Raw genomic sequence first — 62,019 nt, 5'->3', positions numbered from 1 at the left:
ACGCCCACAGCATGCGAAAAATCCATTACAAAGCTCTGGATTAATGACCTCAGCTCCGCCTCGGACCTTCAAAATTCAAAAGAAAACTCTCCTTTTCATATTTTAATCCCTTGTCGTATGATATTTATCTGTGTACTGATTGATTTTAAGCAATTTCGCTATTTGATCGGCCCCGACGAATGAGAATAACTATTGAGTACCGTTCCGTTACGAATAATTTTAGAAACTTGCAATTATTATCAATTATTTCGACAATTAGTAGTCCGGCAATAGTACATTTCGTACCTAGGACTAAAAGTCTTTTTTAGTGTGTAAGAAGTTTCCCGACCGAAGGTTAGGTCTGGAATCGAATATGCTAAAAAAGAATTCGTCGCACTTTTTCTCCGTCCAATATGAAAAATACTATTCGTACCACGGACTAAAAGACTTTTAGTCCTAGGTACGATATGTACTATTATTTTCAGCTCTTTTCGCATTGTATTAAAATGTCAAACTTGCATTTGCTACCAATTTTCTTTGATTGATTCATTTCAATTCCTAAAATTGTGTTTGGCAGCAAATGCAAGTTTGACATTTCAAGACAATGCGAAAATCAGCAGTTATAAATACAGAAGGAAAACCTATAGACAACCTGGGGATTGAGGATTGAGGATGTTCAAGAGTTTTGATTTTTACGAAGGTCTTTATTTCGAAAAAGTTTTTAAGGTCAAGTGGTTGAGTGTTTTTCGGTTTTTCGGGTTGTTTTCTGTTTTATTTTTAATTTCATTTTGATTTTGTTTAATTTGATTTCGATTGACTCCGTTCGGCTGCGTCTAAGGGATGTTTTTCGAAGCAGCTTTCCAAGAATTTTTTCATTATTTCCAAACTTTAAGACACTAATTCAAGCGTAAAGTTTGCGGCTGTATCGTGTAACGGACCAGTGGAAGCGACTGAAGATGATTAGATCACGCTAACCTCTAACCGCCACTGGATCCGGAGGTCGAAACGGCAATTTGTCTCCACATTCACTTCACGCGTACCATGGGAAAGAGAAGAGTAATTCTGCTCTTTTTGTTTAGCTGTGTTCGATTGAAATTTACTTGTTCTGAGCTCAGGCTCCTTTTGTGAGTAAAAATTTGTTTGTTGCATGTTAGATAACGCCACCCCTGGAATTAGTCTGGTTTCCAGGTAAAATAAAGTTTCGTACTACCGGTCGATTACAATGGCCAACTTCTAAAGAAAATTTTTATAAAAATTTAAATTTTTATGGTTTGGATGGTAAATGCATTTTTTTTGGCACCATCAACATTTGCTATTTTCGAATCATAAAGGAATACACTAAACTGCGTACCGGTTTAACGTCATTAGTCGCTTTATATTATTATTTCGGGTGATGCTTGACTGAATCGCATAAGAATGATGGAAAATCCACCGAGCGTGAAATAACTAGCTCTATGTGACAGAGATATGCTAAATGTTTCATTTGATTTTGCTAAATGATTGTTTGCATTTTCGTTCGGTTTTTTAGGTCAACAGAAATTTAATTGTTTCAAGTTAGTTTTGTCACACGAGTGCGGATCAGATCGGTAAGTATATGGATTTAAAAGAGAAAGTTTTTTGTTGGTTGATTTGTAATTTATTTTTTATTTATTTATATTTCATATACCACGGTAATTTGTATGTCTGCTGTCCATTAAAATAATTACATTTTTCTCTGTGTGTACACAACAAGAGCAATTAAAAGACTAAAAAGTAAAATTTTGTAAAAAAAAATCGTTTTTCATTTTGGTTAATATTTCACTGCCGATGACTTATACATCAATAAAAAATATGTTCAACATGCGCTACAAAATTGAAGGTACTGGTACAGTGAAATAAACGATACGAACTAAAGTTTACGATGCGATACACTGATCTTACAAATATTTGGTATAGAATTTCACAGACCGAAAATACGATTAGGCAGCAACAAATTTATAAATTAAAGAAAGAAGAAAAAACTAAGGAAAAAAAACGATTTTCAACAGGTGCAGAGAAAAGGTGTTTCCATATTTTTGAAGAAACGCGTTTACATAATGTCTCATTGATTCAATTACACTCACTAGTCAGAAGCCTTAAAAAAGTGTCCACAAATTCACACAACCACATTCGTCGAAGCATTCACTGGCACTATAATATTTTACTTGAAATTTGATTATTAATTTTTTCCTTTTGGTTTCCATCGTCTTAAAACCGGGTAAATACAACGAAAAGCAAATTGATTAATAGATTTTTAAGTATAATCGTCAAGTGACGTAATTGATTTTCCGAAGAATTATACTCTCCGATCAAAAGAGATTATATTTTTTTTGTTTTAATCGTCCGGTCGACAATATGATGACTATCCGGCCTTCTCTGCCTCTTTCGCCTTTTGGAATGCTTCGTAAGCTTCCAGTTCCTTTTTCTCTTTCCGCTTATTGCGATTCTCGTACTCCAATCGATGGCGAATGATACGCTCGACAATTTGCTCGGTGGTCATATCACTACCTGTAAAATGATCTGGTTGGTTACCCAAACTTTCGTACTCATATCCATCAAACCAAACCTGAATCTAAAATCTCAAATTTTCCCATAATTTTTGGAATTGCGTATGGATCGCTGGAATCAACATCGTTTGATATCGGTGTTTTGCCATGACACACAATGCTGACTTTGAAATGATCCATTAAGTCTTTGGTCACAGAATAGGGAGCTCCAATGACCACCTCATTCACATACTGAGAAAAAACGAATTTTGATTTGGTGAGCGAAACGGTCACAGAAGGAATCGACACCGATAATTAGACAAAACTTTGATCTCTGACGATTTGTCCTTACCTTGCATGCTAATACACTCAACGTTCGTTCATGGAGATTCATTATCGGGTAGTTACTACCCTTATACTGGTTGACGACCGGATCGGTATGCAGACCAACGATCAAATAATCGCCCATTTGCTTTGCCTTTTCCAAAAACTCCAAATGTCCCACATGAAACAAATCGAAAGCTCCAGCTACATACACCTAAAGTACAATCATTAGTACTTAAACACACACAATATTATGTTAGCCAAACTTACAATTCTATCAGTCTCAGCTGGTGCCTTGCCATCGCTGAATTGAATGATCTTTTGAGTAGTTGGTAAAAATTGGGAACAACCAGTCCAAGGGCTTCTGGCCTTTGCATCTTGACCCATTGTTGATGAACCTGATATACGGGGTTTTCTAATCAGTTTTTCTAATTCATGTAAGCCCAATTAAAGACGAACCAAAAAGAGAGGTTGTATTACATTACGAACAAATGGGATTGTGTTGGATAGGTGACGAAGGAAGAAGGAGACGCAAAAACAAAGCAGTAAACGGAATATCATTTTGGAAAGAGCATAAATTCAGACATAAAAACAGAGTGATGGACATCCGCAAGCCATCGAGACTCACCTTCCTTTTCAATCAAATACTCCTGGGTCCCTTGACGGAAATGATTTCTGGTCATCAGTAGCATTCGACCCACCAAATCGGTTGTGGAAATTCCAGCCGTTCGTGGCACTTCTCTGTTGATTTTTTGATTGTTAATGAATTTAGGTTTTGGAATTGGACAAATTAATCGATGACTTACCTATATCGCTTCGCTGTTTTTACCATATGATAAGTGTCGACTCCATCGGCTGTCATGGTCAAATCATCTGAAAGTCGAAAGAAAAAGGAATTTTTTATCAGAAATGGAAAACTGCTGCAGCAAATGAACGACGATGAAATCGGTAGATTGAATGAGAAGACACGCAGCCCCAGGGACTAACGTAAGGATTTTCCCGTGGGTGGGATTTCGACGAAAAGGCGCAAAAATGACTTCCTAATTCTTACTTAGAGGCGCCAAAAACAATGATTAAAAAAAGTCGAATTTTTCCTAGGGAGATTTGAAACACATTTTCCTTCCACTTCTGAGCCCTTCTTCTGGTGAAAAAGCCCGCGTTTGTTTTGTTGTCATTTAATTTGATTTCCTATTTTGCAGAATAATTTGAGATCTTACCAATGGCATGCAATTTCTTGATAATTTTGCCATTTGGCAAAACAGATTTGCAGTAATCATCTGCGAAAAAATTCTTTTCACAAAGAACGTTACAATCAAATCTGAAGTGAATATGTAATAAAGGGTAGCACTCAGCACGCTTCCTTGTGGGACTACTGCTAGGATATGAGCTAGATATCCTAGATTTCTGACAATATGGTACAAAGACCGTTTTTGTGGAAATGATTGAACAATTTTAATAAGATAGAAAGGAAACTTTCGAAGGAACATTTTGTGTATTAGACTCTTATGCCATGCACTATCAGAGGCCTTCTCTATGTCAAATGTGAACAATCCTGCAGAGTTTTTCTTATTTAGAGCTTGTTGGATATGATTACCTAAGATTTTGCTGATGGAGTTTGGCAGGCTAATTGGTCTGTAGTTGCTAGCACCTGATGTATCCTTAAGGAATGAAGACTGCTTTTGCAATTGCTAACCAGCCTAGTAATTTTCCACAGTTGGTTAGAGTATTTTTTCAACTGTGAAAGCCGGTCGTTCCACATTTCCTTATTGAAGAATTTAAATTGAGCTTTGATCAATATGTTCAGATGGTTAATTTTCTTGTCAATGCTGAGGACATGGTTTCGCTGCCACTGTCGATTTTTGTAATTTCTAAGTGATATTAACTTTAATATCATGTTGTCTAGAGTCGGCGAGTGGTCGACAGTCTTGTACACAGGAATTCTTAATCAAATCATCAATTAACGACTTGGAATTTAAGTGGTACGGATCTGTCGACCTCCTGACTGTTAAAATCAAAGTACTTTTTACGTTTTTGTAAAAATTTATAGTGTGGTCAAAATTGAATTCGTGGATGGGAATTCAAAAGGCGCGGGTGGGAAAATTCCCACCCACGATGTTCCTTAGGTTAGTCCCTGCGCAGCCCCTTATTGTGATTTGAGATTTACATATGGCATACTTTTGCACGAGATTTTGTCGAAATGAGTAACGAGTCCTGTCATTACATTCTTTCGAATGTGTACCTTTTTTGCGATTTTTTATCTTTGTCGGGGTTGGATCCTTTTTAGTGGCATGATGGAGCGGGCAAAACTATTTCGTAGTCGAAGAAGAGTTCGATGTAATCACACAAGAAGCCATTTCCATTGTTTGTCTAACTGAAATGTGAGGTAGTAAAAAACGAGAGGTTCAGTTTTCCCGTTTTCAATAAAACTTAACTCACATTGTTGAGTCACCTAATCTTTACTGTCTATTTTCCAGATTAGTCAGATACTTTCATGAGGGGCCTGGCATTATATATAATTGATGAGCCAATTTCATATTCATTGGGTCAGGCAACATTATATTACATTACTGATGCGAGTGTAAGTAACGATAACCGCAATTAATTACAGTTTTCAAGTGCGAACGTAATTGGAAACATTACTGATTAAAGCTAGAGCATTTTATATTGATCGACTTTAACTATTTGTTGGGACATCTTGATTTGAAAATCGGTATAGATTTTCGTAGCGAGCATTTGAACCGTTTGCATCGCTTTTATAATGTTTTCTTACTGTGGATTTACATAGCAACGTAAAAGTGACAGATGCAAAAATTTTCTCATACGGCAACTCGAAATTTCATTCATAATTTTAATTTTATGAATGAAATTTCGGGTTGCAGTATTTAAAAAACATTGCATCTGTCACTTTTACGTTGCTATGTAAATCCACAGTTAGTGTAATCAGGCTTGTGCGCGCTCATATGAGTGGTTTACTCTCATTATTTGCTGTGATCATCAAAACACGATTTCTGCAACATAATCAAAATCGATTAATATAAAATGCTCAGGATTTACGTCATGGTTGTCAAGTATATAACATCGCAGACTGAAACAACACCGGTTACATGATCTTTCAAATAATCAGCGAATTTTGATTGTTTGTTGTAAAACAACTAATTGTTGTTAACCTAGAACTGAAATAACCTCAGCTAAAAGAATTCAAACGAAATAAAAAATTTTATCTCTCGCGCAATTCTAAAACAGGAAACATTCATTAAGCAAAATATGCCTCTTATCATTTCAAGTTTTTTTCCCTCTTCTTTTTACGAGATATGTATGGTTTGAACGTAAACAACGTATACAAAAAAAAGTCCAGTCCGGTCGGCTAAAAAATCATTTGATCTGACGACAATTATCATGCCACCAAGAAAGTGAAAAGGACAAACCAGCAATGAAATAAACGAAAGTATTTTGTTATTATCTTCATCAACTAACCTCCATGAACGCAAAAATCACAATTGTACTCATCCAGTGTGTCTAATGTCGTCACATAGGGTGCATTCTCAATAACTTCATCAACCCATTTAATGCCTCGGACCATTTTGTACCTAAAAAATACAGAAAAAAAATCTATTTAAATTCCATTGACTCTTCGAAGAAGTTTATCGTTCGAACCGACGTAATTGAACATACGATTCCAGCTTTGTAAAGTTAATTGATAAAATAATTAATTGTAGCGTCTGAACATTCGTATATATATTGCGTTTTGACGAAACAGATTCGAATAATAATAAACTTCATTATCAAACGGAATGAGAACCATTCGATTGAAGTACAAAGGTCACCACTGAGATTTGAAAATTTCTTACATTGAAACTGAGAGGAATTTATGTGTCGTTTTTCCTTCAGAATCATAAAAGAACATTCATGTGATAACCTAATTTCGATTTATCGCTCCGTTTCTCTGATAACATTCGTGCGGTATCGTGAAGCGGTAATTTGATGACTAAATATAGAAGTGCAATACTCTTCGAGATTTTATGCAAAAGTTCGGTTCTAGTAAATGCTGTAAATGGTCAATGACCATTGGTCAATTCCATACGTACCGTTCTTGTTCCGTAAAAACGGGCGGTCCTTTGTGTTTGGTTATTTCGGCGTCTGTATGCACACCAACTATTAACTTTTGGCCGAGTGCTTTAGCTTGTCGCAATGAATTGGCATGACCAAAATGCATCATATCGTAGCTGTAACAAAGATTAAACATAATTAAGCATGAGTTCTAACAAAAGCTTTCAATTTTAACTGTTTTAAACTAATATTTAGAGAAAATAACCGTTTTCTAGACGAGTCTATCATCCTGGTTATCGACTGCTACTCAAGGGGTTTAATGGGCGCAATATTCTTACTTTAAGGGCGCAAAATTTTGAAGTAAAGTCGTTTTAAAGCAAAGCATGTAATTAAGAAGGGCCACATCATTTTTTTTGACAAAGTGTTCCATAAAAACCAGTTGAAACGCGAATGTTGAAATTAATGAAGTAAAACATTTTGTTTCAATCTGATGAAAATTAAAGAAGAGATTCGACAATCAAACAAAGGGCTTTTTCATAAACGTCGCCTGGTGCTAGAGGAAGAGGAGGTGTTAGAAGAGGAGAAGGTGTTAGAGGAGGAGGAGGTGTTAGAGGAGGTGGAGGTGTTAGAGGAGGAGTAGTTACAGAATTCTGACAAGTCATGTTAAAAATATTCGAAAACTTGAAATCCAAATTACAAAAGAACAATATTCATGAACCAGCCCTCAGCAATATGATCGTGTTTTCTCACCTCACGTAGTGCAAACAACTATTTTACAGTTTGACATTGAGATGATATTACCGAGACAACCAAAATACATCTTCCAATCTTCCAATTTATAAAAATAACTTAATTGATTACATTGTTGATCGCTAAGCGCCCGCAGTGTTAAGTGGAAGAGCCCACAACACTTAACATCATTTAGCGTTCATTAAAAAAAAATTGTGCATAGTTCAAGGTAGTTGTGAAAATGTTCTCGCAAATAAATAAATTCCTACAGACAGCCGTCACGCGTCAAATAAAATATGCTTAGAAGTCAAACGACTCAAGCAGAGCGTATCAAATTTATTATATTGACATATGATAATGACGAATCGAGTGGTATTGATAGTGAAATTGTACTATGTAATTCATCACACTATGCGGTAAAATGATTCAGAGCAATTCTTGACCATAGATAATGGAGAATTATTTATAATCGCTGTGTATAATAGATATTTCACAATTATAAGCCGTACTGCCACGTACACTGCCTAATGATAAGAATTTTTACTTCATTAATTTTCACCTACATTTCGCCATGTAAGAGGTCATTAAGGCACACTTAATTTTGACGCCATTGTTGATAACAGCTGACCCAGTCGATCTATGATTCAAATAGACAGCCTCTTTTCATATCACAGTCTATATGATATCTACAAATCTAGTATTGGATAGTCATTCCTCTGAAGTTTGTTTTTCTTCAATATTTGTGTTAATTCATTGATGCTGTCACGATCAGACATCAAATTATTTAATTCTGAGATAATATTTACGTTTGACGACATCACGCTGTTGATAAGACAGAATTACGTAATAACACCTCATGTTACCGTAACGTTGTCGCAGAGATTTAAGCGAACTACATTGTATGTTGTCGTAATTTTTGTTGTAAATTCGAGAAAAATAACTATTTTATAGATGGACGATGTGTCGTGTACCGATTATATTCTATGAAGAGAAAATAAACGACCTTGGCATTATACTTGAAAAAGTGTTTTTTTTTTCGTTCAACATGCTTTACAGACCTGTTCGCAATTATAGCAATATTCAAAATTGATGGTATGTAAACTTGATAAACCAATGTTTAGTTACGCTAATGAATGAAAATTGTGTTCACGGAATTTGGTAGAGTTTTTTGTCTTCCTATTTTTTGTTGAGGAAACAGAATAACGAGAATCATGACAAATTAATAGTTTGTTGCAATTCGCAGTGAGTTTTTTTTTCCTTATTCGTTGTAATCGATGACTGCATGTTTATTTGTTAATGTGATTATAATTGACCGTTCAAGTATACACCGAACGTGATGAGTCATTAAACGAGATGTTGTTGACGATGAGATACATACGAACATTCTCTGTTCGGTCATTTTCAATTTTTCATCAATTAAAACCGCAAACAAATTTACGTTGTTGATAATGACCATGAATGTCAGTATACACATGCAGTCTATTGCTAAAGATGACTGCGTTTTTTCGGGGAAAAGACTGAGAGTAATTGTAGTTTGTCTAAGGGAAAAGAACGCTTGAAGGAATTCGAGTAACCTTTGACGGTGATTTTTTGAGTATTTTACCAGCATTTAGTTAAATTTCATCGAAGGATTGTTAAATCTAAAACTTCAATTAAAGTATAGTCTATCTCTCTCTTTATATAACAACTCGCAGCCTATCTGATTTTCCGTTGCACAAGCCACAATAAATGTGTAAACAGTCTCCCATCATTATAAAGAGTACGGATAGTACGGTGTTGTTAATCCCAATTTAATGAAACGTAAACCCATGAAAGATAACGAACAAACACTCGATCAATGGAATCTGTCTATCGTTGCTGTCGTCGCTAGTCTAAACAAATACAAAATCCTTACAGTCGTTGCGACCTTTCATACAGAAATGTTGTAACAAATATTTAGTTTAATGGAAAGATTAATCAATTGTATACGGACTTGGTATTACTGTATTAAGTGTTAGATGTTAGATGTTATACACTCAAACAGGAGTGTACGTGACTTACTTGTAAAGTTAAAAAACGATAGTTAGTAAGTAGTGTAAGGTCAATAATATTCTCGTTGTTCTTTTTTTAACTTTAATTACATCGACATGGATATTGAGGTAATACAAACTACAAACTAAATTAAAATTACAAATCGTAACGAAACAAATTGAAATCGATCGCTGACGAGATTTAAGAACGAATTTGTTAGATACAATAGAAACGCTTATCGACTTAGGTTAACGGAATTTGGTTTATGGTGAAAATCTATGCATTTTAAAGGCATACCGAAGAACAATATGTCTTGCTTAGAATGATATTTTGACTCAAAATGGTTGAAATTCCAATGTTCAGATAATTGACTTGACTGTTGGAATTTCAAAAATTTTGTGAAATGCACCGAGCAACGAGTAAATGTTTTGTTGTTGCGATTTGCAGTACTAATCCTAATCTACTCATTCGAGCGTATTTTAGTTACAGAAAGTACTGAAATTATTTTGCTGAAATTTCCTAATTTCACAGACCCATAGTTCAGTCATGATTCCATATAATGCATAATTGCACGCAATAACAACTTCTACAAAAAATGCGCATTTAATTCATTCAAATTTTCCGTCTGTTTCGAGTGAGTTAATCACTTTTCCTAGACTTTTCACGTTCTGACTTTTACAACAACACACTTTGGTAGTGTTTATATTATCAGTTCAAGAATGTATATACGCATGTCAGTTTATTGCATCATTCAAATCGTACGATTCGTGTATTACGCCCACGTGTACGATGAATACAGCTATAGGACGACGGTTTGAGTTATACAAATATGATTGAGGAAGAACGAGACCAACCGAATTTGCACGTGTACTTCATCCAAATATATATCATATTCTTGAGATATACAATGTATGGACACAGGAAGCATACATACAAAAACATTCTATAGTTAAATTAAACAAAAAAAATGTTTTCGTTTTGCTATTTTTGCGTCGAAAACCAGAAACAGTAAATTCATTTTTTTGTGCCCAATTGCACGGTCGACACTTCCGAAAAACCTTTGCATTGCATTGCAGTCAGTTTAATTAAACTGACCTTGAATAATGCTGCGGTGTAAAAAAAGCGCATTGGAAATTGATCGGTATACGATATTAATACGCGGTAGAACAATAAATCAAATGGAAAAATACCGGCCGCGACACAACTCAATATTGATTTTATTTTCAAGGGAAAGATATCAATTAATAATTTATCGTCACTTACCACCCATCGCACCAAACTCGCACACCCTCTTTCGAATCCATTTGATAGATCAAAATTGAAGTTCAAACGACAGCTTCGCTTTATCAAAAATTTATTTTCAAATGTTTCAGTCACAGTACACTTTCGATCGGGTTCTTAAAATATGTAAGTCCAGTAATTGAAGTCCGTTTATTCAATTAATATTTTAGGACAGCACTTTTTCTTCGTAGACCTTACGTATAACACTCTCACTTATTACTTGTTTCACCGAATTTTCACATATAAATGACTAAACCATATGCCTAACGCGCACCATTCAAAAAAGTATATTTCACAAACATATCTCTTGTCATTATATAAAAAGCGAAACAACTCGTATCAAAGTTCTGAACTGCTTTGCCGATAGCCAAAATGTACACAAGAAATTGTAGGGTGGTTCATAAATTGGATTTACTATTCAAGTAATTTGTTCATTCGTTTACACCGTTTTTCCAATTTTTTTAAATCAAAATAGCCTACACAAAAGTCTTAAAGTAATTTTCATTGGTTTATTTGGCTAGCAACGTCTGAATTTGACGAGTATGTACGAACAAAGAATTACTGATGCATTGCACTTCACACGCGAACGCATAGATGTCATAGATAATGAATTTAAAAAAAAAATGCAGAATACAGTACAATGGGAAGTGAAGCTATTTCTTGGAGCCACTCTATTTTCAAATCCGTCGAGGCTGAGCCCCTCTATTTTAACTACAGTCCCTTTCACCCACTTATTTAAGAATGAAGTAAAATATATTAGAAAATATGTTAGAATTGTAAAAATTTAGTCTGCCTTATCTACTAGAAAATTCGTGATACCTTAGAACAACGTTGTACCAGAATTTTCTCTTCAAAGTACACACAAAATTTTCGGCACCATACACCAAACTCCTTATATTTTTACATCATAATATTCTCTGAGATGACCCTTTGTATAATAGTGTGCTACGCATACTTGAAGAATTACTTAAGCCTATCAGGTCAATTCAGGTTATTTGAAGAAGGGCTAAGAAGAGAACTGAAGTGAACGCTTTTATCACTTACAAAACATTTGATATTTCCGGGAATACGTCTTAACAAAAAAAAATCAGGCGTCAGATCATATTCCGATCAGACCCTGATCAGAGATCAGAGCATGGTGCGGCTGGACCACTTTATTTTGAAAGGCCATCGCTGCTTTTGTATGAAATCACTAGAGGGGATCTCCATAATCGAAAAATTCAGCTTTCATCACGAAGAATCGAAGAAATCGCTATACAAATTTCAACAACGAAGCAGCCAGAAAAATCTACATATATGAAAATCCATTTGAATTGAACTTTTCGATCGTAGAATGCGTGTCGAAATCCGTCGAATTTCAGTCTTCAAGCGTAAAATGTACTATTTCTTCATCCTTCTTAAAGAGGGTTCCAAAATAGTATTTTTCATTACGAGTGATGAAAAGTGGAATTTTTCGGGACTAGTTGTAAGCTTGTGCTAACGAGGCAAAGCCAACCACATTATTATTCATGAGACATTTTGATATGTGAAGGTTAGTATAACCTGCTCACATTTGGTAAAAGTTGGATCGACTTCAATATCATGACATATCTGTCAAATCGTATGGAAATAATGCTTTTTGGGTCATATTATGTATCCTTCAATTCGCTCATATTGTATTTTTCAAAAAAAAAATTAGTGCACGTATGACAACTTGCAAAAAATAAAGTCTCACTATGGCAACAGGCAGCGTTCCACTTGTCAAACGGACATCATATGAACCAACTACATAATCTGCGTAACCATTTTATAAAGTTCTTAAGTATGGTTTCTACTCAACAAAAAGTACTCCGTGTAAGAGCGGTGAGAGACCTAACTGTCAAGTAAAGAATTCAATTTTGTCTATCACACGGAGTATTTTTTAGCATATGGAAATCAAGCCTAAGGACAAGCCAGACTCATTTACTCGAAATTATAATTCTGAGTCAGAATGAATTTAAAAATGTGAATTTACGATTTAGGATTTCGACAATGAAACCTACATATAAATAAATTGACACCATTTCACAAAATTTCTTTCTTATATCAATGCTTCCAACGAATATGTAAAGACCATCGTACTGCAAAAACGGGTTTCTCGTCATCCTTCTGGTAAAAAGAAAAGCGTCAAAATTTCGAAAAACGTATAGTCACGCCGCAAAAGACAAAGGAGCCCATGACTCATGGCCATGAGTATTCGTTTTTCGAGCTTCTGAGAGTTATGTTTTCACCAAATTAACCAGAGCTTAATTTCATGTGTTTAAATCTTTAAAGTAGCATCATTAGGCCATTAGGCGTGCTCATTGTTCCCATCAAAATACCAGCATACTTATCCATAACACATACTTATCCATCACTACGTGGGCGCTCAATTTTGAATTTGGTTCACACACCGTTGACAACATAAAATGTGAACTCTTCTGTATTACCGACAAATGGTTTTATCAAAACGAACTGTCAAATGTGTCACATATCTAATGTTTTATATTTTGTTGTCTTCGTTGAGCCGCGATATTGTCAATAATCGTTTGGTCGCGGTCGGTTGACGTCCTAACAAAATAAACTATTATTTTGTTGTTTGATTTTGTTGTTCGAATGACTGCGTATCCTAATATACGATAACTGTGTCCCGTAGTATTACCATTATATTGTGCTGTGTTTTAATAGTAAAGTAAATTAAAAATGTCCAATAAAAATCTTCGTCAACGGAAGGTAATATATTTTGTATTTAAATATCGTACTGCGATTAAGCGTATTTTATTGATTTAACTGATCGGAAACAGTGTAATACACAGCGTGTTTATGTAATAGGCTATCTTCATTTATCATCAGACGAGTCACAGTGACGAAACAAGTTTTTTTTTCTCGTGGCTTGTGGCGCCGCTGATAATTTCGTCATCTTTTTTCTCCCCTTTTCCTCTGCTGTTTCGGACGTCCGAATGTCAGTGCAAAACAGATATGTCAAAAAGTTATAGGTTTTTGTTATCTTGTTGCACAGGCAAATTTTTGTTGATAAAAGAAAATTTAATTTCATTTCTCAATTAAAGTATTGCTTTTTCGATAAATGAATCTACTCCATACCGCGTATGTCATAGTATGGATTTGATGTGTTGGCTATTTATGAAATGCAAAAATGACCTATAAACGCGATTACGAATTGGAATCGGTAAATGTTTTGAACTCATTTTTTATCTTCGCCGTGTAACTTATCTTATAATGTTCTAATAAAACTTCTAATCATCATCTTACAAAACAAAATTCTCTAATCTTATCACTAAGCAATGACAATTCGAATCCAAACATCATAATCTCGGCAACGCTAATCGTTTAACATACAAACACCTTTCAACAGCGTCCACTTTTACAATGAGTCATCAGCCTAATGAGCATTTTCACACTTTCCTTTACAGCTTCTTCAATCGAATTCAACCGCACCAAAACGGCCGAAACGACCAAATTCTCAACTGTCTAATCAAAATGGATTGTTGTATTCCTTTCTCAGTTTAATTGTGTGTGTGGTGATTCTAGTATTCTTTTTCGGTAAGTAACGCGACAATACAATTTGATTAAATTTAATTTCCGCAGGTTTATAGTGTATAATAGGTGCACCACGCCATTCAAAAATGTACACGTAGACACTACGTACGTAATTCGATAACTTTCAACAATAGAATTCAGTTGAAATTGTTAGAATCTACGTCAGATTCGATTTGTTAGGCGATATTCGCATATCTCACGACCTAGCTCAAGAGTTAAGAAACGAGCGTCTGTTTCTTGACGGAATCCATTGTTGACCAATAGTTAAATGAAAATCGATTTTGTTTTATTTTGCATTTTGTGTGCTTTTTCGATTATTGTTACTCTAGCAACCTTGGGATTGATACAATCCGTGAAGCTAAAAGAGCAACCGGGTAACTTTCATGTGTTTGTCAACCGTTTCATTTAGTGAACGTCGATTTCATTTTGAGTAGAATTTTCTTCATTTATTTGGGGGTATTGTTCACAGTGGATTGACATGTGAACCCCTGATGATTCATTTACATTCGAGCATCTATTTTCTATGCAGAAGTTCTACGTGATGTGTCACAACGATTATCAAAAACGACGCGCTTTAGGCGTCATCGGCTTCTGTCAAAGTAAGATCATGAAGGTTGACTTTGTCATCTGACTCACACTTTATATCTCATGAAAACCATTATGAAGTTCACTATACTTTGATACCAGCTGATGACGCACGTGAGTGGCACGTGTTGCATTCCCTAAAATACTAATGGCGTAGATGTACAGTCATTATTTGCCTGCGTTCAACCGAATCCTTTGTTTCAGGTACATACACAGACTCATTTCATTATGCCATCGATGGACTAGCCGTAAGATTAGGTTACAAAGATCGTCAGTATGCTGTTGTTATCGATGCCGGTTCGACTGGCAGTCGTGTATTGGCCTATGAATTCCATAAAAGCTATCTTGATGGCCGCCTAGTTTTAGATAAAGAAATATTCCGTGAGGTCAAACCGGGCCTATCGTCGTTCGTCGATAATCCGACGGAAGGAGCGAACAAAATTGCCGTACTGCTCGACGAAGCTAAAGTTTTCATTCCAAAACATTTGTGGTCAAACACTCCATTAGTATTAAAGGCAACTGCAGGTATGTCAATTACATTTGTTGTGCTCAATATTGGTAAATTCTCATGGCTCTTTCTTCGTCTTCTACAGGCTTACGTCTGCTGGATCAAACTAAAGCAGACAATTTGTTGAACAGTGTGCGCGATTTATTTCAGCATTCCGGATTCTTATTGGTTGAAAACCATGTCGAAATAATGGACGGTACGGATGAGGGAATATTTTCCTGGTTTACCGTAAACTTTTTGTTGGGCCGTCTGAATACGGGAAGTACTGTAGCAGCTTTGGATTTGGGTGGCGGTAGCACACAAGTGACATTCGCCCCGAAAGATCCAAAACAAAATCCCAATTTCGAAAGCCACACGCACCGAGTTCCGGTCGGGAGTGGAGAGATCGAAGTGTTTACAAACAGTTACTTGAATTTGGGATTAATGGCTGTTCGTCATGCTGTATTCACACATGGTTATCCCAAGAACGAGACGAGCGTCCAATCAGAGTGCGTGAATCCGATAGTCAAAAGCAAAGTATGGAAGTATGCCAACGTCGATTATTCAGTCAGGTAAAGAACCTCATACCAAACATCGTTGTTCGAAAGTTAAAATTTTCATCTTTCACTTTCAGTGGAAAGGACAATGTCAAGTCAACGATCGAAAATCCAGTTGTTGATTTTGAAGTCTGCCTTCGTAGCATTAAGCAAAGAACGTTGCCGTTGGTCAATCCGAAGCCAATTACTCTCAATCAACTCCAAATTACGGCCTTCAGTTATTACTATGAACGCGCTATCGAGACCGGAATGATTGGTAAGTTTCGGTTTTGTTATCTTTTTCGTTGGGTGTCGCACTACAGACACGAAGGCGACGAATGACATGCATTTTTTTACCCTTCGTCATCGCAGCCGGACGGCTAACATTATCAGCAGTTGCTTTAGATAACTAAAGATTGTCTCAATTCTCTTCCGTCACTCGTCTGCCAAATTTAAGGTTAATTTGCACGAATTTCACGTTACCTTTATCTGCTCCCTACCATGGTTGGACCTTGACCTCCTCATTCCCGATATACACAGTCGTACCGTGGCGTGGAAGCAATTATGTTAATTCAATTAAACTTAATTTTTAGAATTTGGCGATGGTGGTGATGTTACCGTAGCAGATTTTTACAAAATGGCAAAAGAAATCTGCGCAAATCCGAATACAGATCAACCGTTTATGTGTTTGGATGTTTCTTACATGGCTGTGTTATTGGAGGAGGGTTACGGATTGAAACCGCAAACGAAAATTAAGGTACGTGTAATGCGCACATCAGTTCATTACTCCAATCCATGTTCATTCATAGCAAACTGATGGCTTACTGACGAACTTCTTTTCTTCTTCTCAATTTTCAGCTCTGCAAGAAAATTCAGGGTCATGAAATTTCATGGGCGCTAGGCTGTGCATACAATGTACTTACCCGAATAAAACCAACGTCGTCGAATTAAACTGGTCGACAATCACACACAACGTTCAACACCGCCGTTTATTACTTTTTTTTTGCAGATTACAAATTAGCAGGGAATCACTAGCAATGAATTTATGTTTAACAAAAAATAAGAGAGAGGAAGAAAAACATGAAAACATATCACAAAAAGACACAAAATGCAAAAAAAAAAAATATTTTTTACGAAGAAAGTAAATTGTCAACAGAAGCAAAGTGTTGAGCACACAATTTTTAATTTTTGATACAAACATTTCGATGGCAAAAAATAAAAATGTTGCAACTCAATCAAAAATTTCTTGGATTTTTCTTCAATCGCGCCGTCAATGTGCTTCTCCTTTTAACACATTGAAATTAATTGCGGCTTGCCAACTTTCGGCACCCTGGACTTTACTTAATTAGTCGAGGAATGCCTCCAAATAAATTTCTAAAAATCCAAAACTGAATTCTAGATTTTTAGAAATTTATTTGGAGGTATTCCGCGACTATTCAAGTAAAGTCCAGGGTGCCGAAAGTTGACAAATCGCAATTATTTTGAATGTCTTCAAAAATATTTGAAATTTGTCTAAATTGACTACCGAGACTACGATAATCTCAACCAGCAGCGGTCAGTAACGCTTGATGATCAATTATCTCAGAATTAGGGAATGCATTTACCGTCGATTTTGAAAAACCGAGAAACGGGAAAAACGGTAAATGAGAAAAAATTTCCCAGGAAATCAATAGTACTCGTTTAGACATTTGTTTTTTGATGAGTTGAGATTTTGTAACTCGCGCACCAATGGCAAATGCTTTTATGCTACAAGTCGAGATATCAATGTCTAAAAAACTAAGTGGCTTATTGTGCTGGCGAAGCCCTGCAGAAGCGAGTTTACCGTTTATTTATTTGCGACTTTTCAGGTTAAAAAAATTCCATTTCTACACAGTTCAACAGAAATATCGGAAATCGATAGCGTGAGCAAGTTTCAAAATTTCTGTTATATAGTACTGTCTTCTTGAATTTTTGACGGACGTCGTTTCATTTGGTTTCTTAGAAGATGTAGTTACACGATCTTCTCCACTTCGAATTCTGTAAATTTTCTGAGGAACAGCGATTTCGGAGTTGCAAACTTAAGGCTAAAGAATAAAGGATCAATTTTGTGTTGCTCAGATCGAAAATAATGCTGCATTTTCTTTTGTTTATCCTGTGGTGAAAATTCGATTGCAATAGAAATTACAGCATAATTGTCCACCTCAGCAAAGCAAAATTGATCGTTTGTTCTCAGCCTAAAGTTGAAAACACACTGGCAACTGAAATTGCTGAGATGGACAATTTATGGTGCGACTTCCATTGTTTAGCCTGTGGTGAAAAACGGAATACAATAGGAATAGCAGCATAAATTGTCCATCTCAGCAATTTCAGTTGTCAGTGTGTTTTCAGCTTATCGCTGTCACTTGGAATGGGGTCAATCCTGGTTCTTGCTTGACACCAAAAATAACCCATTCAAGTTACTGCGTTATGGCTGACCTTGAGTTGCTTATCATAATAAATAAAATTTGCGATGAAAATGTTCACAAAGAATTCAAATCAGATGTAATGCTTTAATGCAACTAGAAGAATAATTCCATTCAAGGTATTATGCAAAGGAAACATTTAAAAAATCATTCAATTTTTGAAGGTTAACCGGTAAATGACGAAAAAATTTCCCGGGAAATGGTAAACCAGTTAACCTGTTTTTCCCGGTTTTTCCCTACTCAGAATAGAGACTCTGTGAGTTAAAACAAATCTATTTATTTACAACTTTGAGGAATTAATTCGACCGGTATAGTTCCAGTACATGATGATTTTAGTTAGGGTGTGTCGATTTCAATTTTTTTTTTAGAGATTCCGGATTTCGACCTACCGCGATTCACCATCGTACTAGCAATAATAATTCAACAAAAAGTTTTTTTTTTAAGGAGTCAATATAAGGTTGCACCGCCGGTTTTTTTTAACCAATTTTCGAGCTTAACGAAGTAGATGGATTGTGGGTTTTACCGTCGTTTTGGTATAGCGTCAAGTTTCACCAATGTGCAATTTTCAAGAATTTTATAAATGAAAAAGTCATCTCTTTTGGGTGAATTTTATCAATATATTGTTGTGATAGCTCATTTTCAAGGCATTTCAATAGTGCATCCAGCAAACGTACAGTTTCGATAGGTAAATTAAAATATTTTTTGGTTTCGCTGGAAGGCCCAAAAATGTTGTATTTTTTCGAGTATGGAGACAACTAACATTTTAAATGCAGCGACTACATGAAAAATTTTGACAAAAAATCAAATGTTATTTTTGAATAACACATTTAAAAGCTGAAAATAGTAAAACTTATAGTTTTCTAAGAGAAGCCAATTTGTAATATTTTCAAAAATACTCGAAAAAATATCTCACGTGACGTTTTAAACAGATCCGGGCTATTCCGGATGTCGCCGGATTTTCATGACTTTGTGACTTTTTCTCAACTTTATGTGACTTCCCGTGACGTCACGTTTCGTTACTTTTTGTTGTTATCCGTGACTCTCCGTAACTTAATTTGACTTTTTGACTTTCCGGATAAATTTGTGTTTTTTTCTTCGGCCCAAAGCTACAACTAACCGGAGCTGTTTCCTCCTCGTGAGCAACTGTAAGTTGATACTTGTCCTTCGCTCTATTATCGTTTAGCATAGGTCCTTAGCTTTCGATCGGTACAATATTTGCTTTAACTTTGATCGAAAAAGTGCATCCTTAGGCAACTAACAAATTTAAAACAGTTCGGCGATTTTAGTGCATGCACGAAAATCATCGTCAGACTGTTCCAGTCGCCGATGAATTCCTGAAAGACAACCCAATGTCTAAATCAAATTACCTAAAAGTTGCAATTCACTCCGTAAGTGTGCTGAGAATTTAAAATCGAAATTACGCATGGTCTAACTAGATTAGATTAGATTGTATGGGGTGAGACGATCTCTGCACCTAAGCCTCCGTTGGGCCTGTTGTGCGTGCCTCTTTTTCGTCTAATTGGTTCGCCCAGTGTCAACTCACTTACGGCGTCAACAGTGGTTGGTGCTTGACGTCAACAACATGCCGACTCGACTCGAGTGTAGTTCTATGCTAGTACTTTATATGAATTTGAATAAGTTACGTCCAAATTTTTATTTTTTTTATTTCATTAAACAACACAAAACGAAATATGCATCTAAGGCCAAATATAGCAAATGATTCCCTCGTATGTACCACCGAAAGGTATTACATTTCTGTTTCCCTCATCAATGTTAGAAGTGTAGAAGTGATCGGTTCCCCGCCAATATCTATACAGTGGTCTTGTTGCTCCACAAACGTCTCCATTCAGAGAGCAATAGTATTCGATGCCTTCACGAATGTATCCATATGTCGACTGGGCCTTAATGGCTTCGTCTTCACTGGCCGTGTAAAAATGATCATCCAATATTCCAGGTCTGTACAACCGATAAACGGGAACGAAATTCTTTTCGCATGTACAATCTGATGCTGATTCTGCTACTGTACCAGGTGATCCTTCTCGAAGGTAGCTGTAAGACAATACAGCGTTATGAGCTTCTGATTCTGAAGTCGTGTAGAAATGGTTGTTGGAAAGCGGTCTGTACAATCGCCAGAGTGGCACTGATGATGAATTTAGGACATTTGGTTGGTTTGAAATAAGTGCGAAAAGAAATTACTGACTGTGACACAATATTACCTGTTTTTACTGGACAATGCGAGGGTATTGTTGTGGTGGAAGCTATTGTGGTCGGTACTGTTGTGGTCGGTGCTGTTGTTGTCGGTGCTGTTGTGGTCGGTACTGTTGTTGTCGGTGCTGTTGTGGTCGGTACTGTTGTGGTCGGTACTGTTGTGGTCGGTATTGTTGTGGTCGGTACTGTTGTGTTCAGCACTGTTGTGTTGAGTACTGTTGTGATCACAATTTCTGGCTTTGGTAATATCATTGGTGGTTTATCAGTTAGCCAAAAGTGACAAACAGTTCCTTTATATGTTCCGCCCTCCATTTCAACTAGCACCGTATCTGCACTCGCTTTATCCGTCGTATAGACAAAATGAGTATTATGAACCCAATAGCTATGCAACGGTGCAGTCGGTCCACCACAGTTCGTATTAAACGTATCTGCTGCGTAGAATGCAATGCCATCTGGCGTGTATGGTAAAGTGGTGTCATTGGGCGGAGTTGGATTGGTCGACAAAATGTATTGCATAGTGATATTGTTGTGGAAACGGTATACAGGTATCAGACTGGCGTTTCCGTTACAATCGTAGCTATTTGTTGCTGCAAAGCCCAACAAATTTTTCTGTTGGAATCCATTTTTTCTTAAATAATTTGTTATATCTGTGATGGACGTGGTGATGAAATTCGGGAGTAGGAGGTAGAGTGGTGCTGTAAAGGAAAATATTTCATGTTGCCAGTAAAACGTGAGAAATTATCAAAGACTAAATCGCTTACCTAAATTATAATTTTTTGTCGACGAAGCGACGACGGTGTCGTTTTGCACGGTCGATGACTGGCATAACTGCAAGATTTATTTTGTATTAAAAAACGGCGGAACAAATTACCGGAACCGGATCTCGTTTATTTGGACGATTTGTAAGTTATGTACCGAGCCGAAGCCTTTACCTCATCTATATGTGTGCGCACATAGCACTACTCGACATAAAAGAAAGCTATGAATCCGAATCTGACTAGGGAATTGATGCAGGCGAGACAAAACTATGTCTCTCGCAATTACCAATGTAATTCCCATTTACCTTAAAATGGGAATACCACATGATCCTGACGCCCTAGAACGGCCTTACATAACAAAGACACCATTTTACTTGTGTCTTATGATTGTTCACAAAGAATGTGCATCTAATCACTGCATCTACTTCTGTGGTTTAGAGAACACTATCTTTTAGAGCAGGTCCTAAGTGCAACACTTTCGAATCGGACTAAAATTTTTACTTCAATTACAGGTTAGTTGGATTTTGTAGAAATTCTTAGCGGAATGGTTAATAATAATTTATCGATTTGCACTAAATTACCGTTAAAATCGTTGACAAAACAAATATGAGTGACTTCATTATCTTTTCGTGCAGTTGAAACATCGACTAAATCTTCTTGCTTTGAACGCTCATCGCACTGCGCTCTCATAAGAAGAACACGGTCTGTGAGTGATAGCGGGGTCAACAAGTCGAATCAACAACAATTTAAACAAAATTGTAAGGAAAATTGATAAGATCAGTATGAATCATAGCACGGCCACTCATAATTGCGAAGTGGACAAATGTATTACATAGACACTTCTTAATTATGAGTAGCAGAGCTGTGGTATGAATTGATGAGTAGAGTTAGTAGGTTAATAATGAATCCTTAGAATCGACACAACGAATTCGAAATGACATTGTCGACGAGGAGATAGTTTTAGGAAAACTTGACTTTTAATTCCGAGTTAAGTAATGGATTTTACATGCTTTTGAAACCTAGAATCTGCAAATAGATGGGATTCTATTGCGAGACGATTTACTTGGGAGGAACACGCACAGAATATTTTTAAAATACAAAATGATGGTTTTGAAACCCAAGAGTTGTTATCCGATTCGTGCAGTTTTACATTTCAGGGCAACTAAATTAGAACAACGACTTCATTAACTTTTTGCAAATTAATTTTTTTCTTTTTTCAGTAAATTTTTAATATTGAGCAGTCCATCGAAATCTGCATCCTTATCTGAATGGCGATGCTTTTTTGAATCCTTATGTGAATCTTTGTCCGAATCGGGATACCAATCTGGATCCCAGTCGTCCAAATCATCATCGTCACACGGTTCCTTTCCTTCAATCAAATCTCGTACAAACCAGTTTTTAGTGCCGAGATTTTGACCGTAGAAAAAGGTTCTAGTGCCAATCGAATAAGGTAATAAAATCTGATAGGTTTCATTGAGTTTACCCGAATCGGTTATATCACCCGTTATACCACCTGGTAGTAATCGTCGAATGTCATACTTTTTATTGGCCAAATTTTGACCAAAGAGGAAAGTCTGGCCCTTCAACGAAAAATGGAATTGAGCTCCGTAGGCAACTTTGAAAGTACCAGAGCCAGTTATCACGCCCAACTTTCCATTGGATGTTATTTTTCGTATGAACCATTCTCTACAGGTCAAATCTTGACCGTATAAATATGTTTGGCCATCCACGGAAAAGGAGAATTGAACCGCATAAAAACTCTTCAAAAGTCCCGAATCAGTTTCTTTACCAAATTTTCCACCACATAAAAGTTCCTTTATTTGATAATACTTGTCCCTTGAACTTTGTCCATAGGCATAAACCCTGTCGCCCATCTGGAATGAAAACTGAACTTCATAGAATCTGTCGAAGGAACCCGAATCCTTTTCCGTGCCCAGAGTTCCACCCGATAATATATGTTGTATGCGCCAGTTTTTGGAAATTGAATTCTGGCCGTAAATATATGTTTTACCATCCAAGGAAAATGGGAATTGAACCGCATAAAAGTGGTTATATCGTCCATCTTCTACTTGAGGTTGGAGTTTACCACCTGTTCCCAGTTCTTTTGTGAACCAAACTCCACCATTTGGACTATGTGCATAGAGATAGGTTTTTCCATCGAGCAAAAATGTAAATTGAACCGGATATGCAATTTCGAAAAAACCGGAAGCCGTCACGTTACCAACGTTTGCGAAAATTTTCTCATCGACTGTCGAAACAATTGCGTAACATAAACAAAATATGATTTTCCCAATCATCCTTACTTGATCGTTATTGAAGATAGCAAAATTAACTATGATCGATATTGAAATGTGTGCCTCTTATACTTATATCTACTAGGGAACCAGTGTCTCGTCACGAAATACTAATAATTCAAATTGAATCATTGGTAGATCGTAAACCATGCACTTAATAGCTCATGACATCAAATCACGCAGATGGAGGACACGAAAGGTGGAATAATTCGAAATGGGAGATTACATAGCACTTAACCAAGCAATAGAACAGACTTTTTTTAACGGTATTTAGTCTATCTAATATGATCTGCCACAAAATAAGTAACATTTTTTGAAGTATAAAGCCTCAAGTATAAATTTAATGAGAGCCCCTAAATTACATTTATAGAAGTTCGCAAAAATAACGGTCATTTTTTTTAAATAGAAATTTGTCAATAAACAATTAGATGAAACATTTTTTTATCGAAACCAAAATATTTTCAACAACTAGAGCATGTGTGTCTAAAATAAAGTGCACCGGCAACTCTCATCTTTTATAATGACAACATAGTAGGGTTGCATACGCGGCCCCTCTTGGAAAATCTATTCTACTGCTTGGTGGCAGATGCTATGGAGATTGTGAAGTCACCACAGAAAATGTGCAACGCACTTCAAGCAAAAGTGCTATTAATGACAGCTGCCAAATAGAGTACTACTTTGTATGAAAAAAAATTCTGAATTTTTTTACTGTGCCAAAATTTGTTCAATACACTGTCCAGTTTCATTACACTATTTAGAGTACTACTCATACTTGAAGTGCGTTGAAATGTGTCAAAAATGTCCTAAAATGTCATCTAAAAGTTTTAAATTTAAAATGGAAATTTTTGATTATTTTAAAGAGTTACTGCGAGGACGGGAGCGTTACGATGATATTCGTTCTAGCGTGATGAATTTGGTGCAAACAGCGGACGAGCTTTTTTTAATTATGTCAGTGAAAGTCCACATAATACATTCGAATATAGCTCTGGTATAGGAATAGACTTTGAATACTACGCATTCTTTTTGATGATTTCGGAGCACCACATACAAAAAAAAACTTTTCACGTGCATCTCCATTGGAGATTCTCCAGTACAATTCACGTTGAAGGAATTATAATAAATTACGAAAAGATTAAAATAACCGTCCAAAATGTAGTTATTTTGGTCCATTCCCGCAGCTCCCTTCGTTTATGTAAACAGCATCGTCTCATGAATGGTGTAACCTTATAAATTTTCATGCTTTAGGCCGAAAGTTAGATAATTTTATCATTTTTCTCGTAATTGTATGAAAAGTTGTATCTGTCTTGAACGGTTGATTGTAGGTACTTTACAGTGAACGACATCTCAAATGTCTCACTGTCAAATTTTTCTGAGAATTTTATTGTGTCATTGCAAATTCACAATGACATTCTCTGAAAAAAATGACAGTGAGACATTTGAGATGTCGTTCACTGTAATTGGTTTTCATTTGATAACCTAAATTTATCAGTGAACAAACAAAAACCACTCAAATGTGTAATATTTCACTTTTCCGCGAATGTATTTTTACGTTGGTAATCAAAAAAATACGTGTTGATAAAAATGAAGTAAAAGATTCACTTTTCAATCTGTCGAAAATACTTCACTTTAATCAAGTATACTTGATAACAGTTTCGAGAACTATCCTAATGAGATGCAAGCCATCGTTGTGGAAGGTTAATTCTTTAGACACTAACTATTTGAAATGGCATCTGTTTTACTTCTCGTTACCTTATAATTACTTAAACCAGTGAAGAGTATGATATCTGCATCATTCAACATTGATTAAGATTGTTCCAAGAACGAAATATATTGGCATTGATGCGTTACTTATTTTCAACTATTTCGATACAGTAATATTGAAATATTATATATAACTCCGTGCCATCCGTAGTGCTATCATATAATCAATTTTTTTTCTAAATTCCGAACTTCATTTCTGTATTGAATAATTCAAATTCACCTAAACATCATCACCACATTCTCTGCAAATTAAATTATCTTTTCGTTATTAAATTAAAAAAAAATCCCAGTGTGATAGAATTAAATAATTTCGACGCTGTTCAGAATAATTTATTACATCACATAATAAACTGATTAACTGATGAAATATTGAAGTGTCACGTATTCAAGAGTGAATATAATAACTCCAATTTTATAGGTTCGTTTTTTTCCTCGTGCTCTGCTTTGCTTCACTTCAGCACATAAAAATATTGTACTTCGAAAATATTGTAAGGGAAGAAGAAGAAGGAAAAAAAATGGTGATGAGAAATAAGAAAACGAAGTCAAATAATGGAAAAAAGCGGTCTATACGTAAACCAAGTCACTGAATAAAGATGGGAAAAACGAATGAATTCATAAATTTCCCTTCGCTTTTCCTTTAAAAATAAAAAAAAATATTTCGGACAGAAGACACCATGCACACACATAAGAACATCTACGTATTATATAGAGTTATGCATGATAATATGGCCGTAGAGGAATGGGTGATGTACCCTAAAGCTTTCCAAAACAGATAATTTATATTCCTAGCGGCTGCGATCATCAAATTTGCATAAATCCAGAATGTAACTTCTTTAAAGTTTTTCTTTCTCCATTTTTTTTAGATTTCAACGAAAGACACAATTTCATATTCAATAAATAGATATGGAACATTATTTTCTCTATTATATCGTATTCTCATCTCCATGCTATACATCGTAGGAGGTTATACAGATTTCCAGAGGATAGCGACGAATGCAAATCCGATTTTTTGTGTTTAAACAGAAAGCGAGTTGATTATGAGCCAATATTTGTCATCTGTCTTTGTTGAGTTCATTTATGGACATTTAATTTTCAATTTTTGTGCAATTTATGTTGATCTTTTCGCTACAGTCAACAGTCGATAGTTTTTTTTGTGTCTACTAATTCAATGCTGCAACTGTTTTCAATTAATAGCTTTTTATGTCTGATACAAAATCTTTTACTTCATTAGTTTAGAAATTTTTGCTCTAAACAAGTTTTGAACTAGAGCTCGTCACTTATTTTTGTCGATAACAAATTACAAACATTGACACTTTTAAAATATCATATCAACTTTTTTGTAGGTTTGCTCAGTCCAACATGTAAAATACTATGACCCCGACTACGACTCCACTATTACATCGAGCAATGTAAACATCTATATGAGTCTTGTAAAATACAGATAGAGAAATGATAACAACAGATGACACTACGGGTGTCAGCAACGCCATCTGTTGTCGTTTCTCTGAATGCAGGTCGAAACTACTGTAAATCTTCTTAATATGGTCTGGATTTTTTAAAATAGTTTTTTACATGACAATGGATAAAAAGTTAAAACGTCCAGTTTTCGTGTGAAGTTTGTTGATCCGAGGCGAAGCCGAGGTCAGCAATCACACGACAACTTGACTTCTTATTTTTATACCGAGTTTTGTATTTGATTTTATGACATACGCGCGGGTGTTCGGATGTCAAAACTACTTAACTAGAAGAATAATTCGGCAAGCCTCGACTTCTTTGTGACAAGTGTGTAATATATCATGGCCCTACGTTAGTGAAGGGCCGTGACGCAAGTCCGTTCACACTGAAAAATTTGACAAAATTTTTTTCCGCAGGACTGAGTAATATATATACATTATACACGAACCTTTTGACTTTTCCCCCTTTGCTCCTACTACCCCCCCAAGTATTTTATTCGTATTCTGGGCGTCCATACGAGTTCAACGAGCCTCATAAGGTTAAGATTTGGCCGAGATATTAAATTTATTAAATTTTGAAATTGATGAATTTTACCAACTTTTGTTACTTTCTCTGTTACTCTGTTACAACGAAACTTTTGAATTTACCGGTGGATTTGCCACTTTTTGACGCAATTTTTTATTATTTTTTTTTTATTTTCTTCCTAAAATTTTTCTGGTAAGATTTTTGTTGATAAAACTTTCGCGTACTTTCCTCATCAGCTGCCATTTGTGACGCATATCTTTTTGCGTGTCGAATCTGTAAGCGTCACCTACATCGATATCAGTTCTTTTGTAAGTGGATAACAGGACTTACGTCACACTCCCAAACCAATTCTCTTATTTTCACTAGTGATGTAATTCGCCACTTTCGACTCTAGGGAAAACAGAAGGTATTTTTTCGCACTAGATGTCGATTGTCGATCCGAGGCGAAGCCGAGGTCGACAAGACGTCGTGTGCGAAAAAATACCGGCATACCTACCGTGGTAGATACAACGTTTTTCGCAATTTCGGGCCATAATCACCTTTCTAATGCAAAATATTACCAAAATTTCTACCAAACATTCACATGCAAACATGAATTCATTTGAACGATCAAGCAACCTGTTCTATATATACACATTGCAATGTTTTAGAGACGCGCTAAATAAAATCAAGTAGTCAATGCTTAGTATGTACGCTTCAACAATACGTTCTGTATAATTGTGTGACTCTGTAGCCGAATGGCTATGGTCGTTGCTTGGTGTTTGGAAGAATTTTGGTGTTGGATGTTCAAATCCTGGTCTGTGCAAAGTTTTTATTTATAAAATTTAGTCTTTCTTAAAGGTACTGAGCTATGTAGCGTGCGAAAAAAATGTGAAAAAGCCCAAGTGCGAAAAAATAATCAAAAACGCACTGTGAAATAAATACCTTCAAAACGACATTAAATGGATGCATGGAAAGGTGATGATTATGGACCGGAATTGCGAAAAAAGATTAAACCGAAAACTGAACCGTTATTAACCGGGTTTAAAAAAAGTTGAGTCCTGTTTTTGAGTTAAATACATCGGTGGAAGTTTTGCCTTTCGACGTATAGAAAATTTTTATGACATCAATTTATAAGGCACTTTTCAATTAATACATGTGCAATAAAAAAAACACGACAACATAAATGCCGCGGTATGAATTTCGACATAATACCTTTTTTATGCCAAATACTGCGAAAGTTTGTATTTTCGGTCCTCAAATGGCGATCGAAAGTAAAAAAATTCAGTCCTTGGGCCGAAAGTAACTGTCACTGTCATCATTTTACTTTCGCCCCGTGGGCTTGCGTATTTGCGGGCCGAAAGTAAATGTCACTGTCATCATTTTACTTTCGGTCCTCATATGTCTCGAAAACACATGTTCACTTGATTGAAAGTACGCATTGAGTGTAGTGTTGTGTTGACGATAGCCAAATGTTTTGTGAGCAAGTGAATGTATGTTTACAGTAATTTCATTTGTTAAATTGTTTTTATTTTTATACCAGGGGGCTGCCGCCCCCTGGACCCCCGCGCTTTTCGGCATTTTGGTGTTTCTACAGCAAATTTTGTTGATAACTCAACAGTTTAATTAAAATTATGTTTTGTTTCGGACCAAAAATACAAATCTTCCGCAGTATTTGGCATAAAAAATAGTATGCATCACTCGGGGCAAAAGTAAAAAAATTCAAATCGTGTGATTGCCGCCCTTGCCTGCGGCGCGGGCTGCAAACTTCACACGTTTGAATTTTTTTACTTTCGCCCCTTGTTATGCAATAGTACATTACGTTACAAGGGAGAAGTCAGAAAGTTACTTTCCGAGTATAGTTTTTCATGCCTTGGGCATAAATTACAGAAATTTTCTCGTAATTTAGGCTCTCGGCATGAAAAGTTGTATACGGACCTGTTTTGGACGGTTGATCTTAGGCACTTTCGCTTGTCGCCCTCACTTCGTTCGGGCTACAACTCGCGAAATTGCCTAAAATCAACGTCCAAAACAGGCACGTAAATAACTATTTCATGCCTTGGGCAAAAATTACGGAATTTTTCTCGTAATTTGGGCCCTCGGCATGAAAAGTTGTATACGCATCTGTTGTGGACGGTTTATTTTAGGCACTTTCGCTTGTCGCCCTCACTTCGTTCGGGCTACAACTCGCGAAATTGCCTAAAATATACCGTCCACAACAGATACGTAAATAACTATTACATGCTTGCTAAGCGGGGCGAAAGTAAGAAATGTCAAATTCAAGGGGCGAAAGCGATAGCTTTCGCCCCGTGGGTTTACATTTCTTTTTCGCCCCGCTTAGCAAGCATGTAAAATACTATTGTTATACATTGCAACTTCGCTAGAGATGCTGATAGTAAACAGCCTCGATGAAGCGGGTAACAGTGGCAGAGACAGAAATTTACGACATGAGAAAATGCGACAAAGTGGTTCTGTCGTAAAATTTGGATTTTCTTAGCGCAACATTTTTGAATTTGAATTTTTAAGAATTCGATTTTAATTGATTGAACACAAGAAACAATCAACATTTTTCTAATTAATACTCGCAACAGCTCAAACAGCCTGAAACGAGAAAGTCTAATTGAAATCAGGTTGGGTTTAGGTTTTTAATCGATTGATCACAGGAACTGAAACAGCGAAAATCTCATCACATAAACAGATTCAGAAAAAGTCTCAGGCCTAGAATCTAGACCGTTTAGAGCACAGGAAATGAATCAGGTCGTGTGAGTGCTATCCTAGGTACATATCTCAATGTAACAGTTTCTTTGGATCTATTCACATAAAAACAAATTTTCTCAACTGTCACTTTTTCGTTGTACCACTTTGTCGCAATATGACGCAACGACAAAACGACTCTGCCACTGTTACCCGCTTCATCGAGGCTGTTTAGCTGATAGATATTGTATTATCAAAGAATAATTGCAAGAGGAGAAGCTTTTTTTTTGGCAAAGAATCTCATTTTCAAACATTCATTTTATCGGATGTGAAACAAGTTTACCATGCTAATATTGAGCTTGTTTTAATAGCAGAAACACCAAAGAAGTTGTTAACGGAAACAAATTAATTTGTGCATAACAAAGTTCTGCACATAATTATGGCTCAAAGGCTTTCATTTCACCATGTTTTCTATTCAGTCAAAAAAGATTTTATTTTCTCGTAGCATACATAAGCATATATACATTTTGGGATTGTAACCACAGTCCTTAAAAACAAATAATGCATCCGTGCGTACATTAATAGTATACACTAACAAAGCAATGGGTGTAACATTTATGTAAAAAAAAAGAAAAAAACTGAAAGAGCTGCTGGAAATGTTACCATAATAAATGGAAAATTCAAAATTTTTGGTTAGCTATTCACGTCACGTTATTTTATTTTCAAGAAAATTGTTAAATTATTTATACTTAAAATGTGTTTTTTCCCGCATGTGTTTGCATCGTGTATCTGGTCGTACTTTGTGGGTGGTGACGAATTTGTTTTTTTTTTTTTCGTTTTACAAAATTAAAACCAATTTTTAAAGTTTTCCTCCGACAATTGTTATGCTTTTGAATTAGAAGGAAACTTTAACTGAAGCTATAGAATTGCGGAAGTAAGAGTAGACCTAAGCTTCACTTCGTAATTCTCAAGGTTCGAATATGTGATAATGAGGACGAGTTAAATTATAGTGAATGTGTGTTCACAACGCAGGTGAGAAAATTAGCGGTATGACTTCAGCTGATACTTTGAATGTCTTTGTTGTGAAATAGTTATTTGTGTATCTGTTTTGGACGATTAATCTTAGGCAATTTTGCCTAAAATCAATCGTCCAAAACAGATACTCAAAAAAATTTTCATCGAAGATGTCGAAAACCAGAGAAAAATCTCAAAACTCCCTCATTTTCGGCCCCGACACATGAAAAAAAAAAAAATTCGTGTGAGGGACCGAAAGCCCGAGAAAAATCTCAAAACTCCCTCATTTTCGGTCCCGACACATGAAAAATTATGTAGTTCATTTTCTCTGCTTATCAAATCATTAGGCCCCATAAGTGGGAACTTTCTATCTGCAGTATTTTCCGAGGTGTTTCTGACATAGCTAGCACTTAAAACGCTCATAGCTCCCAAATAAGCCATGAAACACGTGTCGACTGAAATCTTCCCTGAAAATTTCAGCCAAATCCACCGGTAAATTCAAAAGTTTCGTTGTACAGTGAACGACATCTCAAATGTCTCACTGTCAAATTTTTCTGAGAATTTTATTGTGTCATTGCAAATTCACAATGACATTCTCTGAAAAAAATGACAGTGAGACATTTGAGATGTCGTTCACTGTAAGTAACAAAGTGACAAAGGTTGGTAAAATACATCAATTTCAAATTGTATGAAAATCCATTTCTTCATAAAAATTTCTACAAATTTCCAAATTTTAAAATTTAATATCTCGACCAAATCTTAACCTTATGAAGCGTGTGATAGCTCGTTGAAGTCGTATGGACGCCTAGATTACGAATAAAATAAGTAGGAGCGGAGGGGGAAACGTCAAAAAAGTTTTGTGTTCCTCAGTCCTACGGAAAAAATTTTTTGTCACATTTTTCAGTGTGAACGGACTTGCGTCACGGCCCTTCACTAACGTAGGGCCATGATGTATTGATATACATTCTTTTCTGTTTTTAACGTTATTCAATCCACAAATACAATCCATATGATATCACATTGAAACATGATTGAAACATGATATCACATTGGATTGAGAAACTGTGTAAGTAGGAATAAAAGTTTCTGAGCTAATATTTACTACTGTAGAATTGTATACTAAAATAAATAAATCTAGATTACCATTTACTGAACGTCGGACGTCATTTACAAAGCACAACATCTCCCACATTGTGGATACTGATGTAAAATTGACAGACAAACATATTACTCATTTCGGTGTTGCAGACTAGACCCTAGATGTCATCTCGGAGATTTTTTTATTCCTCGATCCGATGCTATCTTGCAGTACAGTAGCATAAATAGCTATTGTGCATCCCGACTATATGGTAGTACGATTTCCTTTGCTTGCCTATTTTATTCCACTTGCATCTTCCAAAAAGAAATATTCACGTAAAGGAAAACGTTATTAGTTTTCAAAATTATTGTATTGTTATGCAATCGTACAATTTTTAAGGTTCACATCTTCTTTCCTCCTTTTTCCAATTCAACTATACCGTTTTGCTATAATAAATTACGAAATACAATGCTAATTTTGTGCATTCAGATGTGTGACTTTGTGCAAGCGGCAACTTTAAGGGGGAATTATACACACAAAAACCTCGAAGTTATATAAAAAAAAAAAACATTTTTTTTATTGCACTCGAGTTAGAGAGCACGTAGAAATAACAATTTTCACCCACAAGCTTTCATAAGAAATTTGTTCATTGTTGAATAGGAGTTTCCGTTATAAGTTTATGGCATGAAATAAAAAAATATTTTATGAGAAAATGGCTTAATTTTACATTCGGTTTTTGAATGTTTCCATAAAAGAAAATACAATCAAAATTTTTTACATAAATTAAAAGCAATTCTACTCAAAGTTAGATTTTATCAAGTAAATTTTATCAAGTCAAGTTGTAGTTTGTTTCGCAAAACAATTTACAACATTTTAAAGAGTTCTCATTTTCAGAATTTCAGTAGAAATGCAGTAATACTCAAATATTCTTGTAAAATGAATTGCAAACAATTCATTTATGAGGTTTCCGTGCAATAATAGTGAATAATGCTCTAGTGACGAGTATCTTACTCGCAAAACAATTACAGAAAACTCTCAACTGAGCTTGAAGTCAATGATCTCTACAAATCTTCGTGTTATCAAACAGAACAGCAGATGCTGTCGAAATCACACTACGTAGTACACTTCCAGCTTCTTACCTTTGTTCAATAAAAAAGTTTTTGTTGTGAAATGCTAGCGTACTATTGAAAATCAGAGGAATATCGCCAAAACTTCGTACAAAAAATCAAATTTTGGGACAAGGTGTCAGGAATCTGGGCGAGTAATAGCCCATTCGAACTGTGGTACTTTTACGAGCAAAACGTAGTACTACGTTTGGTGTAACTCATTTTAATGTCGGCGCCCGAGTACGTGAAGTAGAGGTCTGTTCGAAAGTGGCTTTCTATCGATATATGACACGACACCCAACTCGGCCGCTGCAGGCAGCTAAGCACTTCAGAAAGTGATCCTTTTTTTCACCTAAAATGATTAATATCTCCGGCTGGTCAAAAGCTACCTACTGGTGCATATACTCAAACTGTGCGTATTTTCAAGGCCTACAAACGTAGCGAATAAACATTTCAAAGTTATCAGTCAAAAACGTTTTTTACCACTTTCGGATAGACCTCTACTTCACGTACTCGGGCGCCGACATTAAAATGAGTTACACCAAACGTAGTACTACGTTTTGCTCGTAAAAGTACCACGGTTCGAATGGGCTATTACTCGCCCAGATCCCTGACACCTTGTCCCAAAGTTGTACGAAGTTTTGGCGATATCACTCTTAAGTCAATACTGTACGAGTTTCAAAGGCTGTTCGCCCTACTATTAGACAACACCATATTTAGCCAACGATAAGCCCTAGCGGTCTTTAGTCGGAATTTGAAACTGATCAATATAGGTACCAATTCAGAAAATTATAGTTTCGCTTCATTCAAGTCTCAGAATTCAGTCCTGATTCAGTCTCCTCGTCTTTCTATTTCATGTAAAAAATTGAACTTTGTTAGAAGGGTTACATTTTCTGTCTCTGGCGATGAATGCTCCTGCAAAATTAATCAACCAACACCAAATCTAATCAGAGACACTTTGAGAAATGAAAGTTTAAAGGAGAAAAATCAAATATCTTTCAGTTCGATACACTCGACGTTTGCATAACACTCCAATATTTTTAATGGCAATGATTCCCGTTATAAAGGTCTAATACGATTATTGGCGTAAATAATTGTCACGCAACACTGAACCGATGTTCGAAAAAGCACATTAAATTGTATCCATATAGAGCTAAGGACGAATGTTACGAATTGAATATCAGTAGAATTTTAAGATCCTTGCCGTAATGCTTCCGATATTTCAGCTTACATTTATGTAACTAGTATTTGAATTCTGAGTTCGATAAAGGCAGGGATTTTCGACGTGCATTTTAAATTGGGTTCTAATTTCATGTCAAGATTTGTACAGTCTTTTTCAACGCTGGCAGCGTGTTCTGTGAAGAGTAAATTAGTCAGCAAATATTTTATATGTGCTAGATAGGAAAATGTCTGGTAAGCTTTCGCATAACGACGTACGTATAAGAAGATGATTTTGTTTTAAACAACCTCGTAAAAGCACAACACATTTGCCGGAATCTAAAGTGTATCGTTAAAGATCTGAATTAGATTATTCAGCTGTTTAATCGCTCGAACATATCATTTCGTTTGAAAAGAGTAAGACAAATAAAAACAACAACAGAACCCAGAGCATTTACGTTTTCTTTTGTCGGTCGGTTTTATATATATATGAAATGTATTCTGCACCTTACAAATTTCTTTGGCTTGAGTTATAAATGATTTTTTTCCTCGAAATAATTTTTTTTCTCGTTATTCTTTTTTGGTTTTTGCCAACATTAGCACAACAAAGCCACATCATCCTTTAATTAGAATCATTCCCAAACAGAATCCAACAACAGCATTTTAACCTTCATCCGGAAGATTCATAAAAATCATTAGTTGATGCGGTGGTGCTGCTTTTATATAAAATAAATGAGCTTGAGCATCATATTGCTCTGAGTAATATTCTATATAAATGTAGCATAAAATACAACATACCCGCACACACATATATATTCATACAAAACGTGGAACTGTTTATGCAATTCATGGTAAAGTTATTAATTTTCTGTTATTAGATATAAAATACATTCGGTGCGGAATATATATATACATGGTGAAGGTATATCCAATTACATATACTGTACGACGTTATTTCGGGTGATAAATTAACAATTTACTCGCAAATTTACACACAAAAAAAGTTAAATTAAAAACCATTTTCCCAGGATATAAATTTATTTTTAAATCGTTTGATTGATTGGCTTATTTGTTCAAATGTACTTTTAATATTCATTTTATAAATTTTCATCTGTGCCTGAATACGTCAAAATCACTATGTATACCTTTTACGTTTTAAAAATAATTATATTGAATCATTTATGCATTAGCATCGAATCGTTTTACAATTACAGCGTTCCAATTCTATTGACCAAATGTCCATGTTCGAATGTATTTACAAAAAAAATCTTTTTTATTGAATTTTATATTGGAACACTATATTGAATTAAATGGAATTCCAAGAAATCAACAGTAATTTAAACTGCAAGTAACGAAAATTTCATACCAATTAGTCTGACTCTGGATTGTTAATGCATAAAATGGGTAAGTTGACCTATCAAAAATTAATTCAATTAAATAACCACATATGAATGTTTGACAATATACATTCTGGTTAGTTCTATATTAACCAAAACAAAAATTTCCAGTTTAGTCAACTATTGAGTTGTTCACGAATCAATCAATTTGTTTTGGTGTGTTGTGTTGAATTTCGTGTATACGAGGGGTAAACCATTCGTTGCATTCGAATTGAACTGTGCATCGATAACTACACTTTCCATAATTACAAATCCCTCCTGCTGTAGACGGTCTCAACGTGTAAAATTTTTATGCGTAACAAGGGATAGTAGAAATTTGTTTTTTTTTTCGTATATTGATAGACCTCGGTTTCGCCTTGAACTAAACTTTTCAACTTTGTATGTGTTGTTATGAAGTGACTATTCGTAATAGATTAAGGCCAGGTTAAGACGTTATACATCGCAAATATTTACATTGCCATGTAAAGCGCCTTAACCTCGCCTAAAGGAAATTGTAAACTTTGTGTCACATGAAATAGTCACTTGAAAGACATATACAACTGCAGTAATTTGCATACAAAATACTTAGTGAGAATTTTAAACAAAAGATTTTTTTGTTTTTTATGCGTTTCCATGCGTGCTGTTGTCAAATAAGGATGTTATAGGAAAGTTACGGTGATTGCAGATTGCTTTGTGAAAAAGGGCTTCATCTTGGACGAATTTAAGACCTTAGACAGTATTGAACACTGCAATAACTGCAACGTGAAAGAACCATATTTCAAAACCCATATAAATCCCGTCCTTCCATCTGCGTAATAAACACATAATCTTAGTCTATATATTTGGAAAATATTTAAAAAATTAAAAATCTTGGGAAGAAAATTCTCAACTCCACTGAAATTCTTTCAAAAATGATTCCCCAGAAAACTACCAAAAAGTTTAGTAGTATTTTTTATTTTACATGCTACATACGTTGAAAACCGTACTTTTCATGTTTCAAGCCCCACTTTCGACGCCCTCAGCATGTTTCCATACTCGGGATACATTACATTACATAACTCGGGATAAAAATGAAAAGTCTCGTTTCCGTGTGTTTATTGACCTCGGTTTTGCCTCGGATCAACCCAATTCGCACGAAAACTTTACTTTTCATCTTTTTATCCCTAGTCATGTAAAAAACTATTACATGACTAGGGATAAAAAGATGAAAAAAGTGAATTTTGCTCATTCGAGGCGAAGCCGAGGTCAATAAACATACGAAAACGAGACTTCTCATTTTTATCCAGAGTTATGTAATGGATTTTACATGTTTTTTACATGTCAAAAGAAGTGCTTAAAACATGAAAAGTACGGTTTTCGACGCATGTAGCATATAAAAAATCTTTAAAACTTGAAAAATCATCTGACTTTTTAAGAAAATCGTTTACTATAGAAATTAATTGTTTTTAGAATAAGGAGCAATAGCAACAATTAGGTGTAACATAAAGGTATTACCTTCATGCTGCTGCATTCAGCAGGTCGTTTTGATCTAAATTCAGAAAAAACAGTGCCTTCGTAGGTGGCTTAACGTGATATTTGTCTGAATGTACTTTTCTCTCTTCGCGTGCAATAGTATGAGATAACACGACTCCTCTTTAATACAAGTTCAGTAAACTATATATCATTAAAATCGGTGCGCTGAATCAGGAGAACAATCAGTTTCAATTTCACTGATTCTCACACATTTCCTATCACAGCTAGTTATATAACTCTATAACTCCTCAACCGATTGCCATAAAAGAATTCCCTGAAACAATTTTTTTCTGATTTTTTAAGTTCAATATGAGCTGGGATGACAGTTAGTTCGCAAGACCCATTTTTGCGCGCTGGATGTAGGAGTTAACGGGAGTTTTCAACTTTAAAAATAAACTCATCATCATTCTTCATTGAGTAATAAAATCTACTAATATCAGGGATTATTTTGGTCAAGAAAAAATTTGGCTTTATTCAAGTTTTGGGGTATCCTCAAAGTTTACCGAGATTTGTCGGTTTTTTGACCATATCTTCCAAGCCATTAGTCGAATCGACTTTACACAGGGACTCAAAAAAATTTTATCTTTCAGGTTAAAATAAGTTTATGAAAATCTGTTGAGTTGACGGTTAAATAGTTCCAGAGATATGGTAGTTACGACCGTTAGTGACGTTCCTCTCGATATTTAGTCGACACGTCGTCAGAGCATCCAACCACCATTGCTTTCTCAAATTGTTTTAATTCTCTCCGAAGTTTCATTTATTTATTTTTAAATTAAAAATCAAAAAGTCGATGTATCAAATGGGTTGCCGTATTTGACAATTAATAAAAAAAAAACTAATTTTCCGTACAACACGCAAATCTCAGTCGTAAATCACAGACGTTATATCAATTTCTTTGTGGATCCGAATCAAATTTTATGTCGTCAACCCGCAAAATTACATTACATGGTATGTTGACAAAAGACCTAACAAAAAAATAATAAAATAAAATAAAACAATTGAAATTACCCTCGAGCCACAAAAAAAAATGTTCAAATAATTACATTTTATAATTAACATATTATTGGCAAATTCTCCCCTTCCATTTCGGTAGCGTTGCCAAAAACGTTTATAAGTGTGCTTAAACTGTAAAATTACCGAATATATGTTTAAATACACCGAACAAAAACCAAAAAGCTTAAAATTGCCGTCAGCAATCATCATTTACATAACATTTGAATTCTTTGATATACAAACCCGAAAGGCGCGGTTAGCAGATTTGTGTTTTCGTTTTCATATGAGTGTAATACGTAGCAGCTAACTGTGTACTACAACAGCCATTTCGGTTCCTGAAGTTCTGCACATTTTTTTTTGTGTTTCCATTTTTTCCCATTTTTATTTTCGAACAGCAGAAGTTTTCATGTGTTTTCATGTGAATGTTAACATTGTCTGGATATGAAATTCAAATACAGATCCTTATTAACTCCACTTATTGTGTAATTGCTCCGTATACCATATTTAGCAAAGTAGAGATAAATCAATTTAGATTCTGGCCAATTTTAATCCAGGAGAGAACTTTCTCTTTGATCTATGCGCTGAATGCCTTTGCTAAATGCTTTATAGTTTAAGGTGATTTTGCTCGAATGAGAATTTCAATGAAGGACCTTTTTAATAACGGAATATAAATTAGCTGCTCGGTTCGGTTTTACATTTTTCGCTTTGGGGTGGGTTGTAATTTTTTTTATGTAACTTTGGCGTATACTCGGTTTACGATAATTGGGATTTTCTCATAAAGATTTTTTTCTCGAAGTTTCACACAAATTGCACACAGTCATTTCATGTTCACCAGATTAATGCCAAGGACTCTTTTGGTCATAAGAGTCAAAATTTTTGATGTTTCTTCCCTGGCAGGGATTCCCTGCCTCAGACTTCGACAATTATCTTGGTTCAGTCACGCTCTATTTACTCGGTTTGGCAATTTTCCATTGATTTTGGCTCCACTACACTCTGTACATTCGGTTGGAATAGTTTCCATACTCGGTTCGTCAATTTTCCGGAAGTGGTTGACAAGTTCATTAAGCTTTACTGTTCCAAATATTTTTGTCAAAGAAATTGTCAACAACTTCCGCCCTCAGGAATCGTTTCAATTTAACTGTCATGATGTGATGACCGCTCTCGTTTTACCGCTTTCGTAATATTCGATTTTGTTTAGTTTTGTGTCGGCTATAGTAATTAAAAATGTACTTAAAGTGTCAATTAATGTATGTGCTAAAGTAATTAGTTGGAGTACACCGTTTTTCTGCGTTTAGTTAGCCATAAAACTCCGTGTAAAAGTTTGCTTGGTAACATAACCTCGAATAATTCGAATACACGTACACAAGCAGTTTTCGCATATTGGCATTGGATCGACAAAATGAACAACTGTACGGTGTGTGATGACCGCTTCCGAAATGATAAGCCAAACAAAATTATTTGTGATGGAATTTGTCGACAAGTTTTTCACGCTGAATGTGCCAATTTCAACAAAGATGCGCTGATGTACTACAGAGAAATGCCGAATCTTCAATGGTTCTGTGATAGCTGCATCAATCAAGCTCATTCGTTCAACGTTTCATCTCCGCTATTCAATAAATTCAATTCCACCGTTGTTGTTCCAACTTCATCGCCGTCTTACGCACAGCGTTCGTTTCCTGCTGCCAATCGAAATCGTAAACCGAAGGCAAGACCAACGAAAAGTTCCGTGTTTTTGGTAACTAAATCTCCGAACGTCAATCGATCGCCTAACGCCAAAATTGTCATTAGAAACGTCGATGACTCAATGAAACCACCAGTAAACGAGACGCAAGCCGAAAATAGTATAGTCAAATCTCCTGGTGCATATGGATCGAGTAAACTGATTACGCCTGAAATAAATCGATCGGATGTCGCAGTCGCTCAACCTAAGCAGCAAAACGACTCCGTAGATTTTAAAGAAACTCTCAAGGTTTCACCGGATCTCGAAAACCCGACGTCTAATTTTGGTTCTTTTTCCGAGGTGCTAACTCAATCGACTATTGCTCAACCAACACCCGCTCGAAATGGATCGAATCCGATGAACACACCTGTAACTACTCAATCTGATGTCGATCAACTCAAGCCGCAGCATAATTCTGAATCGCCAATTGCTGAAACAGGACCCGTTTTAGCCAAAAACTCAACATTTCAACCGAAAAATGGTTTAATTCAGTTAAAACGTGTTGTCTCGCCGTCGACTGAGACGTATAATGTAGCTTATGTGTCAAATTTTGATCCGTCAGTTACCGAAGAGCAAATTGTAAATTATTTAGTGCGGAAGAACATAATAGCGTCGGCTGAAGATGTGTCATGCAAGAAATTGGTTTCACCCGGTGTAAATTTGGACCATGTTAGCTTTGTTTCGTTTAAAATTACTGCTAATTCTGAAGTGTATCAATCTATAGTTGAGGGTAAATTTTGGCCCGAGGGCGTTATTGCTCGTGAATTCGTAAATCGTTAAACAGAAGAATTTGAAATGACTGACGAAATGTGCTTTTTGTTTTGGTTTCTGTTCAGTAATTTTAGTAAATCAGTAAGTTCTTGTAAATTATTGTAAATTGTTGTAAAATTATTCAGCCAGTTTTTTGGCGGTGTAAATAAATCTATCTATCTATTCACCAGATTAATGCCAAGGACTCTTTTGGTCATAAGAGTCAAAATTTTTGATGTTTCTTCCCTGGCAGGGATTCCCTGCCTCAGACTTCGACAATTATCTTGGTTCAGTCACGCTCTATTTACTCGGTTTGGCAATTTTCCATTGATTTTGGCTCCACTACACTCTGTACATTCGGTTGGAATAGTTTCCATACTCGGTTCGTCAATTTTCCGGAAGTGGTTGACAAGTTCATTAAGCTTTACTGTTCCAAATATTTTTGTCAAAGAAATTGTCAACAACTTCCGCCCTCAGGAATCGTTTTAATTTTTGAATTGAGGAAGAAATTGAAGCATCAGGTAAAGTTTGTTTAAAACACCACTTCAATATGGGGACTACCATGACTTTTCCATATTGAAAGAGATACCTTAAGAGTACATAATAAAATATTTTAGGAAATGTTATCAGAGGGAAAATCAACTTCAAGTCGACTTTTAAGGCCAAAGATAATAATGAAGAGCCTTGAATAGTAAAAAAAATGTATAATAAAACAATCAACATACAGTTAAAGGCTGTGAAATTTCAGCATGAATTTGCTTCGGCTGATCCACACAAACAATCAAAACTGTGTAAACGTCTTTATACGATAATGCCACTACTATACGCGTGCGTGTAGCAGCTTTAACCGTATACAGACGTACAAACAGTTTTGATTGTATGAGTAGATCAGCTGAAAAACAGCTGAAGCAAATTTATGCTGGAGTTTCACTGCCTCTGACTGTATTACGGGCTCACGGAAAAACCGATTTTTCACATTTTGTGGCTGTAATTATGAAAATCAATGTACTCTCTTGCCTGGACATTTGTTACTTTGACGAGTGTTAATGGTCTTCGCCTCGAACTACAAACTATCCACACGTCTGCAAAACAAATATCCCGGGAAGACAGTAATTAAAATTTATTTCAAAAGAAGTGAAAGTCTCCTGTGTAGGAACGGTGTTGGGGAATCTCGCGCCGTGCGAGATTCCTACTCTAGAGTGGTAATTTCGCGCCCATACATTTTTTGAATTTTTGAAAACGGATGCGAGGTGTTGGAATTTGGTGCGAATTATGGAATCCGGTGCGAATTTGATTTGTGATGGCAAAGTAAAAGTTAGAAATGGGTGCGAACTCGATTTGGAGCATGTACAACGAAACTGAAAGTTGGAAATGGGTGCGAACTCGATTTAGAGCATGTACAAAGAACCTGCTTTTACGAAATGCTAACAATAACTTAGTGAATTTTCCTTTTACGAAATGTTAACAAAAACTTAGTGAATTTTCCTTTTACGAAATGCTAACAATAACTTAGTGAATTTTCCTTTTACGAAATGTTAACAAAGACTTAGGGAATTTTCCTTTTACGAAATGTTAACAAAGGCATAGGGAATTTTCCTTTTACGAAATGTTAACAAAGACTTAGGGAATTTTCCTTTTACGAAATGTTAACAAAGACTTAGGGAATTTTCCTTTTACGAAATGTTAACAAAGGCATAGGGAATTTTCCTTTTACGAAATGTTAACAAAGACTTAGGGAATTTTCCTTTTACGAAATGTTAACAAAGGCATAGGGAATTTTCCTTTTACGAAATGTTAACAAAGGCATAGGGAATTTTCCTTTTACGAAATGTTAACAAAGGCATAGGGAATTTTCCTTTTACGAAATGTTAACAAAGACTTAGGGAATTTTCCTTTTACGAAATGTTAACAAAGACTTAGGGAATTTTCCTTTTACGAAATGTTAACAAATACATAGGGAATTTTCCTTTTACGAAATCGAGTTCGCACCAATTCCAACTTTCAGCTCCTATAAAAATGCTCTAAATCGAGTTCGCACCCACTTCCAACTTTCGGTTCCTTCAAAAATGCTCGAAATCGAGTTCGCACCCATTTCCAACTTTCAGTTCCTTTAAAAGTGCACTAAATCGAGCTCGCGCCCACTTCCAACTTTCGGTTCCTTCAAAAATGCTCTAAATCGAGTTCGCACCCATTTCCAACTTCTACTTTGCCTAAAACCATCATAAATCAAATTCGCACCGAATTCCATAATTCGCGCCGAATTCCAACAACACCAAAATTTCAAAAAATGTATGGGCGCGAAATTACCCCTCTAGAGTAGGAATTTCGCGCGGCGCGAGATTCCATTTTTCACTATATAAACGTAGTAATCTCGCGCCCATACGGCGCGAGATTCCTAGCAACCGTAGGAACGAATAATTTTTTTATTGAATTACATTTAATTTGATGCACAAAGTGGTGGAATTACTTTAAAATGTCGAATCACCATTCAATATGATTATAATAATCACATTGAATAAATAAAACGCTTAAAATTCAATCTGCTAACCTGTCTGATCAACGATAAATTAACGATAATATAAATATCGATGGTTATTTAATGTTAACGTGTAATTGTTGTACACATAAATCAATAAATTCAATATTTCACAATTTATTGCACATCGTCCGGGTAAATATTATTTATAGAGTTCGCAATGAAGTGTACTCATTTCAATAACCCAATACGATTTTAACGAACCAATTAAATTGCGTCGGCAAACACACACCGATTTTATTTCATTACATTTTTATGCACCGACCTATCTACTTTAACATTATCAAATTCCAAAACTCGAAAAAAAAATCTTTTACAGTAACATCGTTCAACACTTTCACATCAAAATTGTTTCGTCTTCCCTTCAACATAATCTCAACTTACTAGCTCAATGTCAAAACGCAAGAACATTTCCGAATCTTTCCCTTCCTTTACATTCAATCAATATAAAATATACAAGGCGCACGTAACGAAATTGATGGGAAAAGGTCATGAAATAAGGGATACACAAGAATGTCTATCGACATTACTTTTATGTTTTTATGGTGGACATTTTCTAAGTCAATTGACAGATTGATTGAATATCAGATTGAATACGAAGAACCGGAGAACAGAGAACATTTATATATACTAAAATCCCATTTTAAATGTAAAAAAGGGGCCCAGCAAAATCAAAGTCGATACGATGTATCTCAGCTGAGATAAGATGTCATAAGGTCCGAGTGATTACCATGAATTTACTCTTTTGATTTTTCGTCCCTTTGTGCAGACGTGATGGTTACATAATGCCATTTTGTTGGTAATTTGATGTACAGGTATCAATGATTTTATAATAATTCATGTCATGCACGCAAAATTGGTGTTGGGGTTTACCGAAGGGTGGTTTGTCCATATTCCGATTGGAATGGAATACAATTCAAAGCAGGTGATAGCTATACAGAAATATGGAATTCATTCGTCAAATGGACAGTGTTTATTATTGTGTTGTGAATGAGTTGAGTTACGCACAGTAATATCAGAACTTTTTGATGATTATCTGTCAAGTCGGTATTCAGTTCATCGATGAACTGAGGACTTTTTTATTTGACCGGAAACCTATCAATTTATCTAAAAAGGCAAACGTTTCCCTTAATTTGTTGAGAAAAACGTGAACTACAGTCTTGAACACGTAAAAGTACCGTTATGTTATCAATCTCGTATTTTTATTAGTCCACTTTGTTCCACACATTCCCTTGTGTATGAGTCACGAAATATGAATGTGTTGAAAAAGAGATCGATAACAAAGGGGCACTTTTAGTTGTTTGTGACTGTAATTCATCAATTTGACCAACGCACTCCGAGAGTGCGTTGATTTGAGTTGTCTGCTTCAAAAATTCTTCGCCAGCTTGTCAAAATTATTTAGTGCTGTCTAGGCTGAACAGGGTAATTGTGTTTACTGAGTTCACTAAAATTTACCAAAGATTACCAAAAATTACGGAGGTACCAAAGATTAGGTAAATTTCAGTAAATTCGGTAAACTTTACCAAAAAATAGATCCTGAGACTGAAAGTGTAACATTATGCTTTATGCAATTCAGTGAGCGAATTCGTTATTTATGTCTCGTGCGTGCAATGTTGTTCAAATTAGTATTATTTCATACTAAAATAGGTGCTAAACAAGGCATCAGAATAGTCGGAGCGAGACTGAGCCCCGTACGACCCGTAAACCTATTTTGCCCGAAACCTTTATACGTCCGTAGCCCTAATAAGCCCGTTACCCTTATTAGTCCGTTATCAAAATGCTTCCGTAACCTTATTGCGTACTTGACATTATTGCCTATTTTTGCAAATTAACTGAAAGTATTCATCTTTAAAATATGCGCTTAGCGCAATTACAAAAGCCCGAACGAAGTACTTCTCAAGTATAAAACAAAAGTTTACGATGTAATTTTGGGAATCCAAATTTACAACTTTTTTTTGCCAATTTTCTTTCGGTATTGAATTATCTGTCAAACGAAACCAAAAGTAGCTAAATCTGATGAAATATTCTCGATTTATGGGCAAAAACCACATAGGGCCACAAAGCGGCCTTAGTCCAAGGGCTTAAATTTGAAACTTTTTTCATCACGTTCTCTTTGTATTCAATTACCTTCCATAAAAAACTAAATCTAGCAAAATCGGATGAGATTTACAATGTGCAAAAAACGCTTAGGGCCCAGTAACGACCTTAGTCCAAGGGACTAAAATTGAACCTTTTTTTGCTACCATTCTATTCGGTATTCAATTATCTTTCAACTGAAACAAAAACTAGCAAAATCGGATGAGATTTACTCGATTTTTGTGCAAAAAACACTTAGGGCCGAGCCCTCCCAACAAGCCCACGTTGCATCTTACCTAAAAACAATGTTCAGCAACTTCGTTCAACTCGTCAATACCTTTCATTTAAAATATGACAAGCAGCTATTGCGTGCGTATTTCGGTAGATATCGTCGAAAGACTGAAAAACTTCGAACTTGACCTTACTTTTGTCCATACCAATAGGAAAAAAAATTGAAAAAAAGTTGTGATTTACTCAAGCTATAGGGGTCACGGACGGACGGATGGGCATTTTTTTTTATTGCGGATTCGTCATCTATGAACACAACCAAATGCTTTGCCCTTACTGTCTGCTTCCAATTCGACGTGTTACAAACGGCATATTAATCTTATAAGCTTCCAGCTAAAATTATTTATCGCACCCAAAGTTGTAGTGAAAATAGTTATATATGACATCGAGTGGGAACTACTTAATTAAGCTCAAGATGTGTCATTATAACACATTCAAAATAATTGCGGCTTGTCAACTTTCGGCATTCTGGACTTTACTTAAATAGTCGGGGAATACCTCCAAATAAATTTCTAAAGATCAAGAAATCAGTTTTGGATTTTTAGAAATTTATTTGGAGGCATTCCTCGACTATTTAAGTAAAGTCCAGGGTGCCGAAAGTTGGCAAGCCGAAATTAATTTCAATGTGATAACACGAGGCCGCAGGAACTTCGCACCGAGATTCATACAACGGTTTATGCCACAGAGCCACTTAGGCATTTAAAGTTTGCTAATTTTGCATATTACACACACGGAATTTTGAAAACCGACACATTTTCTGTTTCTGTGTTTTACTTGAGTTTCTGATTTCTCCATATAAAAATGCATGCAAAATTCACGAAAAAACAGTAAACCACGAAACATAAAATGTGTCTGTTTTCAAAATTCCGCGAGTGTATGATGCTGAGTGGCATAATAAGTTTTTCGCATCCAAAATGTAGTATTCTATCGAGTGTAAAGTGCTTTATTAAATCTATAAAAGGACTTCGCATCGAGATTAATACAACGTTTTAAGCAACTAAAGTTCGCAGTTTTCGAATATTATGATGCCATGCATAAAACATTTTTCGCAATTCCGGTCCATAATCATCACCTTTCCATGCATCCATTTAATGTCGTTTTGAAGGTATTTATTTCACAGTGCGTTTTTGATTATTTTTTCGCACTTGGGCTTTTTCACATTTTTTTCGCACGCTACATAGCTCAGTACCTTTAAGAAAGACTAAATTTTATAAATAAAAACTTTGCACAGACCAGGATTTGAACATCCAACACCAAAATTCTTCCAAACACCAAGCAACGACCATAGCCATTCGGCTACAGAGTCACACAATTATACAGAACGTATTGTTGAAGCGTACATACTAAGGATTGACTACTTGATTTTATTTAGCGCGTCTCTAAAACATTGCAATGTGTATATATAGAACAGGTTGCTTGATCGTTCAAATGAATTCATGTTTGCATGTGAATGTTTGGTAGAAATTTTGTTAATATTTTGCATTGGAAAGGTGATTATGGCCCGAAATTGCAAAAAACGTTGTATCTGCCACGGTAGGTATGCCGGTATTTTTTCGCACACGACGTCTTGTCGACATTTAGTGCGAAAAAATACCTTCATACCTACCTTGGTAGATAAATAACTATTTCAATATTGCCGACAGAATAAAATCGTCTTGATATTTAGTAACAACATTGCACACTGGCCGACAAACAGTCACACAATAAATGTTGTAGAACTGTCGCTTAAATTCACGGGTGTTTATAGTTTATATAATAGAAATGCCCTTAATATGGTGATTATTCATTTGCAATAATTGACAATTTCTCCAAACATTCGACAAGCATAATACACAGAAACAGTTAATTATATGCACTCTGCTTGGTTACGCAGTTCATGTTTTCAATGAAATTTGAACCTTTTGGACAAGCATAGTCGATTCAAACGACACAAGGCCTGAGTCGATTTGAACACTATTTCTGCTTCATCTAACGTTGCTCAAATTAAATTCTAATTAAACTGCACATTATGTCCCTGTTAAAGCGTAGTTTTGAGTTAATTAAGAGCATTTGATTAGAATATTTATATTTGTCCGGAATTCCTATTGTGCATGGAAATACATTAGAGACTCACCACAACACATTATTGTATCATATTATGACAATTGAAGACAATTATTACATTTTATTGACAAATTTAATGTATTGCAGGCACACACCATCACAATAGACAAATTTACCATATAAATTATGTTATACAAGCAATGAGGAGAAATGTGTCCCGTTGTTAAGTGCTTATGTGCAAATCGCACACAAACCGAACATCAAAAACCCCCCAGCACAACAATACTTTGATTAAACAAGATGTGCTTGCAAGTCTGTCTGTTTCATTTGCTAACCGAAACACGGGAAACTCTAATTGTAGCATATTCACATCTTGGAAACAATTTAATTTGATCACAATAACGATCAGGCCAGACCACATCTAGGGAATTGCTATTCTTAGAGTAACGAAGAAACATACCTGGATGTTTGGATGGAATGACTTTTTTATGAACTCAGTTGTGTTGCAAGATTGGGATGTGATTAAGGAAAAAATCGAAAACAATTTCCATTCAAAAACTCTTCCCGGTAAGTAATGCGCTTTCCCCAGGCATACTTTACCCGTTAAGGAATAAGCGCTAAATTTATGGGGTGCTGAATGATATATACATGACAATATTCTGTGTGAAAGAAAAGTGGTTACCAACTGTGGTTTTTCTTTTGCGTAAACCTCTACGTAAACGTTTCGTACAGTGCACCGATTGTGTAACACGTTGTACACTTTCCATACGAATGGCTGTAACAGCACATCACATAAAAACACCTGTTCAAAAGTACAAGGACAATATGAATGGGCTCGTAAATGTTTAACACACGCTGTTTCGTTATATGCTCGGGTAATGTATGTTCAGTAAGAAAATTTCTGAAGAAAAATGTTTCTTTATTTGTCGTCTCATGTTATTTTGCTTGTATATATTATCCACATTACCTAAGAGACGCAATGTTTTGCCATTTTTTTTGCTATGTTTTCACAAACTTTTATTTTACCATTAAATCACGGCAGCATCGTTGAATAAAATAGGACCACAGAGAATTTTTTCTTCTTTAAATTCTAGCTTATTTACAGGATATAAACACACAACACTTGGGCTACAATTTGAGTTTTTGAAAAAATAGAAAAAAAATTGTTCCCAAATCGTGTTGCAGCCAACCAATCTATAATATTTTTGGTGATGTCTCATAAAAGTTTTGAATATCTCCTTTGTGGATGGCAAGAAGCATAAGTCTATCTCAATTTACAGACTATTAAATAAACTTGATTGATGGATGCATTCAAGAGCGATCCCCAAATATCTCATATATGTCTAATTAAGCCGATGTTACAATTTAGTTTCTAATCAGATATGAGATGATTTCTGGTAGGTTTTCTATTAAATAGCAAAATGTGTGCTAAATGTTCATGAAGTAATAGATTTTGTATCAAACACCATAAAATACTTCAAGCAATAGAAGTAATGGGAGAGAAAAGTGAAATCCGACATGTTGTCTGATCTAGACGTTTTTGTGGTTTGTAAATGATTTCATAAAAAATTTGCTAAGCAAATGAAAATCTAGATTTTTTATGTTGGTATTTCATTCTTGTGCGAGCGCCTCAGAAAAATTTAGATTAATAAAACTCTAGATTTTTGTTTGTTCTAGCAATATCACACCGATATTGAGAGCTGCCTTGGTAATACGTTTTCCGTTTCCAAAAGGTTAATATCGTCCTGACTTAAAACCAGGGACTATTTTAGGGAAAACGTTTTCCCGATTTTCCTCATTTTCCCTAATTTTCCTGATTTTCCTGAATTTTTCCGATTTTCCTTATTTTTCCCGATTTTCCCGATTTTACGTTAATTCTAAATTACACTTCAAACTCTCTTCCAGATTTAATGGGTAAATAAAATAAATGGTTTGATAGTGGGGGACGATTTCCTGAAAGTATTTGTTGTCATCTCAAAGTGGATTGAAACTATCGAGTCCTTTTTTCTCTCCAATGAAGAAAATACCTTTTAGTGAATAGCGAAGTAGACCCGCATCTCGATATTTCACGTTATCTAAATACTAATGTAAGTCTCTTAGACTTCTTCAATCAATAATAAATAGAATTCTATCTAAAATCACATAATGAGTACTGACGAAACGATTTTGTTAGTAAAGAAAGACCAAGACCCGCGGTGCTTGATCAGCCGCGAAAATTAAACGTATGTCTGAGGTGCTCTGTCGCAAGAAGTACTAGGGCAAAGTCATTTTTTATATGAACTTTTTGTACAGTAGTGCGATCAAGATCAAAGTAGTGCGTAAATGGATGTTCGTATATGACGTTTGGAAAAATGAAGTTCCCACTCCTGTACATAAAATCTTGTTGCTAACTTGTGCCTAATCTGGACTCGGCTTCACCTCGAATTGACAATTTTTACATCTATTGCTATATTGCGCAAAATTTCCATTTAGGCACAAGTCAGCAAAATATCGATTGTTAAAATGAAGCGGAAATATAGAATCGCCACTTCTGGCTTTTTATATTCGGCTGTCCGTTCCGTTGTTTAAACTAATTTTCCGAAAAAAATCGTTGCATTTTTGAGGCTTAAAGTAGAACAATTTTTTGGTTTAAAATAATGACCAATTAAACACGATTTCATTAAATCGCAACTTTGTCCATAATCACCGTGCAAGGTGAACTCACTCGAAATTCATTTAACTAGATACTCCAGAATCATAAGCTAAACTTTCCATTCAACCACTAACTCTACATGACAAATGATAACTAATCAAAATCTAATAACTCGGTCAGGCTTATTATCTCCATCACTTAGCAACCAGCAACCTTTAGCAATCAAGGATTTAAATACTTCTTTCGGTATCGGATAAAATTCGTCTAGACCGAGAGGAAATCATTGAAAGAAGTTGCAAAAGAGTTGCATACGTTAAGAAGAGTTGCAAAAGAGTTACAATTTTTAGTGATTTCATAATCCGTCTAGTTTTAATGTCTACATCTTTATAGCATTAAACAAAAGAGGTCAATTTTATGTTTTTTACCATTTTATGGTCAAGAGATCAGTAGTATCTGTAATAATTGAGTTTTCAATCTGCAAACCAATCGGAAAACTGACGTATTTATTGTATTTAAACTTGTTCAGATCTATGTCATTTATTCTCAAGACCCTATTAGCGACTCCCACTTCCGTTTTTATTGAAAGGGCCTTTCAGCTCCGATGTTATATCTTGAATTTACTTTTTCGAAAACGACTATATCAACTGACATGAAAGTTATTCTTAAATATTCCTGATTAACTACTGCCTCAAGTCTCAGTGACAAATTAACTATGTCAAGGATGTTAATCATTTTAAAGATCACCACTATTATCCCGTAGTAAGCCAGCACCAAATTCCATTTCGTATTCTAAATATGACGAATATTAAAAACATCAGCGCAGAATATAATTCAAACCAAATAATTTTTTTCGCTCTAGTTAGTTAATCCTTCACAATGAGATTGTGAAATTTTGGTAAATGTTTCGAAATTGCAAACTTCTCGTTGTTCCTCAAATAAAATAATGTAGATTGACTGATGACTTTATAGAACCCCCAAACATCTACAGTTAGTACAAAAAACCCCGACAACTGTGGCGGCTGACAACTGTGAAATGTGGAACAAACGAATATTGAATTCAAAATGCCTTGGTTTACGCAATAAAAAAAAATATTTTTTTATTTTCTCTTTAGTTTACCGTATTTTCCTCATAATTTTCCTCAATTTTCCCGATTTTCCTTAATTTTCCCTATTTTTCCTAATTTTCCCTATTTTCCTTAATTTTCCCGATTTTCTCTAAAATTTTCCCTAAAATAGTCCCTGCTTAAAACTCTGTTCCCTAGTAACTGAATCTGGATTCTTCTCAACTTAATCATACTCCAGTTTAATTAATGTCTACCCAACGCAGTTCTTTTCGCTTTAAAAACATCGCATTTGAGAAACGCCGTTTTGCCACCAAGCTTATTATACTTCTTTTGATCGAATTGTTTTCAACATATTGACAATAATCTTTTACTTCATTAGTTTTAACATGACTTTTGAAGTATGCAGCCTGAGCACATGGCTTATTTTCCCTGTTCACAGTCCAACAGCCAACATCAGACCCTGCAGTTATTCAGTTTCCGAATATAAATGGGAGCATCTTAAAAAGGAGTCACATTGTTTTAAAAGCACATCCCCACATACTCCATCGCTGCAATCAATTGAAAATACATTAAGATTCTTCCTAACATCCGGAATGAGACAATTGTAGCGTAAATTGTTCGTGAATCCTATAAAAATTCCTTATATCGAAACGTAAAGAAGCATTCCATAAATCACAATAATTCAAACCGAAAACATACAACGTAAAAACACATTATTGCATTACTTCCACTCGAACTGAACTGTTAAACGGGAGGAGAAAAAAAAGAGAACTATAATTCGATTAAGTGTACGTTATACCTTATAGTAAGTGGTAAGTGATTAAAGTGCTTAAGATTGGATTGGCCGAATTCCAAACACATTACGTACACAATGTACACACATGATGTAGAGTTTTTGGTCTACAAAATGGTACACACAGTGCATTCGTTCACGTCGGAGCATTTCCATTTCCGACGCTAGTGAATGTATAGTAGAGTAAACTTTACTGTTAAAAGCCCATAAATTTAAAATTAAGCTTCCGCAAAATTCTTTATATGAGGGCATTTTGTCGTAGAATTTTATTTTTCATTTCATTTATTATTTAGTTGTATAATAACCATAAAAAAATGATGGAAATATCGGTTCCAACCCATACATCACCATCACATAAATATATTTCTGTGATTCATTTCATACACTGCGTTACCTATAATACGAATAATTGAAATTTTTATGTGATTTTTATGACATCAAAGGGCCGTTTGATAAATTTTATGATAAAGTTTGAATTATATCAAATGGAAAGCTAGTGACCTCTAAAAATAAAACCATATCTGGAATAATATACATTTCCACTTTGCACCCCCAACCACGCATATTTATAACCAGATCCCCACACTTACTCTCTCTCGACGACGTCGAAATGTATGTCCATTTAATTTTATTATTCGAATATAACGATATTAAATCGGCAGGTATAGTAATATTTAATGTTTGAGTTCTCGATTTTATTAAATCGAAAGAGAATCACTTTTCTCCAGACATCAGAGATTTATTTGGAACCCTTCTACGGTAATATTTCATTAAACGAAAAAAAAAACTCAGTCTGAAGTATTGCCGACAGATTTTTGTTATGTTGAAAGGGTGTTAGGATGTGAGTGCATATCTTTAGATTAGTGAAACGTGAGGAACGTATGGATTATTTTTTTTACAAAACGTTTAGTCGTACAAAAAAGAGACCAATAAAGATGGCAGACAATTTTTTTTCGTCCTTTGAAATGGAACAGTATAATTGGAAACTCGAAAGATTCCTTGAAATTTTAAAACATTATGGAAAACTTGAAAATGATATCTAATTTCGTTGTAGAACCGATTATTCCCTTGACGGAAAGTCAGGGTCTTACACCAGAAAATACCGAAAAATGTGGGTAACAAAAAGGTTTACTGTGCTTTGAAAAACGTTAAATATGGATGATGAGAAAAACGAGATTTTATACTGTTGATCATAACCTCAATCAATAAATATTGCTTTGATGAAATTTGATTTTATTTGGTAGTGTGGGTAAATCATATAAGTTTGTTTTCGACGTGCATGAAACTAGTAGGAAGAATAATTTCATCATTCGATGCCAATCTTTTAACGTGTAAACATCTCTTGCTTGTGAACTACTAACATCTTGATAGTTGACTATCAAATTTGATAGTTGACCAACAACTTGATAGTTGACTATCACATTTGATATTTGACTAACTACTTGATAGTTGACTAACAACTTGATAGTTGACTAAAAACTTGATAGTTGACTAACAACTTCATAGCAGACTAACAAATTTGATAGTTGACTATCAAGTTGTTTGTTATTTATCAAGTAGGTTGTTTTTTCCCTCTTTACAACCACATATTACGCCAGCAAAATGCCTGTTATCAAATGAGCACACTTTGATTAAAAAGCGTAAGAAATTTTAATGAAAAAGTTAAATTTTTGCAGGCAATATAAGATGAATTATCTCAACTAATTTCTGAAGATTTTTTTTTTAATACAAGGAATTAAATGAATCAAAGAGAATATTGTAAAAATTTTACGAGTGTGAAGTTTGCGGTCAGAGTGAAGCGAGGGCCGTAATTCACACGAGTCGTGATATTTTATTCATGATTGAAGGCTTTGTGAATAGGAAATTTTTTCGAGTGATTATTTTTTCTCGGTCTACCAATAAATTTCTCCTTTTACAAATATTTTAAATACCATTATATAGTCGAAATTGGTACCAATTTACCGAAAATATTGGTAAACTGAGTTATTTTTAACTATGAACCGAAAACTAATAAAGTTCATTTATTACCATGTCACCATGTGAAGGTATATTATTCCACATTCACAAAACATACTTCGCATCTACTCTGATGTAACAAAAAGGCAATCAAACAGAATAATAGACAGCTCATACGATTGGAAGTCATATTACACGAGTCATATTTTATTTATGATTTACGATTGATTGAAAATCTTGAAAATTGAAAATTTATAAGAAAATTGAGAACCCAAAAAGTGGTCAAAAAACATTCCACCTTACGCTCGATGGTTTAAAAAAAATGTCAAATTTGCACGGAGTCATTAATATATTAAATATGTATTTATTAAATGTGACATGTTTTTATGAATACATCAAAGATACATTTTAAAAAGTGTCAGTCAACGGACCTGACCCGCCCAAAAGGTGGGACCTAGTATTAAAGAAACCTACGCTCCTCTTTATTTTCAATTGTTGGCTACATTGATAGTTTTGGATTGATTTGTATTTTGCATTCTTAGACATTGTATTATCATATATTATGGTGTAGTTTTCATCAGGTTGTAAAATCTTTACACCAGGATACCATATTGCAGATGTTGAATGTGAATGTGATGCCCGCATACATCCAAATTAACGTCCAAATTCAGGTAATGGTGAATGTTTTTGAGCCAAATGGAGAATTGGGAATTTTAATCGAAGGATTTTTTTTACCGGCATACCAATTTATTCACAGTCGACGTCAGTGAAATTCTGCATGCCTATCTGCATTTCACTGACGCAATTTCTGTGATTTCCCTTTTACAGATATTTTAATCTTTCTACCGTTATTTTGAGGAAAATATTGGTAAATTGATCAGTACAAACATTTGTAGCGTTCAGTAGTTACTCAATGATGAATGCAATTGAAAACAACGTTTTTGTTAGAATGTCTGTTGTGACTGACAAGTATAGATTGAAATATTTTCTATTTTCTATTGAAATAGCCTTCCAAGAAAATGAGTTTTTCAATTGCATTCTTCATTTGTTGCGTGCATACTGCATACTTTGCCGGCTGTTTGTCCTTAAATAAGGAATTCAATTAAACGCTATTTGTACAGTAAACAATGCAAATGCAAGCTCCTAGTTCCTCCTTCTGCATTTGGGCAAAAAGAGCAATTGCCGTTGACATACAACACCTGCGTCTGATCACACATTTAACGGCCATTTGAAAATTGCCCTTGGCGCCAAAAGACTAAAAGCTATAAGCTGTGCCTTTGCTATGTTATCATTTATCTAAGTTCCTGTTGTGTGTATCCGTATTTCGAAAACTCAGTTCCTCATATTGGCTAACAAGTGTGCGCTTGCTTTGTGGTATCGACAACGGGGTCAGAAAAAAATAATGAACTCTAGGTAACGTCGTCTTGCAAAGTATGTGATGAAACGAACGATTTTAAAGATTTTATTTCAGTCTGTCGCAAAAAATATGATCAAATTAAGTAATAGATCAGATAACTGCCTCTGTTTTCTAATGATACGCTCACCACCTGCGAAACATTAATAAGCTTGTTATCAAATTTCCAATTCAAAATAACAGACGCACCAACGAATATTTTCAACAGACAAAAAATATTGAACAAATTCAGCAATATCCTGCTTCAAAGATCTAATAAATATAGCATATACATACATCATCCCACAATAAAGAAATTCAACCAAATGCTAAAATGATTGTTAACATCTCTTTGATTTACGGAAGCCTTCCACATAAAATCAAATTTTCTTATCAATAAAACGATGCACAAAATATTTTCAAATACGGTGATCTACGAAAAGCCTCAAGCTTTTTGTGTCAAAGAACGAAATTCTAGCCCAATCCCACATCATTTTCCGAGCAACAATATTAAAGAATTGGGGAGACAAATTGTGTCTACTCCATCCATCAAGAAAAAAAAAAGAATCTAGCGACTTAAATGCTTTTGTATTCAAAATATTTCGAATAAATCGATAAAAAAATGAGGCAAACACAAATTTATTGCCTTTCAACAAAAGTAAAACACAGCGGAAAAGAAATAAAAAAAAACATCAAAAATATGGTGAAGAGAGGGTAAGATATTATTGGGAAAAATCAAAATATTATGGCGCTACACGTGCAGATATAACATTCTTCTACGCAGTGTATAGCACAACACAGACCATTTCATTGATACAGAATATATCGTCGTGTAACAATGTGAAAGAATTTCGTCTTTGCATCACACTTTCACTAATTTTGTCGATTTGTATAAATTTATGGGTTCGTCGTTCGCTTACCCGAACAGAATTGATTTTTCTGAATGGTTTAGGGGGAGAGAAGTACTTGATTGCCGTTTTTTTTCGTTAATCACATTATTTGATGATCGACATTCAGACGAACATTAGTCCCATTTATAACGTTAGCTGAGACAATTTATTGAATGCATTTTTACGTTTATTAAATATACTGCTAGACCAAAACTTTGATTTTAATCAATCTCTGTGTGTGTTTTTGTCTTACCATGTTTGAATATGCCGGTCGGACAGTCCATATCGCACAGTCCATATATCTACCACGATATAAATAGCCAACAAGGTCATTACTTTGTGTATTATGGATTAAAGAAACGAATTCGACATCTAAGTGTCGAATGAAGTTGAAATGGTTAAATTTCTCAAAATTACCGAAAATTCAACAATTTTATTTATTCGTGAATCTTAATAATGATCATTCAAAATTGTTTGACTGGCTTACACATGGTCGAAAGCAGCTAAAAAATCCAGAAGTCGTTGAATATGTGGCCTTGGAAGTAAATAGGTCTAAAAATTGGCAAAAAAATTTAGGAATTTTATGGAATTAATTCCCTTAAAATAGGCCCTGAATTCGATTAGTTGCTGCTAGTTATAATCACAACACACCGTGTTACGTTCGATAAAAAAAAATAGTCCAAAGCCTATACATTGAACTACTACAAGCTTGTATCAAAACTGATGGTCCATTTACACCTAAACTTTACGATATTTGGTTGGCCAGCATGGCACGACTGCATCTGTTTTTCATTTTCTTATTAGATAGTCGATACTTTATCAACATTGAACTTCTTATTACCCTGTGATACCAAATCCCGAAGTCGAAATTTTCTCGTAGAACCACGTTTTTTCCGCTGCCGAAAAACATGCGCCTACATAGCGACCACTTCTTTTCAGTTTAATTCAATTATTAAAATGATTATTTTTATCAAAAGAGCGAATGCATACCATCGGCAGTTGGAAGTTCGAAAGTACATTCCATTTAATATACAAGACCCTTTCTGCACATTGTGTCCAACTTTATTCGATATTTTTCTCTCTTATCGAGGGGTGACTCGTGCAATAAGGATAATATTTTTTTTCCATTACTCATTTTAACTGAAATGTTTTGCTTGACATTATTGATACTTTTCGAAAGAGTCAAGAGTGAAAAATACTGTTTTCTTTGAAAACATAAGATCTCGATAAAATATGTTTCGCTATATTGCACGGTAGGCAGTGTGCTATAACGTTTCGGGATCCAGGTCCGAATCAGATATATTTTTGTTGAAGAAAAATGAATTCTTATTGACTTGTGAGAAAGAATTGTGTGTAAACGAAAAGGATAAAACTCTTTTTTAGAAAGGGCTAGTCATCTGTTACCAACAGCGTTGACGAAAATATGCAATGATCTCTGGATATTGTCCTATTATAGCAGTAAATTAAAACAAATGAGGTACAAGATTTTTCAAATATTAGGCAAAACTTTACAAACAAGAAGTAACAGATTTAACCATAATGCTTGTAAGAAGTCAACACTTAGAAAACTTTCTTTATTGCTATAACGTTTTTGACCAAATTAGCTTTATTCTTTAAAACTACGCTTAATATTTGTCGGAATTTGTTTCTCATGAAAATTATTTGTTGTAGAATTCAACGGGTTTTGTTCTAATTGAATTTGCATAAGAAACAAAATTTGTATAGACAATGTACATTGTGCAAATTTGTAAGAAACATTTTTTTTGCAAATTATTTGTGGTCATTTTTCGACAAGTTGTTTCTCATGAAATTTTAAAAAACTGGATTTTAAAATCATGAGTTGCTTTCGTTGTTTCGTTCGGTCGGTCTACAACTTCAACTTCAATAGGCCAGTTGAACTCCGAAATATGAGATTTATTTTTTTAGCTGATGGTTTTATCTCTATACACACCTCAGCCCCATACGACGAAAACCAAAACCAAGGTCTGTGCGCCTGCTAGTCCCACCCTGACTCAATATATAGTAAAATTTATAGTAAATATATGTATAAGTGCACTTACATTAGTATAGAACATTGTATTGCATTCAATGAATCAATGAGTCATTCGTAGTCACAGAGAACAAATTTTCGATTTATTGCAATTTGAACAGAGGAGACCCGTGCGTCGCGTCGAAAAGAATTTATTTTCGTAATCGGCTATGGAAAGTTATATTCTGGCTTTTGACAGTCATTTCATTGGATTTATAATTAACCGACGACCATTGACAAATTATATCACACACACCACGAACACGAAAACGTCAACTTTGCTTTATTTTGACGTTTTGGGTCCCTTTACTTTTGACATTATGAGTTCCTTTTTACTGTCTGTACACGAAGCTGTCACACACACATTCAAATATATGATTTTTCATTTTAATTTGTCAGTTTGTTCTATTGAGACCCTTGCCGACGACGATGAGTAGTACTGAAACTTGACAGTGTGTCACATAATTGTAAAACTGTGTAAAAACCATTTCATATAAAATAGTACTCTATGTGGTAGCTGTCGTCATTGATCACTTTTGCGTGAAGTGCGTTGACCGAATGGTTTTTCACCTAAAACATGTTTCTAAGATTCTTAGACAAAAGCTTTGTCATGTAAGAAATCTAGAAAATTTTCAATAATCCTGTTTGAAATCGAAGGGAATAAGTTGTTTGAGTTGCCCTAACAGTAATTATACCTAGAGAGGAGATTTCGAACAAAATTACGTAAAATATGTGGAAATGTGTATCTTATGCAAAATAATGTTGGGATCACATGTCGTCGTACGAATTTCCTCTCTAGGTTTAATTACTCTTTGGAGTTGCCACGAAGTTTCTTATTCTGTGCCTTATTTTATTTTTAAGCGTGTTGGAATAAACGGCGCCGCATAATTTAAAAGAAATGAATACTTATGAAACAACTGAAGTTACTGGAGCTAAGAAATTTAATTCCTAGTTCGAGTAATTCTGATAACTTCACAAATTATTTCGAAATCTAAGTTAAAATGAAATTATTTGCATTTTAGTACACTACAAGAGTAGTAATACAGAAAATTAAATTTTACGAACACAAAAGACTCTTTGATGTAATATCTGTTTACTGGCACACAACAAAACTGTTATTTCTTGATCAAATAGCAATAAAACCCTCCGGCTCAGCAATATTGTTCACAAACGTAGCAGGAAAATGCTGTAAAAAGTTCAATACCGACACAGCGGAACAATAAAACAACCGGCGTAGATTTATAGAAGTAAAAATCTATTGATAATTTAAAAAAAATGTTGAAAATTAATTTACATTTTTAAAATCATGAAAAAGGATCGAGAAGAACGTTTCATTTCAAATTTAATTGATGGTAGTCAACACTTCTTGACAATTTAACAGTTCAATGCCGATAAAATAGTCGACAACCTAATTAATAATCATAATAGTCCTTGGCTGTGGAAAATCTTTTTGGTATTTAGCTTTAATATTATAATCCTTTGTTCACAAATCTCTACAAAAGAAAATAAACCAAGCAAGATAATGGAATTACGTTTGGTCTAATGATAATAAAAATTAGGAAAAGGGTTCGTGCGATGGGTATACATATAATGTGAGCTTATGCTATGTGTTTTGTGTACATGGTATAGCATACTGTGGATCCTCCGAATTTACCACACAAAATATTTCTCTTTCTCTTCATTAAACTAGACGTCCAATATGCAAACCATACAGTACACACACACAGCACACATCACAAGTTTCTCGAAGCGATTGAAGACCGAAATATTTCTGATATTAAATTATTAATCAATCTGAACTCCCAAAACTGAACAACATTATACACGGTTCGATATTATTTCGTGTGTTGTTTTGTTATCTCTTAACTCATGCTAACAATGTGTATTTTACGTATTTAAGATATTTGATCTAGAAATCAAGTCGAGGCAATTTTAATACCCAAAGTGCTTCCGGGCACTAATGTTACAACGAAACCATTCTTTGATTGTTCATAACCGAAAAAAAAACCTCCACACAGAATTCAATAGAAAATAGTATGGGTGGTGGATTTAGTATAGAACATAAAAGGGTTTTATTCGAGAGATTGCTTCGTAATATAATTTATCTGGTGGTGAAGCTCACTTATAACATATGTAAGGGCGGTGGTATTTTTTCATGTTTTACTATACCAACCGCATACACGTAACATGTATAGGCAAAGGGAAAACCATGGATCTATTAAATTCAATCTTTTTGACGATTCTTTCTTTCTACAGTTTTTTTTTGACATGCCCAAAACACCAGTCAAGTATTGAATAACAATAACGGGATATATGTCTGTCTGTCAATAAATGGAATGAAAAATTTGTTGGAATTGGTATTTGAACATGCTGTTAACGTGGAAGCATTTCATTTATTTGACCCTTGTTACATGATGATTGGTTTTGTAGTTTTACAATCAATAATAAATCGGCCGTGAAAAGATTTTAATGATTGATTATATTTGGTCCAATTGTGAAAGGTTGCATTAGTTAATATGCGCATGTAGAAGGAGGACGATTTACATTCCTTATTTTTTGTACAGTCCGAGACAAATAAGAACAAGAAGAATAAGAATAATCCAACTTGTTCAGTCGGAATTATTTAAAACTAAAACCAGATATTCAAATTATAACACTTGAAGTAATAGATTTTGTAACCATCTGTTTAAAATAACTAGAGCAAAAGAAGTAACAGATTCGATAAATATTAGAACGTAGCAGTTTTTACAAAATGTCTTATTTCTTTTAAGACTCAACTGGAAATCCACTCAGCTGGTCCATCTGATCATTTTATGGAATAATTTTTTTTTCAGACTTTAATTTTGTGCTGCCGCCAGATCGATTTTTGCAAATTTCGTCGGTTTCGGTCCAAGTCACATACATGGATTTTTTACGGTCGGCTCAGTTCACATAAAAAGTTGGGTCCATATGGCATATAATCTCCAGACTTCACAGATTTTCTATTCTTTATTTTACAAAAAAGATCGAGTCCAAAAAAATGTTTTAGGAGTTCGGGACTGATTGTCAAAGTTCTCCGATGGTGATTTGGAGACTTTAATCTCGCTACAAAATTTTGTAGCGAGTTTAAAGTCTCCAAATTAAAAATTATTTGTTAGACTTGATCTTTTTTGTAAAATAATCTGTGAAGTCTGCCGATTTTATTACCATATGGACCCAACTTTTTATGTACCGACCGTAAAAAATCCATGTATATGTGACTTAGACCAAAACCGACGAAATTTTCGAAAATCGATCTGGCACAAAATTAAAATTTGATTTTTTTTTAATTCCAGAAAATGATCAGATGTACCAGTTGAGTTGATTTCCGGCTGAGCCTTAAAAGAAATAAGACATTTTGTAAAACCCGCTACACCCTAATAAATATGCCGACGATATGCCTAATATCTGTGAGAACTACTGGTCTTAAAACATATCCTAG

At 34.9% G+C, this 62,019-nt stretch overlaps 3 protein-coding genes across 6 annotated transcripts; 1 reads left to right on the top strand and 2 right to left on the bottom strand.

Moving 5' to 3' along the window:
- Nucleotides 1-1,592: 1,592 nt before the first annotated feature.
- LOC119066310 (ethanolamine-phosphate cytidylyltransferase) lies at nt 1,593-11,215 on the bottom strand. 2 transcript variants are annotated; one of them, XM_037168697.1, is made up of 10 exons: nt 10,857-11,215; nt 6,893-7,030; nt 6,282-6,394; nt 3,614-3,680; nt 3,436-3,548; nt 3,078-3,205; nt 2,836-3,021; nt 2,564-2,735; nt 1,879-2,505; nt 1,593-1,840 (listed from the first exon to the last, which is right to left on the bottom strand). In XM_037168697.1, exons 1-9 carry the CDS (start codon nt 10,895-10,897, stop codon nt 2,360-2,362), a joined length of 1,104 nt encoding a protein of 367 aa, XP_037024592.1. In that variant the 5' UTR covers nt 10,898-11,215; the 3' UTR covers nt 1,593-1,840; nt 1,879-2,359. The 2 variants fall into 2 exon arrangements, with proteins under 2 accessions (XP_037024592.1, XP_037024591.1); XM_037168696.1 differs by having other exon boundaries at nt 3,078-3,235; nt 10,857-11,181.
- A 2,126-nt stretch (nt 11,216-13,341) lies between these two features.
- Nucleotides 13,342-17,279, top strand: LOC119066308 (ectonucleoside triphosphate diphosphohydrolase 5). Of its 2 annotated transcripts, none has more exons than XM_037168694.1 (7): nt 13,342-13,604; nt 14,303-14,432; nt 15,219-15,539; nt 15,608-16,073; nt 16,136-16,314; nt 16,631-16,794; nt 16,896-17,279. In XM_037168694.1, exons 1-7 carry the CDS (start codon nt 13,575-13,577, stop codon nt 16,986-16,988), a joined length of 1,383 nt encoding a protein of 460 aa, XP_037024589.1. In that variant the 5' UTR covers nt 13,342-13,574; the 3' UTR covers nt 16,989-17,279. The 2 variants fall into 2 exon arrangements, with proteins under 2 accessions (XP_037024589.1, XP_037024588.1); XM_037168693.1 differs by lacking the exon at nt 13,342-13,604 and adding an exon at nt 13,837-14,058.
- Nucleotides 17,280-20,116: 2,837 nt separating this feature from the next.
- Nucleotides 20,117-22,131, bottom strand: LOC119066307 (cell wall integrity and stress response component 4-like). 2 transcript variants are annotated; one of them, XM_037168692.1, is made up of 5 exons: nt 22,026-22,131; nt 21,448-21,514; nt 20,932-21,381; nt 20,695-20,871; nt 20,117-20,618 (listed from the first exon to the last, which is right to left on the bottom strand). In XM_037168692.1, exons 1-5 carry the CDS (start codon nt 22,086-22,088, stop codon nt 20,176-20,178), a joined length of 1,200 nt encoding a protein of 399 aa, XP_037024587.1. In that variant the 5' UTR covers nt 22,089-22,131; the 3' UTR covers nt 20,117-20,175. The 2 variants fall into 2 exon arrangements, with proteins under 2 accessions (XP_037024587.1, XP_037024586.1); XM_037168691.1 differs by having other exon boundaries at nt 20,695-21,381.
- Nucleotides 22,132-62,019: the final 39,888 nt, after the last annotated feature.

Source organism: Bradysia coprophila, chromosome IV, assembly GCF_014529535.1.
Source record: "Bradysia coprophila strain Holo2 chromosome IV, BU_Bcop_v1, whole genome shotgun sequence".
NCBI classification, from domain to species: Eukaryota; Metazoa; Arthropoda; class Insecta; order Diptera; family Sciaridae; genus Bradysia; species Bradysia coprophila.
The sequence above is the reverse complement of the archived record's forward strand: the minus strand, read 5'-3'. Positions and strand labels throughout refer to the sequence as shown.

Excerpts from the sequence above, each read along its gene's own strand:
- LOC119066310 (XM_037168696.1), bottom strand. The coding sequence starts at position 10,897 with ATGGATTCGAAAGAGGGTGTGCGAGTTTGGTGCGATGGGTG. Across the intron at positions 3,236-3,435 it reads GTATTTGATTGAAAAGGAAG|AAAAACTGATTAGAAAACCC; the intron begins GTGAGTCTCGAT and ends TACATGAATTAG. Across the intron at positions 2,736-2,835 it reads TGAGTGTATTAGCATGCAAG|TATGTGAATGAGGTGGTCAT; the intron begins GTAAGGACAAAT and ends GTTTTTTCTCAG.
- LOC119066307 (XM_037168691.1), bottom strand. The coding sequence starts at position 22,088 with ATGTTTCAACTGCACGAAAAGATAATGAAGTCACTCATATTTGTTTTG. Across the intron at positions 21,515-22,025 it reads TTTTGTCAACGATTTTAACG|TTATGCCAGTCATCGACCGT; the intron begins GTAATTTAGTGC and ends TAAATCTTGCAG. Across the intron at positions 20,619-20,694 it reads GCATTGTCCAGTAAAAACAG|TGCCACTCTGGCGATTGTAC; the intron begins GTAATATTGTGT and ends ATTCATCATCAG.
- LOC119066308 (XM_037168693.1), top strand. The coding sequence starts at position 14,026 with ATGACCTATAAACGCGATTACGAATTGGAATCG. Across the intron at positions 16,074-16,135 it reads AACGTCGATTATTCAGTCAG|TGGAAAGGACAATGTCAAGT; the intron begins GTAAAGAACCTC and ends TTTCACTTTCAG. Across the intron at positions 16,795-16,895 it reads AACCGCAAACGAAAATTAAG|CTCTGCAAGAAAATTCAGGG; the intron begins GTACGTGTAATG and ends CTCAATTTTCAG.